This window comes from Benincasa hispida, chromosome 10 (assembly GCF_027475165.1).
Source record: "Benincasa hispida cultivar pf3 chromosome 10, pf3_genome.v1.1, whole genome shotgun sequence".
In the NCBI taxonomy this organism is placed as follows: domain Eukaryota; kingdom Viridiplantae; phylum Streptophyta; class Magnoliopsida; order Cucurbitales; family Cucurbitaceae; genus Benincasa; species Benincasa hispida.
The window spans coordinates 52,538,563-52,610,651 of NC_143487.1; the positions used below are offsets into that span (position 1 = coordinate 52,538,563).

General features: G+C 33.9%; 4 protein-coding genes across 6 annotated transcripts; 2 read left to right on the top strand and 2 right to left on the bottom strand.

Annotated features, from left to right (window-relative positions):
- Window positions 1-17,137: 17,137 nt before the first annotated feature.
- Window positions 17,138-20,840, bottom strand: LOC120070124 (B3 domain-containing transcription factor VRN1-like). Its single transcript, XM_039021985.2, has 4 exons — window positions 20,434-20,840; window positions 18,153-18,747; window positions 17,873-18,075; window positions 17,138-17,778 (listed from the first exon to the last, which is right to left on the bottom strand). The coding sequence occupies exons 1-4, from the start codon at window positions 20,536-20,538 to the stop codon at window positions 17,443-17,445; spliced, it is 1,239 nt and encodes a 412-aa protein (XP_038877913.1). The 5' UTR covers window positions 20,539-20,840; the 3' UTR covers window positions 17,138-17,442.
- Window positions 20,841-43,633: 22,793 nt separating this feature from the next.
- LOC120070122 (uncharacterized) lies at window positions 43,634-48,974 on the top strand. The gene is made up of 4 exons (XM_039021983.2): window positions 43,634-43,820; window positions 43,920-44,256; window positions 48,257-48,364; window positions 48,458-48,974. Exons 2-4 carry the CDS (start codon window positions 43,954-43,956, stop codon window positions 48,755-48,757), a joined length of 711 nt encoding a protein of 236 aa, XP_038877911.1. The 5' UTR covers window positions 43,634-43,820; window positions 43,920-43,953; the 3' UTR covers window positions 48,758-48,974.
- LOC120070121 (uncharacterized) lies at window positions 48,700-53,211 on the bottom strand. Of its 3 annotated transcripts, none has more exons than XM_039021981.2 (5): window positions 52,744-53,211; window positions 51,353-51,589; window positions 50,055-50,138; window positions 49,703-49,832; window positions 48,700-48,827 (listed from the first exon to the last, which is right to left on the bottom strand). In XM_039021981.2, exons 1-5 carry the CDS (start codon window positions 53,013-53,015, stop codon window positions 48,765-48,767), a joined length of 786 nt encoding a protein of 261 aa, XP_038877909.1. In that variant the 5' UTR covers window positions 53,016-53,211; the 3' UTR covers window positions 48,700-48,764. The 3 variants fall into 3 exon arrangements, with proteins under 3 accessions (XP_038877909.1, XP_038877907.1, XP_038877908.1); XM_039021979.2 differs by lacking the exon at window positions 48,700-48,827 and adding an exon at window positions 48,869-49,487 and having other exon boundaries at window positions 52,744-53,206; XM_039021980.2 differs by lacking the exons at window positions 48,700-48,827; window positions 50,055-50,138 and adding an exon at window positions 48,869-49,487.
- Window positions 53,212-57,218: 4,007 nt separating this feature from the next.
- Window positions 57,219-58,921, top strand: MEE14 (maternal effect embryo arrest 14). Its single transcript, XM_039021984.2, has 3 exons — window positions 57,219-57,852; window positions 57,931-58,004; window positions 58,435-58,921. The coding sequence occupies exons 1-3, from the start codon at window positions 57,621-57,623 to the stop codon at window positions 58,747-58,749; spliced, it is 621 nt and encodes a 206-aa protein (XP_038877912.1). The 5' UTR covers window positions 57,219-57,620; the 3' UTR covers window positions 58,750-58,921.
- The last annotated feature ends 13,168 nt before the right edge of the window (window positions 58,922-72,089 follow it).

Sequence of the window (72,089 nt, forward strand, 5' to 3'; positions counted from 1 at the left end):
TGTGGAGAGAAAAAAGGAGAGGGAATCAACTCCCTCTCATTAATTAATTCAAATTTTAATTAAATAATTAAATAATAATAATAATAATTTTTTATTTAATAAATAATTTAATATATATTAATATGATAACTTCCTTATCATATAGTATATATTAAACTATATGTTATATCAAATATAACATATAACCTATAGTTTTATTATTGTATCATTTACAATATAACCTATGGTTTCTTTTCTCTCACTAATGACTTTTAATATAAATCACATTTATATTAAATTAAACTATATGAATCCAATTCATATAATTAATATTTGAATCATATTCAAATATTTATTTTCTCTCATAAATACTTAATATTATAATGTATCAAATACATTATATTAATTATATCATATATAATTAAAATTAAATTAATTATAATATATATAATTAATTCTCTCAATTAATTCGAACAATTCAAGTTAATCCAAAAACTGATTCTCATTTATTCCCGTTGAGCTACCGATGGAACCTCATGGACCTGAAGCTTGAAGCTCCAACGGTAGTGAATAATTAATTAAATTTTTTACTTAAATTAGTCACCAGTTTATTAATTATTCATCATCTGTTAACTGTCAAGTACTCCACTAAAGACTGACAGTTGCACTCTTTGCACTACAGATACATTTTTGTGTCTATTGGATATAACCAATCAACAGTACGATGACCCTTCACAAATTGCTCGTAAGAACAGTTGGGCCAAAATTATTGTTTTGCCCTTATAGTTACATCGAACTCCTTGAGTACCATTGATCCCTCTAATGAACAATAAATCATAGTCCAACTACGATTAAACCCTTATAGGGCTAGGAGAAGGTGTGGTGCCACATTGTTCAAGCCTCAGAATCAGACCTTAAGTGAACAATTTATTTATTTGTCCCGACATTGGGGAAGGAGTGAATTCTTTCTTGTATAGTTTTGTTCTCAACTCCCTAATCAAAGGAATCCCCAAAATGGTAGACTTACTGAGTCGACGATCTCGCCACTCTCACCCATACAAATCAAAGGACTGCCTTCACAGGCAGAAGTTCACAACTCACTCAGGATTCAGGTCATGTTACCTATGGTCATTCTGGTGAAATGTAAGTCTCTATTATGAACGACGTTTGTTGGATTTTATGTCCTAAAATTCGTAGTTTGTAATATCATATTCTTGTTCAATAAACCTGTTATTGAAATTCTTTAGTAAATTTAAAATCTATATTTATGAATCCAATAAACTAAGGATCCGAGGCTATTAAGTTTAAGTTTGAACTTTATGTAGTGATATAAATATTGATCAAGTTCAAATATATAGCCAAAATGGTCTATAGTATATGAATAAGGTTGGGCGCCTTATTCTAGGGACACTATGGATGCGGCCCATTTTGTAGTTAGTACAAACAATGTGATCCTAAACCGTTCATGTGGAGACATGAAAATGGGGGCATCCTATGTAAAGAGTTTACATAAGATTGAACCATGAAATAGTCACTTTTTACGTTCTAAATGTCGTTTAATGTATAAAACTGACTATTTCGTTAATTGATGACCTAGGTAACTTAATCATAATCCTGAGCTAACTATGAACTCCTGTTCACTCGGAATTATCCTTAGATCTGTATAGGTGAGAACAGCTCATTATCGCTGGCCCAATAAGCCTCCCATTTCAGGGGTAAAATCAGGTGGATACCTGGGAACATAGGGTGCAAGACGGAATTCACTTCTACCCGTTATAGGGATAGTAGATAAGTTGTTCCCCTTAGTACTGAATCCATGTCTTGAACAAGGGGCCCCACCCTCTCCTTGGCCTGAGAGGGATTCGGTTTATAAGTTGGACCTTAAATCAATTATTCATTAGAGTATCAGTGGAACTTAAGGAATAAGATGTAGTCTCGGGGGTAAAACGGTTTTTATGACCCAAACGAGATTACGAACAACCTGTGAAGGATTAACTTACTAATCATGGTTATATCATATGGACACAAATATATCTATAGTGAGGAGAGTGCAACTACGAGACTATAGTGAAATGACCCGTGAGATAACGAATGTTGAAGAGTTTAGCCAGCTAATCTCGAATCGTTGGAGCCCATGATCTATAGGTTCATTAGGTTGCCCTACTAGCTCATATGGAATAAACTTAGAACAGTATGATAGAATAATTCGAATTGTTCGAATTAGGTGAAGAGAGAGAAACTGACAAGTATATGTGATATAGTGGTCGGTTTTTCAGTTTAGAGATACAACTTTAATATTTAAATGTGATTTAAATATCAAGAATATGAATACGTTTATATACGGAAGCTCAGAAATAATGGAAATGGTCAAAGATGTAAAAAGTCAAAGAGTTGACTTTTGACTTTGAAAAGTCAAACTTTGACCGACCTTATATTCAAATGTGATTTGAATTTCAAGAAAATGAATGTGGATTCATGCTCGGGAGGTCAAAATTAGTAAACACGGGGAAAATAAAAAAAAAAATCAAAACGTTGACTTTTTGGTCAAAGTTTGACTTTGACAAAATGACTATTTTTCCCTTTGACTAAAGTTAGTGGGAAAATCCAAACTTTTGTTGGATAATTCCACTAACAAGATAGTGGGCTAGGTGTTGGCTTATAGTGGAGACATTAAGCCCACTTAGATAGTAGATTCTAGGTATTGGGTTTTTATGGATTTGTTTTATACAAATGTTGCATGACTTTTTTCTATAAATATGGGCTTTCAATTTGGATTAAAAACTTTTGCCATTGTGTCAAAATTGTTCGCTAAATTTAGGCTGAAAAAATCACAATTTTGGAGAAAAATTGATAACCCAAACCCAACCCAAAATTTCATCTTCTATTTCCATCTCTTTCTCTCTCTCGGGTTCTTCATCCATCGGGTCCCACAACCCGATTCTGAGTCCAGAGGATAGTAGGTCAGCTTTAGTGGTTGTTCGGTTCGTGTTCGAGCGGAGATAGAAGAGATTCGGGAGCTTCAAATGTAAGATTTAAAAAAAAAAAAACCTAATTAACTAATTTAGGGTTGTATGTTTAATTTATGCAATTAGAGTAAGATTGATCTTCAATTCCGCTGCGCATGCCTATTTTTCCATCAATGTTATATAATGAGACTAAACATTTTATGGTCCGGTCTTATACAAACTTCTTTGTATAGAATATCTTCGCTTACATGTCTCCACATGAATGATCAAGATAAGATCATTTGTAGCACTTTACAACAATTGTAACATCTACAAAGATGGTCATACTCGTAGTGTCACCAAGATAAGGTATCCAGTCTTATCCATCTACTACAAATCATTTAGAATATCACTTAAACATGATCCACCCGTATGTCTCTACATACATGTTTAAGCTATAAGATAATCTTGGATGTTAGTTATTGGATTGTGTTAATGCAACTAATTTTGAAATAAAACATCACATGTTTTATTACATAAATAAAATGTCTATACATTATAATAACAAACTATGGGACCTTATAAATTTAGGGTATCAACCCCAATATGACAATAAAATATTTACGGATTCATGTTATTTTTAAATATACCTTTTAACATTGTATTAATTTCTAAAAATGTTCTAAGTAATATATGAAATATATTGGTAAATATATTTGATATGTACTCAAATACAACTGCTTTACGATACTCAATGTTCAGCATAAACCACAGTATATATCATAAATTCAATTATATCATAGTATATATCATACAAAAATTCAAAATAGGCTAATACAAACAGAAATATCTACCACAGTATATAAATAATAGATTGACTCAATTTTCAGAATAAATGATAGTATATATCATAAAAATTTTAAATATACATCACAGTATATCATATATCACAATATATATTCTACCTGGGGATTTCTATAGGTTAAACAAAATGAAAGAGGTTCCTTGGTTTGCTTGCCCAAGAATCTCCCCAAATTCATCTTTGTTGTCGTTCAATTGTCCGTCGTTGTTCGTTTGTCTGCCACATATCCACTATCGTCCGTGTCGCGTCGTTGTCGGCCGTCAAGGCCAATCACTCAACATACATCGACTAGCCAAGTTTATCATTCATCATTCGCCATTCGTTCGTCGTCTGCATCACGCCATCATCTGTCGTCCAGTCGATCGTCGTTTCGTTCGTCTTCCAGTGTGGTCGCTAATGTTGAAGGTGGAGAGAGAGGGTTAGAGAGAGAGATAGGGAGAATGTGGGATAGAGAGAGAAAGAGAGTTAGAGGGTTAGAGAGAACATGAGACAGATAGAGAATGAGTGGGGTTTTGAAAAATAATTTTGGGTAAAATAAAAATTATACGTGAATCAAGGAAACTTTTGAGTTTCTTTTTTTGAAATGTGTAATTAATTATAGGTTGGGGACAAAAAGATAATTGAACACTAATATTTATGTAATTAAGAGGTTAACTTAGACATTCTTGTAAATAATAGAAAAAGTTGGACATAAATATAATATAGGGTCTTTATTAAGGTCTTATGTGTTATTATCCCAAAAAACATTCTCCTATTGATTTCTTTGTTTTTAATTTTCTTTATTTTTAAGAGTGCTTTTAAAATCCAATCGCATTTTAAAAACTAAAAAGAATAGCTGTTTAAAATTTTATTTGTTAATTGCAAAATGAAATTAGGAGAAAATAAAATATTTTTCAAATAATTAACATAGGACCCTATTATTAATGGGCTTCTTGTAGATTTTTGGAAAAATAAGTTTAAAAAATTAGGCTCATAGCCCGAAATTATTACTTTTGCAAAATAGTGAAAAACAAGTTCAACCTACGTGATACATTAATACACCTGATACACTTGATACACTATCGATATACACTTGATATACTACTCATATACACCTGATATATTTACTATACTGTTGATACACACTGTTGGGGATGATGTCTTAAACTCTCGTTGGGTCCTGTAGTTTGTAAACACAGTTTTGAACAAACGTTTGTGATGTATAATATATGATATTTTCTTCACTTTTGTCTATGAACATTTGATGTTTTAATTGTTTTACCACAAACCAATAAACTAAGATCCCTAGTTGTCATTTGTAACTTAAGCATGTATGTGGAGACATACAGTGGATCATGTCTTAAGTGATAACCAAAATGATCTGTAGTATATGGATATAGGAGAGAAACCTTATCCTGATAACGCTATGGATGCGGCCCGCTTTGTAGAATAGTTACAAGTGTTGTGACTTGCTACAAATGGTATGATCCTGATCATTCATTAGAGATATGCGAGCGGGGGCGTCCTATACAAAGAGTTTGTATAAGACCGGACCATGAGGTGTAGTCTCTTATAGTCATGAAGTGTTATAGTCTTGAGTCGTTCGTGAAGAAGATCGGAGCACCAATTGAAGGAACTTTTAACGAAGAGCATCCATGAAGGCGTTCGGATCTTTCCGATTTCATCGTGACCGAAATACAACACATACATTCTAACAGATAGTTTTGCAAATTAACGCTAATTAACAGCATGCTTCCAACAATAAAACACAAGGGAAAGTGTTCTCATACTAGTTAAAGACTCTCTTCAAACGTCGAACTCAGAAGCAGCAGAAGAACCTCTACACGCTCTATCGCCCAGCAAATCAAATGGTTGCGACAGCACGATCGTCTACACAAACAGTCACGAACAAGAAAACAACGGGGACGACACCACTAGTTGGAGCCCTTGGTATTCTCGGAGTGAGAATCCAAAGTGTGGTCTTTGGTGAATTTGGTAGAGGTAGGAGAAAAGACAGATCGTATAGACGATAAACAAGTGGGAGAGAAAGAGCTATTGTATAGCAGGGATGCTTATCGTTTAGATGGAGCTACACGATCGTGTAGGTTTTACTAAGCGATCATTTAATAAAAGGTAGATGATCGTTTAAAAAGGTAGCACGCTATGCGATCGTTTAGGAAATCTAAGTGATCGTTTAAGGACAAGTGTGCAATCGTTTAGGTACTAGTATGCGATCGTTTAGACAATGAGCTACTATCGTATAGGCTCTCAAGCTAGATGATCGTTTACATTTTTGCACCAATTGCGAATTTTTGAACTCTTTGCCAAATGAAACAATTTTTTATTTTATTCATCGATTACTGTAACCGAATGCAGCTGCTTCTACTAACGCACGATGGAGGAGAATAAAACGGCCAATTATCTCATAATTAATGAATTTAATAATAAATGAATATAATCATATTATATTCTTACCCTATAGTTTGATATCACATATTTACTATAGTAATTTCTCCTCCACTTGATATAAATCATATTTATATCTAATTTCCTCCAAAATAATATATCTCATACATTTAGCCAATTATATCATATATAATTAACCAGTTCGATTATATCAATATAATCGAACTGCCTCTTGTCAATTTGAACATTTCAAACTGACTCAAACACTGATTTTTCAACTTTATCCAAGCTACCCAGGGGACCTAATGGACCTATGGCTCGAAGCTCTAACGGTCCACATCCGTTAACTGTCAGGCATTCCACTAAAGACCAACAGCTGAACTGTTCTTACCACAAATATATTTTTGTGTCCATCAGATATAACCAATCATGAGTACGATGACCCTTCACAGATGCTCGTAAGTACAACTAGGCCAATTTACCGTTTTGCCCCTGTAGTTATATCTCACTCCTTAAGTACCACTGATTCTTCTAATGAACAATACAATATAGTCCAACTATGTGTGAACACCTCTCGGACCAAGAGAAGGTATGTGGTGCCATATCGTTCAAGCCTTGGAATCAGCCGTTAAGGGAGTTATCTATCTACTTACCCATGCCTCAGGGAAGGAGTGAATTCCATCTTGTGTAGCTGAGTTCCCAGGTCCCAAATCAGACGAATCCCCAAAATGATAGGTTTGAATTGGCGACCTGGCCATTCGCACCCATACAAATCAAAGAACCGTCCTCAATGGCAGGAGTTCCCAACTCACTCAGGACTGAGGTGATGTTTCTTATGGTCATCCTAGTGAAGTGAAATTTCTGTCATGAACGGTGTTATATAACGAGACGTTAACACTTCGTAGTCAGGTCTTATACAAACTCTTTGTATAGGACGCCCCCACTCACATGTCCCCTATACGAATGATCAAGATCAGACCATCTGTGACAAGTCACAACACTTGCGACCATTTCACAAAGCGGGTCGCATCCGTAGCGTTACCAGGATAAGATTTCCCTCCTATATTCATATACTACAGACCATTTTGGTTATCACTCAAGACATGATCCACTTGTATGTCACCACATACATGCTTAAGTTACATACAGATAACAAGGGATTTTATGTTTATTGGTTTGTGGTAAAGCAAATAAAATATACAACTGAGCAAAAACAAGATGTGAAGTAAATATTATATATTATACAACACAAGCGTTCGTACAAACTGTTTAGAAACTACAGGACACGATAATTTAGGGCATCAACCTGAACAGTTCATGACAGAGACTTCACTTCACTAGGATGACCATAGATAACATGATCTCAATCCTGAGTGAGTTGGGAACTCCTGCCCTTGAGGGCGATCCTTTGATTTGTATGGGTGTGAATGGCCAGATCGCCAACTCAAACCCTTTAGGGATTCGTCTGATTTGGGATCTGGGAACTCAGGTACACAAGATGGAATTCACTTCTTCCCCGAAGCAAGGGTAAGTAGATAGATTGCTCCCTTAAGGGTTGATTCCGGGGCTTGAACGATGTGACGCCACATACCTTCTCATGTCCCGAGAGGTATCCACACATAGTAGGACTATGTTATATTGTTCATTAGAGGGATCAGTAGTACTTAAGAAGTTAGATGTAACTATAGGGGCAAAACGGTAAATTGGTCCAGCTGTACTTACGAGCATCTATTAAGGGTTATCGTATTGTTATTAGCTATATCCGATGGACAAAGAAATATATTTGTGGAGAGAATAGTGCAGTTGTCGGTCTTTAGTGGAATGCCTGGCAGTTAATGGATGTTGGATCTCGTGGCTAAAAAGTTTAGTCAGCTATTCAGGTACTATTGGAGCTTCGAGCCATAGGTCCATAAGGTCCCCTTGGTAGCTCAATGGATTCAAGTTATGAATCAGTTTTTGGGTCAGTTTGAAGTGTTCAAATTGACAAGAGGGAGTTCAATTATATATGATATGATTGAACTAGTCAATTATATATGATATGATTTACATTATGTATGAGATACATTATTTGGAGGTAAATGATATAAATATGATTTATATCTAGTGGAGGAGAAAAATACTATGGTTATTGTATTGCATATGATGTGATATTAAACCATATGTTATAAATAAATATGATTATATTTATTATTTATTTTTGACAATTATAGTATAATTGTGCCGGTTTTATCTCCGTAACTCAATGATAGTGGGAGGTTGCATTCAGTTTTCATAACTGAAGGATAAAATGAAAACCATTTTCATTTTGCAAAGAGATAAGACATTTGCTCATGTTTAGTGTATACTACCTATCGCATAGCAAACCGAAAGCCTACACGATAGCTTAATGTTTCTAAAAAATCATATACACGCATGCGCAGTTTACTAAACGATCGCATAGGATTTGCTAAACGATCGTTTAGCTTTTTCCTAAACGATCGCACTCCCGAGCGTTTACTAAACCATTGTGTATCTCTTTCTAAACGATCAAGCATCGTCTATACGATAGACACCCGATATTCTCCCACTTGCTTGGTCGTGGTATACGATTGTGTCTTCCTCTTTCCCTCTACCAAATCCAACAGAGCCTACACCTCTTAGATTCTCACACCGAGAATACCGAGGGTTCTAAGTGGTAGTGTCTGCCTTGTTGCCGAGTTCGTTTGGTGTCCGTTTGTGAGTAGACGATTTGGTGGACTATTATTTGGATGTTCTCAGCGAGAGCAAAAGGAACAGTCGTTGGACGAGAGGGAGGTTTCTGTGAAGAAAGGTTCTTCAACTGATATGTATCTCCTCTCTTTTTTGTTTAAGTTTGAAAGCATGCCTGAAATTTGTTGTATATTGCATAACTAGTCTGGTAGATTGTGAATGCGGTAATTCTATCACAATGAGTTTGGAACGATCTCGCTTCCGCTTAGAGGTACTCTTTGATAAAAGTTCCTTCACACACTTGATATACTATTGATAGACACTTGACACTTGAGATACTAATGATACACGATTGAAAATGACTAGTTATTTAAACATTTTAAAAAATTCATGAAATTTTTTTTTTCGAAAAAAAAATCTCTAGTCATTCCAAAAATGCCCAAATTGTCGAAATGAGCATATTAAATTAACATTTATGAGTTTTAGGTTGAATCTCCTCGATCTATTATACATTTGTACTTAAAAATGAAAGAAACAACATCCTTTAAAAAGGAAAAAAGCTACAAAGAATAAAAAATGTAGCAAATACAAAAATTAAAATAAGTAATAACTCATATTATTACAAACAAAAATATAAAAAAGTATACAAATCAATGAAAAAAATACATAACTGGTATACTTTAAATGTGGTATTAGTTGACTGATATATCAAAAAAACGTGAGTTTGTTAAAAGGAAAAAATTGAAATACGGAATAAACGAAAATTTAAATTTGAAAATTTTACTATAACTATAATTTTTCATATGTTGAAGACGTATCTCTAATTATATATTTTAAATTTGCCACCCATGGTAAATTTCGTTATTTATTTATTTTGAAACAATGGTTAGGGGATGGAGGCGGAGTTTATTACTTGAATTTATAGCCTTATTTAGAGTTTATTACTTGAATTTATAGCCTTATTTTATATTTATTACTCTTGAATTTATTCCACTTTTGTGCTGTTAAGTGGGTAGAAATTAAATAGGTTGTCATAATTTAAAGGCTTGATTTAACTTTATTGTTGGGTTGAATTTGTAGGATCATTATTATTGTTGAGATTTTATGGATTGTTTATGTAATTCAAATTGAGACCTCACGGCTTTTGAAAAACCATCAATTAATATTTAATTAAAAAAAACGTTTTTTGGACAAAAAAAAAATTAAAAAAAAAACATTTATTAATTATTGATACAAAGTTCACTAAAAATGTTTTTTTTAAAAAAAAAAAAAAAGTTACATGAATAAAAAACCGATCGATTAATATTTTGCCCTACTTTTTATAACAATTTTGCCCTATTTCTTGATATTGAGATATTTTGTTTGCTTATGTCATTATCAATCAAAAAAACCAGAATACCCTTAGATTTTTTTATTTTTTTTTTATCTTCTTCCACTTCTCAATTTTCTCTTTCTCCACTGATTTTTTTAAGTTACAAGTTCAAGCGTGAGTATTTTTTTTTTCTTTTACCATAATCTTTGATGTACTTCAAAATGTAGGTTTTCTTTTTTTAAAAAAAAATAAATAAAAATAAAAATAAAAAGCTTTTTGCAAATTTCTCTTTCTCCCCCACTCTCTTATCAAAATGTGGGTTTTAACTAGAGAGAGGTCCTCAGAATGGGTTCGTTGGATTTATGAATTTTTACTCGAGAGAGCAAGAGCGTGATAGAGGAGATTGATAGTGAGGCAAGAGTGAAAGAGTAGAATGTGTTTGCATGTAGAAGATAAGGAGATTGAGAATGAGCAAGGACAGATATATTAAGAGGTTAGGGAGCACGTGCCCCCCTCACATCATGTCGTTTTACATATATATATTTGTATTTTCTTAATCTTAAATATAAAAATATGTATTGGTAACGTGAATATATATTAATGCGTGCCCTAGAATCTAAAATTGGAGCTTGGTTCAATGGTCGGGCAGTGGACTTTAAGACTCCTTTTAGATTGAGTTGCAATGTTAAGAAGTGATTATGGGAAAATCTTAACTGCCTACTTTGTTTGGTAAAATGGATTATTTATTAATATAACATAATCACTTTTTAATTTTAACTAGCCTGTAAAGCTGATGGACACTAGCTTTTAGATTTAGCTTCTTTAAAAATTTGCTGAACTTCTTAACCATTTAATTAAATATTTATAATAATATCTTTTTATATTAATATATTTTGTTATATATATTTTTAAAGGTTAATTAATTCATTTTCTATGAGAATTATTTTTAATCATTTGCCCAAGAATATATTTTTTAAAACTTATATCCAATTATTAAAATTAAATAAAATTAGTCGGAATTTAAATTACATAAATTTTTAAATAAATTATAAATTAATTATTCAGACAAAAATAACCGAAATAATAACTCTAGTTTGATTCATATAACTAAATTACACAAATTTAAATTTATTAAACACCATAACTAATTTTTTCTTATTTAAATTAAAATTTACTAAACACTATTTTACTTTTTTTCATAGCGGATTCTTCTAAAAGCACTAACTAGCAACAATATTTTAAAAGCTACCACAATCCCAAATTGAGCCTAATTCACCTAGCAAACCAGATTTTGAAATTGAGGAGAGGTCGTTGTTTTTTTCTTTTTATTATAACCAATTTTTAGTGCTTAGTGTGTGTATATATATATATATATATATATATATGTATATATATATATATATATATGTATGTATGTATATATATATATATATGTATGTATGTATATATGTATATATGTATATTGCCAGTGATGGATCAGTTTCTCCCATGCAATGTTGGCTCACTCTTGACTCATTGAGGAAGAGGTATAGTAAGAGATTATGTGAAGGACCCTAAAGCAAGCTATTAAATTTATCCTAACTAAAGAAAGTTGATGTGTCGATTACGTTCATCTCATAAAGATGTTCCTTTTTACTCCTAGATGAAAACTAAACTAAACGACAACATAACTTCTAAGGCAAAAGAGTCAAATATATATATACTTGTAACAACTTATTCCATTTTTATTTTTTCACATATATGTACACATATACAAATATTTCTGAGAGCTCGAGTTTGTTTGGAAACTATTTGATTGTTGGTTTTTATTTTTGAAAATTAATACATATAAACACCACTTTCACTTATAAATTTTTTGTTTTGTTATTTAGTTTCCCATTATTTTAAAATTACATTCAAGTTTGTAGAAGTTTAATCTATAGTTTTTAAAATTTATGACTAATAAATATTTAAACTTTCAATTTTAACTCTAATAAATTTCTTTAAAATGTCTAATAGATATATAAACTTTGAATTTAATATCTAAAAATTTTATAGAATATTAAAAATGCTTAAAAGTTAATCGATGTATTATACTATTTTCTTTTTTGTTTCCAATTGAACCTCAAATTTTTTAATTTTGTAGCCAATAGTTACATTATTTTTTTAAAAAAATGTAGGTACTATGTATTAGACAAACATATCGAGATATCAGTGGTCTATTATATATTTTCTTAAGTTCAAAAACTATACATGACATACATCTAGAAGTTAGTGGGCTAAAATTTTAACCTTGTACCCCTAACATGAAATTCTAGATTTGCCATTGTTCGTATATCCGTTACTTATGCTGGCTTTTGCGATATTATATGACTTGAATATTATATCCATGCATTTAAAATTATATTTATATGAAGGAAAATTATTTTAAATGACAAAACTATTGAAAATATTCACAAATATAGCAAAATATCACAATCTATATGCAATAGACCGCGATAGATTATTATTTGTGTCTATCATGACACAGATAGACACAGATATTAATCTATCGCAATATAGACACAGATATTAATCTATCGCAATCTATCGCAGATAGACAATGAAACTTTGTTATATCATATAAATATTTTGGTTCATCCTTACATGAACTTGCGTCCCTCTTACATAAAATCCTAGGTCCGCCACTGAGAGTGAGAGTGAGAGTGAGAAAGGAGATGAGAGAGAGGAGATCGAAAGTGAGAGGCCCAACCCAGTCTTCATGCATGATGTTCCGTTTTGGTGATTATGCTCGGATATGACATAAGCAAAAAGACAAAAATCCTATAACTTACGAAGTAGGTTAAATCTCACTTCACCCTAAATTTTGGGTTATTCCTACAATTTTTTCAATCTTTTAATTTGCTACAGGAAAATAAAGGAAAAATATCAATTCATACCTCTAAACTTTAGATATATCAATCTAAACCCTAAACTAATAATAATACCGATTTAACCCTAAACTTTTATAAGTATATCAATTTATGCCCTCAATTACCTTATGATTGGAAAAATCTCTTGTGAGACTTATAATTGTATCAATTAACCCCCTAAATTTTTATAAATGAATCAATTTAGACTCTTATTATTCAAACTTTTCTTTGAGAATTCTCCATGTATTCACATTAATTGTCTATTTTGTAAAATTGACATTTGAAGAAGTCTACATGTTTGAGTATTAATGCATGGAAGATTTTTAAAGGTAACCGTAACGCATGGTTAAAATTGATTGACTTATGAAAATTTAGGAGTCTAATTTACTCAAGTTATAAGTTTCACACGATATTGACCGAACAAAATTTGGAAAAAGATGTAAATCGATATACTTACAAAAGTTTAGGATTTAAATTTACAATTATTAGTTAACTAAAGTTGTAAATCCAACTCTTGGATGAGATAATTGTTTTGCATACACATTCGATCAAAGGTTTGCCCTTTTTACTTGGATTAATTTTATCCTTTTCATTTTAAACGTACAAAGTATAGGTTAAAAATCATTTTTAGTCCCTAAACTTTCATAAAAGTAACAATTTACTCCTTGAATTTTAGTTTATAACGATTTAGTCTTTATTGTAGAAATTAATATTAAGATTCAATGAGATTTCTTGAATAAATAAATCGATAAATTAATTAGAGACTCAATATTTTTGTAAAATACAAAGTTTATATCATAAAAAAAATAAAAATTGACATCTAATTTTGATAATTTTTTTCATTAGAAACTAAATTATTACAAAATTGAAAGTACAGGTACTAAATTGTTACATGTTAAAGTTTAAGAACTAAATTATTTGAACTAACTCCATTCAACCTTGTCTTCGGTACTTGGAATTAACCATCAATCTTCAATCCATTAGCATCTTCCATCATCTATTTACAACTTTCGTCTATGGTTTGTCCTTTTATATGCACTAGAGATGTGTTATGCATGTGGTTCAAAATCATTAGAACAAAAAATTTTAAATAGATATACTTTTAGTTACATTTAAACAGTATAAATGTCTAACGTGAAATTTAAAAATAATGAAAGAGATTAGATAAGTAAGACTGTGTATGTTTTATTTAGTTACCATAATGAATATAAAATGTGTTAGATGTAGTTGAAAATGCATGAAACATAATTTTAAGAGTTATTAAACAGTAGAACAAATATAATTTTTGTAATTATTAGACATGAAGTTTAAAATTAAACAAAGAGATAAAATGTAGAAATGTAGAAATGTATTTTCATTTAGAATTTCAAGAGTTGTTTTCAAATATAGTCAAATGAACCAAAATATTTACAAATATAACAAAATGTCACTGTCCATTAGTGTTTGATAGACATTGATAGACTACTATCATATATCACTAATAAAAACTAATAAATGTCTATCAGTATCTATCAATATCTATAATTGATAGACTGTGACATTTTGTTATATTTGAAAATATTTTCAAAATATTTTCATTTAAAACAATTTTTCTAATTTTGAATGGTCTTGAGTAAAAATGAATTATCTATAACGATATACACTAGAGTTTTTTTTTTAAAAAAAAAAAAAAAAAAAAGTAAAACAACGTTGTATTTTCTAAAACATTGTGGGATTTTATAGATTGGACAAATTTTTTTTTATTCTTTAATTAAAAAATTAAAAATTGGAAACAAAGAGACATATTCGAAATAAAAGATTTGAGGAGAAAATAATAATCGTTGAAAGATCTAATGACAAAAGAAAATTGTAAAATTAAATGAAAAAAGAAAAAGAAAAGACATGAAATGTAAAAAGAAAGTAGAGGTAAAAAAAGTTGGAAGGAATGTGAGGGCAAAAGAGGAATTGTTGAAAAATATAATAATAAAAGAGATGTAAAATTAAAAGAAAAAATAAAGTGTATAAAAGGTACTTAGAAGAGTATGGAGGAAGTGTGAATGTGAGGGCAAAAGAGTCTTTATCAAAAAAGTTAAAGAACAAAGAGGGAAGTTAAAAATTCTCCCTTCTTAGCCCATCTTAATATAATAGAGATATTTCAGTTTGTTCTTGATTGCACTTTATTCGTTAAATCATTATCATTACTTATGTTGAATAGCACATTTTTCTCTCTTTTTTTTCTTCTTTTTTTTTTTTTTACCGTTAAGACGACACTTCAGCAATGTTTTATTGACATTACTAAAAATGACAATAAATAAGCCACGTTGTGGGTTACAAGTTAATGTACCATGTCTCTTTTAAAATTAAACGACATCCACAAGTTAATGTACCATGTCTCTTTTAAAATTAAACGACAAAATCTCATGTCATTCTGGTGATATCATACGCTATATGAAAAAACATGATATTATATGTTATGATAACACGTGGAGGAATTAGGAAGTTGACTCCTAAATCCTCATAGGCTCTCCTTATTGCATTCTCAACTTGTGAATTGAGAAATCACTTTCCTTGTTTCACAACTAATACACACACAACTCATTGCACTATATATTAAAGTACAACTATGGAAAAAGATCTCTTTGGTGAGTTAGTTTTTAATTATTATATATGTTACATTTTCTTTTCTTAGATGCATATGAAATCTTTTATGATTTGGGTTTTATATTTTTTTTAATTAATCAATCATTTTGGTATGTTGATACTTTGTTAATTCTCAAATGAAAGTAGTAATTTCTCTTTCCTTTTTATATCCATGAGTGTTTGAATCCATTTACGTAATCCTACGACATTTTGATATTAAGAGAACTCGTATGATATTAGACTATGTTTACCTTAATGAATACATGATAGATCAATGGAAATAAGAAAATTGGCTCCATCTAATTACTTTTGGTGTTGTTTACTACATAGGATCCACATTCAAATCTGTAATAAAAAAACGCAAATTAATAAATAAAATGAGAGATCTCAATCCATTTGCATTTGGAAACTATATCGTATCATTCTTGTTACCGTTATGACTACCGTTATTGTTACGATTCAAACTGAAAAATTATCAATTTTAACATATTTATATTGATCCATAAAATTTCATTACAATTACACCAATTTCCATTATGATTTGGCAAATGTGGCCTTAAATCCTAGATAGGTGACCCCCATAAATTGAACCTATGACTTCTTAGCCCTTTATCAAGGGGATGTTCTCTTATTTACCATTAGCCCCACCCATTTCCCCTAGCCTATTATAATAAACTTCAATCAAAGTCTTACCCCATGGAATCAAGGTTAAAAGGCCAGCACAAGTGTAATAATAGAGATTAATTATGAAAATGATAAAATAGAATAGAATAGAATAAAATAAAAACATTAGACTTCCATTTAAATGGAAAATTTTATTACATAGATTTACAACAAAGCAAAGGTACGGGAAAGAATTAAAAAATCTGATCAAGTTATTCAGCATGGGAAGCTGGTAGACTAGTGCAAAAACTCAACTATACATCCTGTGTTAAAATAACAAAACACGTGATAAATTATTCAAATCACTGCAAGACCACCAAATTTTGAAGGTGACAAATTATTCAAAAAGTTGAAAAGGCCCGGTTTGATAACTGGTTCAAAAATGAAGAAGAAATGGAGAGGAAACAAGTACAATTTTCACAAACCGAAAACACAAAATGAAACCATTACTAAATGAGACCTAAAGTATTGATTTTGATAATCTAATACACACTTAATATGATACTAATTTGACTCAAATTCAACATATCATCCAGCCTTGAGTCTAGTATTTTATCTAGATTCAGCCCACAAGAAGACCATTCAAAGCAAAACAAGAATGAATCACAGACAGTGCAAAATGAATTTAGGGTGAACTAACATTGTGGTTTGTCAAAGCCACAAGAGCTAAGACATAGGCCTAAGTGCAAATATCTCATAAAACCTGAGAAATTCAGCAATAATACTTCTTCCTTTGATCCTATGATCCTATCTTATCAATCACTACACAGACAAAAAGTTTAAGCCGTTGAGATAAAGTAAAATCTAATCATTGAATACACTCTCAACACGAAGAACCAAAACAAACACTTGCTGATGTTCTTGTCTCGATTGATATCAACAAAAATTTGAAAATCTATATACAACTAAAGTCAGATACAGCTTTAATACGTAAACTCTAAAAGGATCCTTTTTTTTTTTTTTTTCCAACTTAAGTCAACCTGGAAAGATTATAAACATCAAACAGCTAATTCAACAAGGGATCAGAAGCAACAGGCTACCGCAAAAAAAACATAGAGACAGATTTGATACAAAAGGGTAACCTGGAAATATCGTCCATTAATTTCTGATCAACTTAATGTGGCTAACACTTCGCAGCGGAGGTGGATTCATCATGGTAGCAGGATTCGGGGTAGCCATTCGTCCGCCTTCTTCGATGACACGAAACATGGTAACTTTGAGCACAATTTCTCTCATCCTAAGAAGCTCAAACACACAAACATCACCCTCCCCTAAATTATTTTCCAGGCAAAACTCATACCATCCCTGACTTAACTTCGCTCTACCAACTTTATAAAGACATCGGACTGGCCACTGTCTCCCATCAGGTGTCTGAAGTTTGATGAATCCTGAAACCCCGCTTAGATTCTTTTCAGCAAAGCAAGATGGCAAATACTGTAAAAGAGTGGTCAAACTACCAATGTTAGTGCTCACATTTTTCAATTTAAGAGCTTCCATATTATATATTTCAAGAACCTCAGTATCTTACCATTATGCAACCTCTGTATAGATAAGATGGTCGCAAGACAACTCTGCAGAAAGGATTACCAGGCTCAAAAGCTTTTGCAGCGTTAATAGCTCTTTCTCTTTCTTCTGCTGTCACAGTTCTCTTTCTAGCAGAAGCACTTTCATAAAATCTAAAGCGAATGTCTCCTAAATCTTCACTATTGTGAGCAGATGGATGGTGCTCACCTGCAGATCGAAAGATACTGGGTAAGATATTCAAACATTTACATTGCAAAATGTGAAGCAATTTGACAGAAGCTTACTAGACTCAATTTTCCGCTTTTTGCCTCCACTCTTTTTAACTCTGTGTGCTGCATCATCACCCAAATTCTGGAATCTCACCTCGTCTGCAGATTTTTTAACCTCCACAGCACTAAACTGAACCCCAATATCTCGAGTAGATAAATACTCGGCTTGCAATGTACTTGCAGATTTTGATTGGTGCAGATTCCATTCATCACCAAATAGTTTATTTCGCAAAGAACCGGAATTCATGGACTGAGTGGAAGGAATGGCTTCAGGAATGTCATAATCCTCCATTTCTTCAAAGATTCGGTTTTGAATGCTGTAATTATTCCTTTGATTACTACCAAGAGCAGCCGATTGGTAGTTTATTTCAGATGTATTAAGATTAAAGATAAAAACACAGAATGCTGAGTTTCCCTCATATCTGAATACTAATAAATACCCAACCCGTATGGAGTAATGCTCAAGAAATCCTTGCCATCCATCTTCAAACCAAAATTTATTATCGGATTTCCTCAAACCCACACGCCAAACATGCCCATCAGGAACAGTAAGGGTTGCAACTGCTGAAAGCTCATCCCTGATCATCCTGACAAAAGTTTCTGGAATTCTCTGCCAAAATATTGAGCAGGGAAGGGGTCATGCAAATGAATGATAATATAGAAACTTAACTCCATTCCAACAAATAGGACATATCTGACAAGATGACTGCAGATGTATGACCATTCAACAAATCAAATCAAATGGAAATGTTCCTTATTGAAAAGGGAAGGTATTAGAACTCTTGAATTATGATTAAAGAAACAAAGCAATTCTATAAAGCGGTTGTAGCCAACGACAAATATTATTCATATGGGACAGAAAAAGTGCATAACATGATTAAACATGGGCTACATAAAACCAGACCCTTTTTCAGATGAAAACAACTTTCATCGTGACATATGTAAGAAATTAAGAATAAAAAACAATACCAATAGAGAGAGAGAAGGAAAGCCCAAACCAAGAAAACCAGGCAAAAATAAATCATAGCACAAACGGCATGATAAGAAACAAAACAACCAATCACGAAGCAGTAAGCTAACATGAAGTGCAGCAAGAATAACAAAAGCTAACACAACGAACGGTGAGAATAACAATACAACAGAAGGAATATAATGTTCGTTCGCTTTTGTCAAGATCCAACTGCTAAACTAGACTGATTCAACACTAAGAAACGATGGAAAGATCTCAAAGTACTTGCCACCAAGTTCTTAAGTTAAAAATTTCATGCTGTGAAGAATAAAGACATAAATCATTTATCTCCGCAATTAACAGTTGACAAGATATTTCAGAAGAGTAGTTGTAAATGAAAACAAAATTCTATCTGATTTATTATCTAAATGATATCTCACAGCTTAGCATGAAATAATAGTCATTATACTTCGAACGTTCTTCTCAGAGAACCAAGCATTTCAGTTGAAAATCGTAAAAAGATGAAACGAATCCATGAAAGAGGGCTCAAAATCTTTTGTTTATGTGACTATAGTATATGATATAACTATATTGTGTACATCAAATTAGAACAAACCTAAAAATGCTATCCCTAGAAGCTGAGAAGCGAGAACTTGAAGAGCAGGGCTCTAAAACTGAGAATGTTCAGTTAAAACGGGCCCTCAGAAAACTGGGATTTTACTACCAAGTGATTTCCAGCTGAAGGAAACATAACCTGCCTATCATGCAACTGAGAAGGAAACCCTTTTGAAAGCATAACCAATGCATCCCCTTAGATTACCGAAACTAACACGAAAAACCATTTCCAGCCCAGGAGATAACTTCATCTATTTCATGTTCATCTACTAATAAAAAGATACTTTAGAAACATGATTAACAGGCTTAAATAATGAAAGCTTTCAGCTCCAAATTCAATAATAATAGTCGTATATCTCTGTAGCAGACTGATAGACAAGGAAATGAAAACTTGGGAGTCTGACCTAGTACGACTAAAAAACTTCTTCGATTGATCAAAACTAATAAACAGAGAAGTAAGTAAAATCATCAAGAAAATCGAGTATATCCCGACAACTTTTTCCTTCTTCCCTGATTAAACACAACATAGAACTCAGGGTTTTAGCTTGAATCCATCAGAAAATTCGTTGTTAGAGCAAAAAAAACTCAGCAGGAGATACAGAAGGAGCAATAGTAGATGGACTATAAAAGAAAGAGAAAGAAGAAACGAAGTTGAGGCTGATTTTTCACGATAAACAAACAAAGGAAGCAAAACCCAGAAAAAATCAAACAGAAAAAGGATCAAGAGAGTACCAATTTCCTGGCTTGGATAGTTGAAGAAAGAACAAGCTTGTGAAAATGAGGGCGCGGCATTTTCCTTTTGAAACCGCCCGTTCGGAAAGCTGGAAAATCAGTCATTCAGCATAACGATTCAAAAACCCTTGTTCTGTTTTTTTTGTTTTTGTTCGAATCTACAAAACAATCGGCCGACCGTCGCCGGATTTTTCTCCCTTAATCTCCGCCGTATGAGGCTCTGTTGTATGAGCTTTCAGATCTACTTGCTGCCCTTCTTCCACTGATTCTTCTTCTTGCAGTCAAATTCCGTTTCTTCGAATTAATAATTAAAATTAAAATTAAAAACAAAAGTGAAAAAGAAAAAAAAAAAAAAAATTAAAAGGGAAAAGGGAGAAGAAAACTCAACTTGACCTAAAAGTTGAACCAGCCGATGGAAGGGGCTGGCCCATGGTGACTCATCGTAACTCGTCGCGATTTGACTCGGATTTTTTAACTCGGTTTAACTCGAACGATCCACTCAGTCATTAATTTTTTATTAACTATTATTGGAAACATTCCAAATTTTGCTCCAACTCTTGCAAGAGTTGGTATCTTTCCTGTCGTAGCCCTTTATTTTAATTCTTATTTTAAATTAAATTATAAGTTAATTAATAAATTAGTTCAAAAAAATTTTAGATCGGTGGCTTATTGATCTCTAAACTTATAAAATTACAAATTTAATTAATGAGCTTTTAAGGGTGTGTTTGGCGTTGCTTTTGGGAAGGATGGAAGCAATTATGAGAATAAATTAAGCGTTTTTTGTATTTGGTGAAACAAATTGAGATTAAATCACTTTTTAAAAACGCTCATTTCACACTTTGGACAAGTAACGTAATGAACCGTACCTGTATCTCTAGGCGCTATGATGTCTTATTATGTGGATCACGTCTTCCTTTTCGGGTTCCAAACCCCCCCTTCTCTAATAGGGGAAAGTACAAACCCACGCCTAGGGATATACAAGCACCATTTTTCAGATGGATCATTATTCGATAGTTATTGTAGCCAGGATAAGTAGGACTTCCGTATAACACCCTAGTTTGTTAATACATTTTTGTTTGTGAGTCGGTCCACTACGATCAAGACCCATACTCCTGGCATGGCTGCGAAAAAATCTATGGCGACACTCTCCCATGGTCACTGTGGTACAGGCTACGACTCCAAGAGCCTTAGGAGTCTGTCCCGCTCGACCTTGTACTATTGACACACAAGGCACATCTTCACATACTCAGCAACGTCGTCTGACATAACCGCTCTTGGGGCCATTCCATCAAATCTTTGAGAAGGTCGTATTTGATGGTCGGCGTGGCGATAGGGTTCGCTTCTACGACTGCCTCCCCAGCTATTGCGTTCTAAAATTAATATTCTACCATTTTTAGATTTTCCTAAAATCAGATATAGTTTTTAATTAATATTTATTATTTAATTTTATCTTAAAAATTAAGCTTTATTTTATATATCTATCTCTCACCTAATCAAATTTATCTTTTATTTTTTATAGTTTGAATGCATTAGCTTTATATATATATATATATATATTTCCTTTCATATTTAAAAATTAATCTAGCGAAAACAAAATATACCATACTAAACAATTTTTTAAAATTATAAATTATAAAAAAAAAATTAACAATAGGTATATTTGTGTTATTATTTTTTATAAATACTTTAGTACTTGTTTACCAAACCCTATCACTTATTTTTTTCAAATTTCAAGCTGAAATTTACCAAATACTAATTTACTTTATTTTACAGTTGATTTTCTAGAAGTATAGTTGACAACAATTATTTTAAAAACTAATCTCTTAAAATTTGATTCATTAGACACGAAATTGAAAATTTAGAATTCAATTAAAGGTATGTATGGGAGTGACTTTGAAATGGTTAAAACCAATTTTGTTACTTTTAAAATCACTTTAAAACATGTTATTGTTTATTTAAAACGAATTTTGATGATATGAAAATTACATTTAAAAGTGAAATTACACATAAAATAATTTTAAGTAATTAAAGGTGTGTTTCAGATTGATTTTGAATTTGACAAAAGTGATATTAATAATTTCAAAATCTCACTCACAAACATGCACCAAACATAAAAATCAATTTTATATTTAATAAGTGAATTAATTTTTAAATTTTTTAAATTTTAAATTTGTTAAAGACGTATTAGATACAAGATTGAAAAGTGAGAACCTATTAGACATAATACAACATTGAAACTTTCAACACCTATTAAATATTTTTTAAAATTTAGATACCAAATAGACAAACAGAAAAAGTTCATATATTAAACTTGTAGTTTAATTTAAATTTAGGAACTCATTTGTTTTTATGTATTATTGTTATGTCTTGTTTCTTATTTTTAATTAAATTTATGCCTTGTCTCTTATAACTATATTTTGTTGTTTTTTCTCTTTTTATTGAAAAAAAAAAGACATAAACGTGTTTGGTTAGCATTTTTCATTTCTTAGTTCTCTAAAATTTAAAATGTAAACATTTTACCTAAAAGTAAATATAGAAATATTTGATGTTATATTTATTCTTTTAGATATCTATTACATATTTTAGAAATAAAAAAATGATAATCTAATACTTTTATAGTGTTTTGGAAAAAACGAAAAAGAGATAAGAAATCAAATGCTTGATTTTATACAACTCCAACCATTGTGTTGCTAATTTTCTGTTTTTAATTTTTATAAAATTCATATTTGATAACCAATTCTCTTTCTTCAATTTTGAAAAAAAAAAACACAAATAGAATGTGTTCGATAATAGTTTTGGGTTTCTTACTATTTATTATATTACTAATATGTTTTCCTCTTCATACTCTAATCTCTCGAAGCAATCCATAGAAATGATCACAAATACAAGAAATCTCACAAATTTCACCTCGTCTCAATCTATGCGGTCAATCCCTCTCGTTTTTCGATTCTCCACTCTCATTTCTCTAGAACCAGCACCATCGCCTCTATAATATGCAATGCCCTAGACTGGGCTATGACGAAAATCTTTTTTGTAGTTTATTTTTTTAAGTCGAATTTGAAAACGTTTTTTAAATTTATAGATAAGAAATAGGATTGTTTATTAGACATGTATATTTTAAAAAATTTGAAAAACAACTATAGAAAATGAGAACATTATCAAATAAGATCATGTTTTCCACTATTACGTATAAAATTGTTTTTGAAAATTGAAGAATAAGAAGTATGAAGTATGATTAGTTAACAAACCTTTTAAAAAAAGTGAAAACAATATTAACAACTCTATTAAAATGCCTTGGATATTTCTTTCTAATTCTTGTATTTATTTAATGTTTTGTTTTTCCTTTTAAGAATATTACTTTAAGGTTTTGTTTTTTAATGCAAATTTTATAAATTTTGTATTTATTTTGCAGCTTTATATCTAACTTTGTATATGTAGATTCAAATATTGTTTAGTTAATTTCAAAAAGGAAAATATATAGTTTACTTTAGTCTAATGAATAAATACACGCATAAAGTTTTTTCTCAAGATTTTATTGAAAACTTGATAATTATGACTAGATTTAATTTTTATTTAAATATTATTTTTGGTTTTGGAATTTTTTTATACTTTGAAAATGTTCATTTTGATCTCTATATTTTTAACTTTGATTCATTTTGATCCATGTACTTTAAATATTTATTTCATTCTTTACCATGAATGGTCATTTTTTGAAAGCTTAAATACTAAAATGAATTGAAATTAAAAGTATAAAGACCAAAATGAATATTTTGGAAGTACAGAAATCAAAATAAACCAAAATTAAAAATACAAGGACTAAAATAAACTTTAAAAATATAGAGACCAAAATAAATCAAAATCAAAAGTACAAGGACCAAAACAATATTAAAAAATTTGAATTTATATGCAACTTCAAAGTTGGAAAAATTGTAGCAATATCCAAAGTTGTTTTTATTATTTACTTTTATTTTAATTGAGAGAGAGTTCAAGTATGAAACCTTCATAAAATATTATAAATATGTCTAGAGAGAGAAACTCATAGTCTTATGCTAATAATTCTAACCTCTTTGAATTGCAAATCGATCTCTAGACTTTCTACAATTTCTGATTCTCAATTAGCATGCTAGTGGCTAGTTGGTCTCTTCTTCCTCTTTCTCCTCCTCCTTCTTCGTCGACTTTCACTGATGTTGGTGATGTGAGTTTAGATGCTCTATCGTTCATCATTCTCATGATTTTACCACAATGGCTATAAATACACGTCTATGCTATCTTTGTTGAAGTTCTTTTTTTCCTTTATAGAGTTCACAACTTCTTGATTCATAGTTCGTTGCGTGACTTTCTGGATTTAAACTTTAAGAGATGTAGCAAACTAAGACAGTCTGGATGCTAGCCAAGAGTGGAGCAATACTAATGAGATTCAACATTTTATTAATTCTTCTACGTGATTTGATACATCGTGGTTTAACCTATAGCTTCTTTCATGTCATTCACAATTGTAACTCAACTGTTTATGAGTTGACGTCTCATGCTCGTAGACATCGACTCCCAACAATTTTGGTTTGAAAATCAAACATTATTAGTTCTTCTATCATGTCTAATTATCATGATCAATGACTTTATTTGTTCTTCTATTTCGTTATTGTTTACTAAAAAAAGAAAGAAAGAAATCAAAGATTTCAAAATTGATTTTTAATTTTATAGCTCGCACCAAAATGTAGATGCAACTTTTAGATAGGATTTTGTTCAACCTTAATAGTTTAATTATTGGAATTATTATATTTGGATTTTTTCTAATATCATCCAATTTTTTTAGAATTAAAATTTATGAACCATTTCAAAAACATTTTTTACTTTTTACTTTTTGGAAAATAAAATCATTAAATAGCAATTAAATCCATGATAGTAAGTTTTCATTATATTTTAAATTAAGACTTTTAACATCAATAATCAAGGTATGTAATGATAAAAAAGCTAATGTGACCTTTTTTGTGTGTAATGACAAAGCTATTGTGAGTTAACTACATGAAAAATGAAATCTCTGCATAAAAAAAAAAAAAAAAAATATCATTTTTACTGAAAGGACATATCAAGTCTAGTCTTTATTTTGCCATTTATCTAAATATAGTCAGTGACTCAATACATGAGATAAAATTAGTAAATTTATTCTCTAAAAAAAACAAAACAAAACAGAAAGTGAAACAGCAAAAACTAGAACAAAATTGCTAAATTTTATATATATTAATTTATTTAGTTAAAAAAGTTAAAATGGCGGATGATTAAAATGATATTTTGAAAGTCAAAGGTGAGTCTCGTGTGTACAAATGTAACCTAAATAAGATCTCAAATTGACATTTTAATACAGTAATTTATGGTTTTATACTAATTGAATTCTACTCTAAATCACATACGTGCTATTGCTTTTAATATTATCTTACGATACTTGTTTTTTTAGAATATGAGATAGAGGTATTCAAAAAATCCGATGATTCGAAAATTAGATCAATCCAACCTACTCAGTATGGTTTGGGTTTAGTTGAATTCAGACAAATAAAAATTTTATGAATCGGGTTTGTTTATGGGTTCACCTGAATTAACTCAAATCAAGCCGAATTTATTATTAATTTCAAAAGTATGTTGTTTTTATTTATGACACAATTTTTTTAACATATATTTATTTATACTTCATTTTTTTTTGCATGATTTTTTTATCTCCACCAACTCCTAAAAACAATTTTTTTAGCATGTTAGAAAGGAAATTTTGATAATATATATTGAAATTGAGCTATTAATCTTAATTAAATATATGAACATAATTAAATAAAAATTTTACATATTAACATTTTACTTATTTTTAGAATAGAAATTTAAATAAATGACCCAACTAACTCAAACCAATCCAACCCAAATGTTTTCATGGTGGAGTTGGATTGGATTTATTATTTAATTTAGTTTATTTTGGTTGAAGAAGTTTACGATTCAAATAATTGAGTTAGGTCTAAAAAATGCTTCAATCCAACCCAACCCACAAACACTCGAGATTATAGGAGGGTGGATTTAAAATTTTGACCTATAGAAAAGATTGTTGATTAGGATTGTATCAACACAAGGATCATCTAAGCACTCAAATTCACTAATTTTGGTATAATATAAAGCATGCTTCAGCAGAAAATGGGTTTCAAGACATACCTCTTGTAGAACTTCTTCAAAACTCCTTCTCCAGCTGCAACTTATTGTAGACCACCTCAAGATCTTCCCCACTTTTCTCTCGATGCTTTAGATTGAGTTGTGGGACTCAAAACAAGCTTGAATAAAGGGATGAAGGAGAAAAACTCACTGCAACAACCTTGTTGAAGAACCATTCTTCAAACCAGTTTTTCTCTAAAAAACTCTATGGATTGCATGCCCGATTTTCACTCCAATCTCTTCATTATATTGCAGATCAACATGCAAAGAGAAGAGCGGCATAAGTTGCAGCTCATGCTTGGAGAAGACAAGGCAAAATGTTGCTTCATGTGTGAGCTACTTCAAATATGGATAATGGAAAAATCCATTTTTCCATTTTGTCTTTTAGTTTTCCAATTTTTCAATTTTATCTAAAAATCAAAATTTGATTTTAAAAATGAAAAATTAATTAATTTCATAAATTAATTATTAAATAAAACTTAATTAATTTAATATCAAATATTAAATTAATTTTAACATATATCCATCTTTATATTTAAATCATATTTAAATATATAAATTCTCCTATTTCGTTTAATTCTAAAATTAAACATAAATATATCTCATATAATTACTAATTCCCTTAATTCTAATTTGAACGTTTCAAATTAACTTATCAGCTAGTCTGTTACGAGCTAGTAGGGGTATCTCGCGGACCTACAGATCATGGGCTCCAACGATCCAAGATTAATTGGCTGAACTCATTAGACCAGATTAATCTCCATTCATTAACTAATGGGTCATTCCACTAAAGCCTATAATTGCACTCCTCTCAATGTAGATATATTATGTCCACATGATTTAACCATAATCAGTAAGTCCACCCTTCACAGGTTGTTCGTAATAACGGCTGGGTCAAATATCTATTTTACCCCCAAAATTATGTCTTATTCCTCAAGTCCCTGATCCTCTAATGAACAATTGGTTTGTGATCCAATCACCAAACCAAACTCTCTTAGGCCAATGAGAGGGTGGGGCCCCTTGTTCAAGACCTGGATTCAGTACTTGAGAGAACAACCTTTCTCCTATCCCTAAATCGGGTAGGCGTGAACTTCGTCTTGCACCCTATGTCCCCAGCTATCTATCCGGTCTTACCCTTAAAATGGGAGTCTTATTGAGTCAGTGCTGTTGAGCCAACCCTCAACTATGCAAATCTAAGAGCAATCCCGAATGAACAGGAGTTCATAGTTAGCTTAGAATTAAGATCGAGTTACCTAGGTTATCTAGATGAAATAGTCAGTCTTAAACAGTAAACAACGTTATAAAGTAAGAGTGACTTATTTCTTGATCTTGATCTTATGCAAACTCATTACATAGGATGCCCCCACTCCTCATGTCATAACATGTACGAATTAGGATCACATCGTATGTAGCACTTTACAGCTCTTTGTAACAACTACAGAGTAGGTCACATCCAATGGTGTTACCAGAATAAGGTACCCAACCTCGTTCATGTACCATAGATCATTTTGACTATTTACTCGAACTTGATCCACTCTTATGTCTCCACTAGAGGTGGAAACGATTCGGTTCGGTTCGATTTGGTGGTCAAACCGAACCGAAACGAATTTTTTAAAATGTGAAATTGAACCGAACTGATTTAATGGTTCAAACAAAACCGAACCGAACCACATATTATATTCTTTTATTGATTTATTGATTAAAAAATCCATGTTATATTCTTTTTTAATTAAAAAGCGGTTCGGTTCGGTTTTAAATTCGATTTTACTCTTTTATATATATATATATATTAGTTTAAAAAAAAAGGTTCGGTTCGGTTTCAAATTCGATTTTCAAAAGTGAAACCGAACCGAACCGAATTAATTCGGTTTCAAAATTTCTTCAAACCGAATCGAACCAAATTTTTCGGTTTCACTGAGTTTTCGATTCGGTTCGGTTCGGTTTGTAGAAACGGTTCAGTTTTTGCGGTTTGAATGACCACCCCTAGTCTCCACATAAAGTCAAGTACTCATACAATATTCATGGGTCTTAGTTTATTGGATTTAGACTTTCATACAATTTATGAGATCAATAAAAAGTATACTGAAAATAGAAAATGTTTATCATTTTACAAACTGCGAGTTTTTAGGACACAAAACCCACAAAACCCAACAATTGATGTATTAATTCAAGTTGGGTTAATGCACTCTATTTTAAAATCTAATCTATTATGTCTTCATAATTCTTTTGTTTTAATCTTAACCCTCAAAATTTCAAAAATATTTCTATCATATGCTAGTGTTTGCAAGTAGATGATTAGTTTCTCTTCTATCTATATATGATCAGACATCACTAGTACAAAAAACCACCGTTTTGAATTTTTGAGTACGTAATAATATGTAAATTTGATGAAAAAAGTCAAGAATAATGAGAAAAAAAAATGGAGGTTGGCAGAAATTTCTAGATTTTTTAATTACGTTTTTACTTGACACCTTATAAACGTCAAGTAATTTGTGGTTTATTTATTTTAGGGTTTCATATATTTAAAGAGATGTAAAGTTGAGGGAGGTGCCCCCAAACCCTTCACAACGTGTGAAAGAGCTTCCTCCTGCTTGTGCCTCTTCTCCTAGCTCTCAAACAACAAAATGCGTAGCTTGCTGCTTCTGCACAAAGTTTCATCGTTACCTCATTGCCTCGTCGATTCCTTCACGTAGTCACGCCATCGCCGCGTCCTTGTCGTTTTCGCTTGGTTCCTTCACACAGTCACATCGTTTCCTTTCATGTTGCTTGTTGGGATTGATGTCATACTTCGCTTAGAGTCTTGTAGTTTGTAATCTATACGCATTGTTATGAATAAAATAAAAGTTATTTTATCTGGCATTTACTCATATCCAATAAATAAAGCTCCATGATTATTGTATGTAAACTTAAGCATGTATATGAAATATACAAATGGATCATGCCTTAAGTGATAACCTAAATAGGTCTATAGTATAAAGATTAAGGAGGGATACTTGATCCTAGTGACACTACGGATACGACCCACTTTGTAGAGGTTTGCAAGTGTTGTGAACTACTTCAGATGGTAGATCCTGACCATTCATGTGGAGACATGCGAGTGGGAGTGTCCTATACAAAGAGTTTGTATAATACCAGACTACGAGATGATTCGTCTCTGTATATAATGCCGTTAATATTGGAGACTTACATCTCACCTAAATGACCAGAGGTGATATGATCTCAATCTTGAGTGTTTTAGGAACTTCTGCCTTTGAGGGGGAACCTTTGATTAGTATGGGTGAGAGTGACCAGATTGCCAACTCAACATGCCTACCTTTTTTGGACTTGTCTAATTTGGGAGCTGGGAACTCAGTTACACGGAATTCACTCCTTCCCGAAGCAGGGGTAAGTAGATAGATTACTCCCTTAAGGGTTGATTCCGAGTCTTGAATATAGTGGCCACAGCTTCTCTTTGGAAGAGAGGACTCAGTCATAGTAGGACTATGACTTATGTTCATTAGATTAGAGGGATCAGTGGTACTTAAGGAGTTAGATGTAACTACAGGGGCATAACGATTATTGGCCCAGCTGTACTTACGAGCGATCTGTGAAGGGTTATCGCACTGTTAATTGGTTGATATAGACACATAATATATCTGTAGTAAGGAGAGTTCGGTTGTCGATATTTAGTAAAGTGTCTAGCAGTTAACGGATGGTGGATTCCATGACTAAAAAGTTTAGTCAGTTATTCACGTACCGTTGGAGCTTCGAGCTACAAGTCCATAAGGTCCCCTTGGTAGCTCAATGGATTCAAGTTGAGAATCAGTTCTTGGTGTTGATTTGAAATGTTCAAATTAACAAGAGGTAATTCAATTATATATGATATGATCGGTGTGATGTATGAGATACATCAAGTGAAGGATTAATGTAAATGAGATTTATATTAAGAACCATGAAATAGAAAAAGAGCTATGGTTTATATGTTTCATTAAATGAAATATTAAAACTATAGGTTATAAATATATTATGGTAAGTTGGTTATCATATATATTTATAATAATATTAATTATTGGATAATTATCTCTTTTTCTCTAATAACTAATTGAGTGGGAGGTTATTGGTAGTTTCATGGTAACCGTGAGATAAAAGGAAAAATATTTTCCTAAATTTAGTAGTTGTATAACTGAGAATTTCCATTCTCGGCAAGTTACTCACGGAAAGGCTGTCAAGTGAATGAGATTCACTAAACAATAGTTGAAGAGAGACTATATGATCGTGGAGTGATACTACACGAAAGTTCACTCAACTGGCGGATAGCTAAACGATCGTGGAACTTCTTCTAAACGATTGGACATCATCTATACGATAGACCTTGTCATCTCCCACTTGCTCAATCTTTTACACGATTGTTCTTCCTCCGGTCTCGTCCTCTAACCAAGTCCACACAGAGCCCACACTTCTAGATTCTCACACCGAGAATACCAAGGTAGCCATTGTGGTGGTGTCGTATTCACCTCGACATAGTTCGAGGTTTTTGGAGGTCGTTCGCTGTGTTCGTGGTCCTGGAGATCATTGTGTTCGTGGCCGCTGTGATCGTGCTGTGTTGCGATCGTGGTGTACGAACGTTCGTGTGTTGCAGTCTTGCTGATTGATCGAGCATTCGTGATCGAGGGTGTTTGAAGATGAGTCTTCAAAGGTATGTTTAATTCTACTCTTGATCTTATGTAAAGCATGTTATAATTTCATATGTTGCATGACCAGTAGTTTCCGTTTGTTGTTTGTAATTGTGTATGTTCAAATACGAATGAAATTTAAAACAATCATTCCGCTGCTCATGGAAATCCTCATGTCCGATTTCCTTCCCCGCTTCTTTAACGTCGATGTGTTTGAAATATTTCTTCACAACAGTGCTCCCATCCTTCATAGGTTCTTTCACGCCACACTGATTTCTCTTCTCTTTTGCTATTCTTCTTCAATTGCCCATCGAGGTATATCATTTTTCTTTAACCCTTTTTGTTTTTCTATACTCTCTAAACTAACCTAATTTTCTAATTAATTTTTTGGGATGAAGAAGGGGATAGAATCGTTGAGTTTGTTCGAGGAAGGGATCTGAGGCCAAGGGATAAGTTTTACTTGGCATTGGCGATTTGGGAACAAGTACGGTTTAATAGAATCTGTTTATAAATTGGTATATTTTAATGATTCATACATAGTATGTTTTACACTGTTTGCAGGCTGAAGCGAAGGCCTGGGTATGAGCCTCAACTCTCCCTGTCTTTTAATTTTCTTTAAGCAGTTCTTAATTTAGTATTTAGTTCAATACTTTCTCATTTCACACATTATTGTTGAACTTTTTGTCTTTGCGTTTGGATTTCTTATTTCTTGAGATATTGGTGATAGGTTTTGCAACCCCATATTTTTTTTATTACATCATCCATTGGCTCCACTTTGTATTTCAATTATTGATCGTAAATGTAGAGTTATTCTTCAACAAGTTGATCTATATTTTATTGGAGGCACTGTTTAGACTTAATGTTCTTGATTTTAATATTCTCCTCTTTTTATTTGTAGATTCAATGAGTTGAGGATAACATCCAATGAAGTTTTGACTTTGGAGTTACTTAAGAGTGTTATGGTGCTTAAAGGAGGGTGTAATCTCTCTTTCTTATTATTATGTATGCTTTGTATTTTGTGTCCAAATGAGTTTTGTTCACTTGTTGGGAGAGAGAATTTGTAACTTTGAATTATTCATGAGATTGTTAGTGTTGTAATATTGAAAGTATTAAAATAGAATTGTAATTTTGGAATTATTCATATAAATGAAGGTTAGTAACGTTGTAGACATAAAATTATGAATATATATTATTTGTTTATATGGTTGAAAAGATTGGAAATGTGTGTGTTGTTTATTTGGTTCATGAATATTGTTTGTCTAATATATATCAATGTAATTGTTGGATATCAAAACAGGAGCAATTAAATAGGTAATTTGTAATAGTATAATTTTCTTTTTCTAAAAAAAAAAAAAAAAAAAAAAAAAAAAAAAGCTTGACAAGCAAAACGTGTCAAGTATTCCTTAAGTTGCCAGATTTTGGGTATCAGGAAGATATTACATTTGACAAGTAAAAACTCACATAATGAAAAACTTGATCTATAATAAATGTCAAGAATTTAGATATATGACACTTAAAATAAGTCTAGAGATCTCATATACTCAACAGTTCTGACGTATCAAGTAAATTACATCTTCACGCTTTTACGCAGTAAAAAAAGTTCTCTTATTCTTGACATTGGATTACTTGACGTTTTTAAATACGTCAAGTAACATTGATACTTGACAGCGAAAAAACATCAAATAATACAGTTTTTGTAGTAGTGTATCAATTATAGTCATGTTAGTAAGTCGAAGAATACGGTCTCCAACTTAACTATCTATTATAGTAATTTTAAGGAAGAAATATTCTTTTGGTGTTGAGGCTTAAGTCTAGTTTATATTTGGTCCTTAGATTTCAAAAAGTTACACTTTTATCCCTGATTTTTTAGTTTAATTTTCATATGGTTCCTATTTTTCACAACGTTTTATTTTTATCCTTGAGTTTTGAGTTTAGTTTTCAGTAGGTCTCATATTTCAGTCTTTTATATTTTACCCTAAAATTGTAACTAATGCTCACTTTTATATTTGACGTTAAATTTCAATTAATCAATTTAAAATAATTATAGTTTGATCTATTTATTTATATTCTAATTATGATGGAAAATTAATGAAAGCTAACTTAATTATAATTATTATAATTATATTAAATTAATCGATAAAGATTAACACCTTGGATCAAAAGTGAAAATTGAAAATTAGTGGAAAAAAATGAAGGTGAAAAGTGAAAATCTTTAATCGGAGCAAATTGAAATAAAAATTCAAACTCAAAAGTAAAAATGTAACATTTTGAAACTTATTGATTAAATAAAAATTAAACTCAAAATTCATGAGTAAAAGTATAACATTTTAAAATCTAAAGCACAAATAGAAAATAAACTCAAAACTTAAAACTTAGAACTAAAAAAATATTTTTTTTCCTAATTTAAATAAATATTGCATCACATTTGAAAGCGAAAATCCAAACTTCAATCTCTTTGGCATCAATTTGTGGAGTTTCACTCAAAGAGAGAAATAACCGAGCCAAGCTTGCCATTGTTACTCTGCAGTCTGCATCCTTGGGGGTCACAACAACTTTAATGGGTAAGCAATTATCTCTTTGCTAAGTCAAGCTAAATACTCTTTATATTAACTTAGACATCAAAATGTACTCGATAGTGATACAAATACTCTTCTCCTGCAGGTCAGGTCAGCTGAAGAGTGAGGAGGGCACAACAAGATGCCCATGTCAACAAAAATATACATTAAAAAAATCAATAAAAATGAAAATTTCACTTTGCAAAAGGGGGAAAAAAAAAAAAACGAGTCAACTCGGTTGGGCGACAAAGGCGATGGGGTTTAGGAAGTGTAAAGCAACGAGTGAGTCAAAGAGCGAACGAACCTATCAAGGCTCTATGGAGTAGATGCTGTGAGTGGCTTTATTCTCTTTCCTTTGCCTAACTGTATTATTAAAGGGAGAAGGAAAAAAAAAAAAAAAAAAAAGAATACAAATTAATTATTAATTTGACTTGACACGTGTCGCATTAGGGAAGGGTAGATGATTGGGTGGGCCCGTCGCTCTCTATTATCAATCCAATGGCCTGGGCCATGTCTTCCGCAAGACCCAAAGCCACTATTGACCAAACGGAGAGGAAAAAGAAACAAATATACTATTTTTCTTTTAATTAATTAATTAATTATAATATCATTAATTATATTTAAAATTAAAAAAAAAATTAAATGCAACCCCACCCTAAACGGGGTGGGCCGAGTCGGAAATGCAGTCTATTTTTTTAAAAAAAAAAATTATTTAAATTTAGAATAGGAGTTATTCTCAAATAATTAAAATCAATTTTGTCATTTTCAAAATCATTATAAAACATATTTTAAAGGATAAATATTTTAAATAGAAAAATTGTTGAAATTATTTTCAAATAAAGCAAAATATCATATCATTTTATTTTATTTATAAATAAGTTAGCTTATTTTACTATATTTGAAAACAAAATTTAAATGATATAAAAATTGTATTTAAAAGTGTAATATTTAATATTAAAATAACTTTTAGTAATCAAAAATGTATTTTTGAGTACTTTTAAAAATGATAAAAGTGATTTTGATGATTTTAAAATTAGTTTCCACCGTGAACTTAAAAAAGAGTGAATAAATTTTTGCCCTAAATGTTACACTCTTAGAATAAAAATGCAATATCTGTCTAAGCTGAAACTGTTTAAAGTCTCATTTGAGCAGTTGAAAGTTTAGAGGGTGAAAATGAATTTATTCCTTTAAATAATTAACTTTATTTAACATGCATTTTTTAATTAATAATTTAACAAGAATGGGTTAGATATCATTTTTTTTTTTTTTTTTTGTCCTTTGTACCTTTAGTGTGTTTACATATTTGGATTCACACTATTCATTAATTAAAAGTTAACTGAATGATATACATTTTGACACTACTACAAAACTGGATTTTAATGTCGGTTTAAAATTGACATTATAGGGGTATAATGTCAGTTGAAAATTGATATCGAAAATCGTGTTATAAAAGTGTCTTTAATGTCGATTTAAAATCGACATTATAGATGACCAAGATTTCGATCCAATTATCTTCAATGTCAGTTTTCAACCAACATCGAATACTATCTTCAGTGTCGATTGAACGTCTCTTTAATATCGGTTTTCACTTACTTTTATTGATAATTGTCCATTATTAAATGTCTGTCATGGTTTTATTATTGAAAAAAAAAATTTGCTTATGCACGTGCAAATCAATAATATTTCTTTGTTACCTGTACATGAACAAAATAAAATTCTAATTGCTTTCACAAAACCCCAATAAGTCATAAAAAAGGAATTGGATGATAATTTAACTCCAAAACCAAGATAAAAATATATTTTTCATCCAAATCAACTCCATATGTTTTAGACAACAAATCCCTACGTATCGACCATGAATTATACATATATATTATACGTTGAACAAGTATAGTGTACATGCTAAATTGCACACTAGAATAGAATTCAAAATAAAGGAACTACAAAGTGGTTAAAATGACCAAATATAAGTTAAGATAAATGAGGAGTGTCCTAACGATGCCTTCAACGATGTCAATTCTTGGAACATAGGGACTATTCTCCCACCTACAAAATTGAACCAAATGACAATTTGAACAAATAAGTAAAACATATCAAATAATATTACCCTCAGTGAACAAGAATAAAAAAAACTAGTGACCCAAACAAAACAACATAGTTTAATTCAATTTCTTGGCCTAAGCAATTTGCGTTAAATATAATGATTAAAATGTCACAAGATTTGAGAATCAACAAATTAGTCAAGAATGAGTAATCAACAAGTTACCATTTATACAAACAATACCTTACCAGTTATAGACGACCTTGAATGCTAAAAGCTTACAACAATGCAACACCGTATAATAACTTTAGATATCCTTTGAAACTCTAGATGTCGAAGCCTAGATGCAATGAATTGAAGAGAATTGCTTAAATAGGAATCATTTCAAAGGTTTATTACATTTAAACTACAAAACAGAAATCAAAGTGGGTTCACTTTAGATGCTAATACTCAATTCGACACATAAAAATCTGGACATCCTCTGAGATTATAAATGTTGAATGCAAAGGATCGAAGAAGACTGCTTAAATAGGAAACAAATCAAACGCACTTCACATATAAACATATAAAAAAATTCAAAAATAAAAAACAAAACCTCATTTAATAGAAGCACTTGACATTAGTAGCCAAAAGTAATTATGAATAATCAACTACCTGCTAAATTCCATTTTCAACAAAAAGAACCAAAGTCAATCTACTTCACATAACTAAATAATAGATGAACTTCAATAAATTAGGTTTTGTTTTTTTGAATTTTTTTTATATGTTTATATGTGAATTGCCTTTGATTTGTTTCCTATTTAAGCAGTCTTCTTTGATCCCTTGCATTCAACATTTATAATCTCAGAGGATGTCCAGATTTTTATGTGTTGAATTGAGCATTAGCATCTAAAGTGAATCCACTTTGATTTATATTTTGTAGTTAAATGTAACAAACCTTTGAAATGATTCCTATTTAAGCAGTTCTCTTCAATTCATTGCAACTAGGCTTCGGCATCTAGAGTTTTAGAGGATATCTGAAGTTATTATACGATGTTGCACTGTTGTAAGCTTTTAGCATTCAAGGTCGTCTATAACTGGTAAGGTATTGTTTGTATAAATGGTAACTTGTTGATTACTCATTTTTGACTAATTTATTGATTCTCAAATCTTGTGACATTTTAATCATTATATTTAACGCAAATTACTTAGACCAAGAAATTGAATTAAACTAATGTTGTTTTGTTTGGGTCACTAGTTTTTTTTATTCTTGTTCACAGAGGGTAAGAACATTAAGATAGAAAGAAACAATCAAATAAGAAAAAAGACACCAAAATTTAGTAATCCAGTTCAGTGAAATACACCTACATTTAGGGGCAGTGTGCCCAGGAAAGATAACTTCACTAATATAAATATTAAGCAATTACAACGTTATACCTATCTCTGGAATGCACACACGATTACGGTGACACCATAGAGCTCAACCACTCAATAGAACAACTAGGCTCCCCTAGAAGTGAGACTCCCTCTCTTTGAGACCTAGGCTTCCTCTAAGTATGGATATTAGTGAAGGATTACTTAGGCTCTCCCTAGGCTTGAGACTCCCTCTTGAAGTGACATAAACCCCCTTAAACCGTGAGATTCCCTCTCACTAGGACTTTATCTTTCCCACTAAAATGGAGACCACTCTACTTGAATAGCTTAGACTCTCTCTAAGCTTGAGAATCCCTTCTCAAGATGTTGAAGAATAAGACAATATAACTCAGCATAAACCTCCAAAATACAGCTACACGACCTTCATTTCTTCAAAGATTGAAACATTTGTGAAAACATTCTCATGAGACAATGACACTCATAATTTTTATAAAACGACCAACCTAAAACACCAATCATCAATCTTTTAAGTATGCACAGCGGAAAAGAAAATGAGAAACCCTAGATTCCAAAACAATCGCACACAATAAAGGCAAGATATCTGCAAAAAGACTACAGACAAAATTTTTCAAACAAGGAAAATATATCTCGTAGAATCAGAATTTTCATAAACAATCCTTTTGCCTGATATAATAGATGCAGAGACACCCCAAGTAACATCTACAAACTTAGCTAGAGGTTTAAATGTAAGACCAAAATTCGAACACGGCATTAACAAATGAGTTGGAATGTACACAAGAGTTGTCATGCTTCAATAGTGCCAAAATGAATCGATGTCTGAAAGGGCTCAATCAAAAAGATAAATGTTGGTTTTTTGGCCCTTAATTAATTAATTTTAATTAATTGACTAATTGATATTTTGATGATAAAAAAATTTACTTTAATTCACTAATAATTTAAGTATTTTGAAGTGTTTACTATGTAGAGTTTGGAATAATGAATCGAACACAATTTGAATCACTTAAATTGGAACTAAAATGAAAAAGATATAGTCAAAACAAGCTTAACGGAAAAAATACCCGAGGTGATGATGTGGAGCTAATTAAAAAGTGTCATTTGGAGCCTTGGGAGAGTGACACATGGTAGACTTTTGTTTTTTGTTGGATCATTAAAGAACATTATTTTTTAAAAAATATATAATATTATTTTATTTTATGTTTGTGTCTAACCGCTAGTTAGACACGTGGTGAGCTTTTGATTTTTTTATTGGTTTTAAAAAGAAAATGAGTTTAATATTATTTTATGTCTGTATCTAATGGCTAGTTGATTTTTAAAAAAAAAATGAAGAAGAAAAATCTCCACCATTCATTTTTCTTTTCTAAGATCCAAAGACCCAAATTGAATTTGGTTTTCATCTCCTTCTCTCTTTTTAAACTTTTCATCTTCCACACATTTCAATGACAGATTTCATTATTTTCAATCTTCCATAAAACATAAAGTTTTCATTGTTATTCTCTCCGCTTTAATTTTCTTCTTTTCATCTTATACTTGAGATATATATATTGTATTGTGATTTTAAATCTACTCTTAGAGAGAGTTTTTCGCATCTTGTTCTTCATTTCCAAATTTATTGTAAGGGTTGCTCTTTATCCCTAAAAATAGTAGTTGTAACGGTTTGATCCTCAATCGTAGAAAGTATCAGGTTTATTTCTGCACTCGAAAGAAACATTATAACGGTTTGACTCTAAGATGTGGAAAGAGTCAAGTTTGAGTGACATATCCAAGAGGAGCTCGGGAAGTGGATGTAATTATCTTCCATTTCTTTACTAAATTTTTACTCAGACATCGATATTTACACAAATATTTGTAATATACCTAAATGTTTTCTCACTTTATATAATTGATTATTAAAAATGGTCAATTATAGTCTTACTAAACCACCGTTAAAATTTCATTAACTAATTATAATAATTTTCATAAATATTCTAAAAAATTACATCGATACTTTCAAAGAACAAAACCATTATTTTTATTGACATCAATATTTGGAATCTTAATTAGCGCTAATAGTTGTTTTTGAATTTGAAATGAAAAGAAAATGTAAAAAAGGAAGTTGGAAACTAATATTTGCAAATAAATTTTGAGTATACAAACCTAAGATATGCAAGGTTGATGGTTGAATCTCCTTGAAATTGTTGAACTAAGAAAAACTTGTAATTTAAAGGAATATTCAGGGAAATAATCGAAATTACACCATTATTTGAAAAAATAGCAAATGATAGGATTCTTTTGAATTATGGCAAAATATCTCCATTACATGTGATGTATTTTTTAATTAATCCTAAAATGTCCTCAATAATATTTTGTATTATGTCATAATTAAATTTTGATCTTCCTATATTGTAGCCTATAAAATCTCCCTTATTTGTTTGAAACTTTGAGATAATATCAAATATTTGTTTTCAAATCTCACTATTTTCCATTTCTTTTCTCTTTCATCTTTATATTTTTTTTTTCAAATCTCATATTATTCTTATTGTTTTGATTCTTTCATTCTTTTCCTCTTTTTCCTCTTTTTTTTTTCTTTTTTGTATTTATTTCAAAACTTATATCATCCTTATTGTTTCATTTTACCTTTTATTTTATACATTTATTTTGCTTCTTCTTCTTTGATATCTCAAAGTACTTAAAACACAACACAACACTCCTAATTCGCTTTCTTTCCCGAGTTATTGCCTAAATACTTCCTGAAAACTTCTTTTGTAGAGGAGCTGATGTCATGATACATTTTCATGCTCCAAATTATTCTTCGCCAATTCTTTTATAAACACCAAAGAAAATCTTGATAGTGAGAAGTATTTGCTTTTCTTAATCGATTTCTGCAAATTAGGATTGGAGTTGCTGTTGTGATTCTTCAACGTATAGATATCATATCACGCTTTGAACTCATACTATGAGACATTTAGATGAAGCAATAACTTTCTAGATGAGCTTATGGACAGGAAAAAGTGCGATGGAGGCTTGATGAAACAAAATAGAGATGGTGAATTCGAAATCAAAAGATGAAGAGGAAGAGAAATAATTGATCGATAATTATTTTTGTATTCTCAATAATTTCAGTCTCTTATTTCACAAAATTGTGAACTCTCCAATAAGTAGTCATTATTTACTTCTTTCTTTTGTTGTTTACCAATTTTTCTTCAACCACATATTAAAATTACAATGTAATTAACTAACTAACGAATAATGATTTTTTAAAAAATTATTATTTGCTTCTTTCTTTTGTTACACTTTTATTATTTGCTTCTTTCTTTTCCCTTTACAAGGTGTCCTACCATTTTAATAAACCAGGAAAAGGAAAATTGGGTTGTATAACATCGTACCATTTTTACGAGGTATAATAAGTTATTTGCTTCTTTCTTTTCTTTTTCCTTTTTTTTAAATAGTATCAAAATCTTTCTTTCGAAACTTCACTCTACTCCAATTTTTCATTTATCCTTTCATCTTTTTCTTCTTCTTCTTTTTAATGTTATCTTATTTTTAAATATTAGTTTATCTAAAATTTTTGTTTTCTTATTTAATTTTTATATTTTTTTCTACATAATCATAGAACTTGTTGAGGATTTGTTATGTTTGACTGAGAATTTGTGTTTATTATTTACTATTTTGAACTAAGTACCGTCCATTAACCTTTTTTTTTTTTTTTTTTTGCAAGTACTTATATAGAGTTTCAGTTCTAGATTATAAATACACAATAATTATGTTCACATATGTTGTTGTTATACATTAATTTGGTCAGAATACCTATTCGTGGTATGTTTCAATTAGTATACTGCGGAAAACAATTGGGAGAGGTTTGACTATTTTTCTATATTAAGTTTTTATTTATTGGGTTCCTTATTTACAACATTTTAATGAGACAAAATTTTCAACATTAGAGAGAAATTAAGAAGTTGAAAAACAATTACATGAAATGCATCGCTATTGTCTCTTTTAGATCCCCATACATATCAACGTGAACTTGAAGTTCATAAGATAATTCATTTGTAAAATATAGCAAATTAATTACCATATGCATTTATAGATGCCAAGAAAGTAACTAAGTCACATATAGCTGCAAATGTTATAGAAAATTGATATCCCAACACACCAAGTTGTCACTATTGAGTCAAGTCAGTTGGAACAAGTCAGTTGGAACAGAAGCATGGTAGACCCGTGGGTACCAAAGATAAAAATCCTCGAAAAAAAAATAATTAATAGTCAAGAAGACTTAATACCATGAATAAATTTATGACATGACTAATGAGGAAGATGGAATACATAAAGATAATATTGAGATTTCAATAAACTATATCATGACAGGAAAAATAAGGAACTGAACTCATGAAGTTATTGACAACAATTTTGCGTATAATGTTGCTCTTGGTATTATATTTGAAAATGAGAATTCTGAACCAAAATCTGTTAAATAATGTCGACATAGAAAAGATTGGCTTTAGTGGAAAGAAACAATCAAGGCAGAATTAAACTCACTTTCAAAACATGTGTTATCAAACCTGTGGGATACAAATGAGTATTTGCGAGGAAAACAAATGAAATAATGAGGTTACAAGATATAAAAGCAAGACTAATTAGACAAAGTTTTTCACAAAGACCTGGTATTGATTAGGGAAATATATTCTCCAATGGTAGATGCAATTACACTAAGATGTTTAATTGGTCTAACTGTGTATGAAGGCACTTTTATATGGATCCTTTGATAATTACAGAGATTGCTATATGGATTGAAATAATCAGAACGAATGTGGTATAATTACGTGAGTGGATATTTTTTGAAAGATTGATATCAAAACAATCCAATATGTCCATGTGTTTTTATAAATAAATCACAATCAAGATTTTTTATTATAATTGTATATGTTGATGACTTCAAATAATTGGGACTCTTGAAGAGCTCTCAAAGGCAATAGAATATCCTAAGAAAGAATTTGAGATGAAAGATCTCGGAAAAATAAAATTTTGTCTTGGCTTGCATATTGAGCACTTAGCATATGGATATTTGTTCATCAGACAACTTATACGGGAAAAATTTTGAAAATATTTTATATAGACAAAGCACACCCATTGAACATTTCAATGGAAGTTCGTTCACTAGATGCGAAGAAAGATATATTTCGACCTCGAGATTATAATGAAGAAATTATTAGTCCTAAAGTACCATATCTTAGTGCAATTGATGCACGTATGTATCTTGCTAATAATACAATACCAAATATTGCACTTTCAGTAAATTTATGAGCAAGATATAGTTCTTCTCCAACAAAAATTCATTGAAACGGAATTAAGCATATACTATGTTATCTCAAAGGAACGATCGACACGAGTTTTTTTTATTCAAATAAATCAAAATTTGATCTAGTTGGATATGCATATTTTGGATATTTATCTGATCCGCACAAAGCTAGATCTCAAATAGGTTATTTGTTCATATGTAGAGAAACTGCTATATCATGGCGATCTGTGAAACAGACCATAAAAGACACTTCCTCAAATCATGCTGAAATTCTTATAATTTACAAGGCGAGTCAAAAATGTGTATGGCTAAGATCAATAACTTAGCACATTCGTGGAACATATGATTTGTCTTCTAGTAAAAATCTTCCAATGATATTATACGAAGATAATACAACATGCATATCCCAAATCAAATGGGGATATATTAAAGGAGATAAAACAAAACATATTTCACCAAACTTTTCTACACTCATGATCTTGAAAAAAAATAGCGACATCACTGTACAACAAATTTATTCAAAAGATCATATGGCAGACTTATTTACAAAGGCATTACCTACTGCAACCTTTGAGAAACTAGTGCACAACATTGGAATGTGGCAACTCAGAGATCTCAGATGACGTTTCCATGAAGGAGTAAATATACATTTTAAGAGTATCAGGTTAAATGAAATATGTACTTTTTTACCTTCATTGGGATTTTTTTTCCAGTGGGTTTTTTTCCTAATAAGGTTTTTTACTAAGCATATTTCATATATAATGGACATCTAACGGGGAATACTATAAATATATTAAATTAGGTGCAATGTAGATACTCATTATTAGTGCACATTGGTTATGTGTCATTTATCTTTATCATCTCATATGTTATCTATGTGTCTCAAGATTACACCCTATTAGTATCCATGTAATCTACCTTTTACTTGCCAAATTACCTATAGTGACGTTTGGTGAGTTTTAAAAGACACATATTGGTGATCATCCAAAAAAGATTGGAGAAAGTGGAGAAATTTATTATTTGTTATTTATTTATTTTATATATTTCATATTATATTATATTTATTTAACGATTAATTGCGCAATTTAAAAATGGAATGAACCAACGTGTTTAAATTTGAACTGTTTCTTGAGATCCAACTGGACCACCGATATAACCGTTTCCCGCGTTCACGAAGAGCCTCTGCTTCTTCTTCTCTCTCTCTACATTTCTTCTTCCCCTTTTTCTGCTTCAAATGATTTCTGAAACAACAAAAAATCCGAAATACAATCTCATAATTGTATTGCCAGCTTCTTCCCCAAATCCTCCAGGTACGTAATTAACTTAATTTCCTTTTCAATTTCCCCTTCCCTTCACATTCCTAGGGTTTTCCCTCCTCTGATTTTCCGGAAAATCTCCTTGATTCTCAGGTTTTGATGTTTGAAGAGGTTAATCGAAGGTAGAATGGATGCGATGAGGATGATGATTGTGGCTTTAATTGTGATGCTGCTGCTGCTTTTGGCTGTGGAAGGGATCAATACGAACGATATTTACAGTCCTTGTTTGGATTCGAAGATTCAGAGATCAGATGGATTTACTTTCGGTGTAGCGTTTTCCTCCAAGGAATCATTCTTTCAAGATCAGATTCAATTATCGCCTTGTGATTCTCGTCTTGCTTTGGCTTCTAAAAACGCTCAACTCGCTGTTTTTAGACCTGAGGTCGATCAACTCTCTTTCCTCACCATTAATAGCTCCACATTCAATCCGGTATGTATCTGATTCATCTTTTCATGTTGTTCATCCCGTGCTATTTTCATTCATGAAAATTGATATCGTTTTTCTTCCCCTGTTTTTTTGCCAAGAACATCCCATGAGAGAGAGAAAAAAAAACAATTATGAAATTAGGGTATGTTATGTTTGTTTCAATTTTAGGCTAACATTTAATATCATTGTTTTGGTGATTTCACTTATAAAACGGAGATTATTATCTAGAAACTTAAAAATTCATATAATATGGAATTTTTATAACCGAGATATTATTATCTAGAAATTTAAAAACTTATCAAATATAAAATTTTTTAGTATAATTAATTACAAGGTAGGAGATTGAACTTCTAACCTCTAAGAAGGGAATGTATATTAATACCACTGAGCTAAACTCAACCTCTATTATAGAATTTTTAATACATCATCCATGATTTTTATAAATAAATGGTAAAAATGTAGTCAATTTATAATTAATATCAATTAAATATAATATGTTAATGTTTAATATAAAATAATTTTGCCAATAACATCCTAAAAGAGGAAAAAACAATTACTAAATAGAAAAAAAAAATTGTCCTTAGATATAGTTTTCATTTGGTCCTTAAATTTAAAAATATTACACATTTATTCCAATTTTTTAATTTGATTTCAATTTAATTTAATGATTTTATAATATTACAATTTTACCATTGAGATATAACTTTTGTTTCAATTTGGTCTATTTCAAGATTTACACTTTTCATAAAACTAAATACTTACTTTTTGTCTTTTAGTGTTAAACGATAATGTCTATTAATTAATTTAAATGAATTATGATTAATTAAGTTTCACTACTTTCCATCACTATTAAAATTTTAAATTTTAAATTCACTTCATAATTATTTTAAATTGATTAATAGACATTAAGGTTAATGACTGGAAGTGAATTTTAATAAAAAGTCGGGATTAAAAGTGTAAATCTTGAAACCTACCAAATTTAAAACAAAATTCAAATCTCAATAATAATATTACAACATTTGAAACTTACTAGATTGAAACGAAACTAAAAACTTCATACTAAGTGTGTAACAGGTGAAATTTATGGACCAAATGATAATTAGACTCAAAATCTAAAGATTGAAAAAATATATTTTTTTAAAAAAAACTACAAAATAAATAGGGTGTCCGTACACCAAGTTTATTAGCAGTAGGGTTGGCAAAAATCCTCGCGGTGTCGGGTCCCCACTCCGATCTTGACCGGGGATGGAATCAAACCAGGGATTCTAACCGAGTCCCCAGGCGGGGACAGAGAGGGCACCCCCGCCCCGTCCCCGTCTCCGATTAATTTTTTTATTTTTTTAATATATATATATATATATATATATATATATATATATATATATATATATATATAAGGGGGAGATGGGTCCCCACAGGGACTCGTTTCCCCGGCGGGGAATCACCGTCCTCGTCCCTGCCTTCAATTGGTGGGGACGGGGTGGGGATGGGGGGAAATATCCCCCGTGGGGACGAGGATGGGACTCCCCCGCCTCGTCCCGACTCTGTTGCCAACCCTAATTAGCGGAATGGTGTGATGCATAAGATTATTCAACGCATAAACAGATAATAGATGAGTGATTTTCTTTCTTAATTATTATTGTAGAGAATTATAGGGGAATGTGAAATTTAAAGAAAAAAATGTATAGATATCGCACTTATTTTCTTCTCTTTACATTTTTAGCTCTGATAAGGGTGGAATGAATAGGGTTGGCAAAGATCCTCGCGGGGTCGGGTCTCCGCGGGATCGGGGCAGGGAATCCCAGGTTTGACTAGGGGATGTGGGTCAAACCGAGTCCCCAGTCGGGAATGAGGCGGGGACGGGGCAGGGAATCCCAGGTTTGACTAGGGGATGGGGGTCAAACCAGGTCCCCGATCGGGAACGAGGCGGGGACGGGCGGGCGTCCCCGTTCCCGATTCCATCCTCGGTTAATTTTTTTATTTTTTAATATATATATATATATTAAAAAAATGGGATAGGTCCATGTGGGAACCCGTTTCCCTGTTGGGAATCCCCGTCCCTGTCCCCGCCTTCAGTTGGTGGGGACGGGGGCGGGGATGGGGAAATACCCCTGCGGGGACAGGAATGGGGATTCCCTGCCTCGCCTCGACCTCGTTGTCGATCCTAGAAATGAAAATTTAACTGGCTTAGCAATATTGACATGATCTTCGTCTTTAGAACTCTGAGGTTCAATCTCCCACTCTGTAATTGTTATAGTAAATAAACTTCAAACGTTAACATTATAAAAGAACTTCCACTTCAAAATGTTAGTTATAAAATTATTAACTAAGGTTGTGACGATGTGATTGCTTTCTGGTAATGATTGGTTGTGTAATTCAAAAATATACTTTCCATATCCAGTAATAAAAATTAAAAAAAGAATATCAATCCATACCTCTAAATTTTGGAGGTTATATCAATATTTTGAAGTAATAATAATTGTATTAATTTAAATCTTAAAAAAAGTTTAAACCCAAACTTTTGTAACGGTGACAATTTATACTTTCTTTCAGATTTTGTTCAACCAGTATTGTGTGAAACTTATAATTTGAGGGAAATAAACTCCTAAATTTACCTAAGTTAGTCAATTTAAGCTATTCATTACAATTATCTTTGAAAATCCTTAATGCATTAATTCTCAGATGTGTGTAAACTCTCTCAGATATCGGTTTTACAAAATAGACTATTGGAGTAAATGCATAGACGATTCTCAAAAGAAACTCGGACTAAGAACTTAAATTGATTCATTTAGAAAAATTTAAGGATTTAATTGATATAATTATAAGTTTCACATAAAGTTTTTTCAAACAAAATGTAAGAGTGTAAATTGAGATAGTTACAAAAATACAAGGTTTAAATTTATTCAATTATTAATTCATGGTTTAAATTGATACAACTTCTAAAATTTAGAGGTAATAAATAGATATTTTCTCCAAAAATAATTTTATATAAGTTGATGGTGTTTCTAGTTATAATCAATGGGCTAGAATCAAGAAAATTTTTAGTCCCAAAGTAGTATATAAAATTTTTAGTACTAACTTCTTTCTTGTCATAAAATAAAATTTAAAAATTATATATGGGGTCCATGAATTAAATAAATAATAAATTAATAAATTATTTAATGATAGTGTTCTATAAAGAAGAGTAAAATATAATACGGTCATTCCATACATGTCCTGTTAAAATTATCAATCTCCCTTTAATGTAGTGCACTAATATGTCAATCCAAGATAAATAGAATGGATGACAACTTATTCAACTAGAGTTCTACCAATTTGAAACAAGATTCCAACCTACACTAATTAACTTGCTAAAAATGTTACCCTTTCAAATATGTCTAGTTAGCAGTTGGAAGCATTTGTAACTCTAGCACAAATTAGGGAAAAACTTCCCCAAATCATACACTTTAAACAATTTTTTTTCATTGGTCAACCCATGGGTGGGTCACTACCTTTTTTAATGTTGAAATAATGAATAATGGAAGATTTTGGTAGATGATTTTACTACATGAAGTTATATGATATTTTCGGAAGCAAGATTAAGGCAATTGCATCCATTTCAATTTTAAATCAATTATTTATATTTGTTCAAAACAAAAATAGTCATATTTAGACTCTATTTGTTAACTATTTTGTTTTTTTGCTCTTGTTTTTTAAAATTAAGTTTATGAACACTACTTTCACCTCCAAATTTCTTCATTTGTTATATACTTTTTCACCAATAATTTAAAAGACAGCCATATTTTGAGAACTAAAAAAATAACTTTCAAAAATTTGTTTTTATTTTTAAAATTTAGCTAAGAATTTAACCATTGTACTTAAGAAATATGCAAATTATCGTAAGAAATGTAAATAAAATAAGCTTAACTTTAAAGAACAAAAGTAAAAAATCAAATGATTATCAAACGGAACCTTAATTATTAGATTATGAACTCTAATTTTCCTCCCAAATATTGGTTTGCAGGCTATGAATGGTGGGTATATGGTAGCATTTGCTGGGAAGAAGTATGCAGCAAGATCTCTCCCAGTAATGATTACTGATAATTCTCATACCATAACTAGTTTCACTTTGGTAAGCCTATAAAGCATGTGCAAAGAAAAGGAAAAGGAAAAGGAAGATCAAGATTGTAATAATAATAATAACAAAAGTGTTTGCTTGTTCCAGGTTTTTGAATTTCAAAAGGGCACTCTTCAAAACCTGTTGTGGAAGAAATTTGGATGTGATAAATGCAGCGGGGATTTTTCAGTTTGCCTGGACAACCAAGATTGTGCAGTTCAAAGCTCCAAATGTAAGTACAATGGTGGTTCTGTTGACTGCAATTTAAGCATACAACTTGCATTTTCGGGGACAGACAAGAACCTGGAAGTCCTCAACTCCTGGTATGAAGTCGACAATCTCAGGCGTTTCTCCCTCTACAAACTTTTCTCCGATGTTCGTGATACCGTCACCAATCCATTCGGGTAAAAATCTTTTACATCTTCAGCTCTATAGGCAAGGAAACGATATTCTTCATATCATAGTTCAGAGCTATGATCTGCACATGTCAAGATGGCTTATTTATAGGAAAGATTATAGTTTTGTCATCGGTCCAAACATTTTGTAAGATATTGTATAATATTGAAGATTCAGCATACACACACATATATACATAATGCAGCATAATATCATTGAATTCTATGGCTACACTGTATTCTGCAGAAATGAGAGTAGTGACCATCATAGATGGTAAAGTTTTCTATACCAAAGCAGATCTGAAGGGATCTCTTTTTTCCTTTTCTATTTAGTCACCTCACAAAATTACATGATCTTGATCATAGGGTGAATTTTCATCAAGATCATGTCCTGATAGAGATATAGATCCTCTGTGATGTCAATCAAAAAACAAATTTCTGTTCCAATATGTTAGAATCCAACTTAGACTTATCATTCTTCTCCCCTCTTCTATGCCATTCTTGTAAAGATACTGACTTTCTGAAAATTGAGCTTATTCCATTATACATTCAAAGTCGAGGCTATCGACAGAGGACTGGGAATTGTCATGCTCCTCTTGGTCGTTCTCCAATCCTGTGTTTGGCAAAGCTTGTGAACTATCTCCAGCACCTACATGTTCTGAACTTGAGCCTTTCTGGTTCGTCTGACTACAGCGGGTTTGAATGAGATAATGAGCCACAGACTTGAAACCCAAATTGCGGGCCTAAAAAACAGAGTATTTAGAAAATCATTCCAAATAGGCTATTAATCTACCATCCTAGAATTCGACTATTCTCTGCCACGCGTTGTATATACAAGGAAAAAACGAAGTTCTATAGATATTTCCTTACAAAAGCTTACATCATTTCTGAATCAAGAGACATGCTGGAATCTAAAAGGAAAGCATTTGTATATACATGTAAATGTACAGAACCTAACCTTTCTATATATAGCACCAGTCGGCATCCATCCTTTTGATTGTCGACACTGACTGCAGTTACAAATACCTCTACATACTGGGCAGATCCAATTGGGATTCAAATTCACTTCCATCACATTCTCTCCATACCTATATAAAATGGAAATTGCATACAGTTAACTGTTCATATAAATTGCAGAAAAGTGCAAGAAATCCAATGCATATTCTCAATAAAACCATAGGAATGATCAAATATGTTCCTATACTAATCAGAATAACAGATTTCCTTTAATTTAAAAAAAAATCAAGATCATCAAGAAAAGAGATTGAAAATTTCATAGTCCTCTAAAAATCAGCAGATTATAGATTTACCGTGTGTACAAGCAATCTCCACATAATTGCCCTTGGCCTAATCTACATTTGCTGCAATGTGAACGGTGACCAAGGGTTTTCTGCCTGCCAGTCATGAGGTAGATCATCGCAACAGGTAATTGTCAAAGACACTGATTGAAAACTAGGTGAAGATGGTAAAGTCTATGATATAATAGAAAATATAAGAGACAAAAGAGCACAAGCAAGTCTTTACATTGTGCCTATGAACTATTTTCTTTATCTATGTCGTTTCCTCATCACTATTTTTTATCTTCTTGCTACATTATTGATGGGTCATCATTTTGATAGTACTAAGAAGACGATTTAGTTGGCATTGGTGCATGCTTTCTTTTGGATCTCATGGGGCGTGAGGAATGGGCGCTTTTTTCGCGACTCTTTTTCCACTTTTGACCGATTTTTGGATTGAATTCTATTTACTACTTTTTCATTATGCAAAATTAAGCACCTATAAGTGTAATCACCTATAAGGGTTGGGTTTTCTTTTGTAATCACCTATAAGTGTTTTGTTTTGGGGTTCTCCCTTGAATTCATTTATCAATGAAATGTTTCTTTATTTTAAAAAAAAAATGCTCTAAGCAAATGGGATGTAAGACTCCATTGAGTCAGATAGAACCAGAGGTTCTTAACAAGTTTGCCTAAAAAACACTTCCTATATTGGTGGTCAAATAAGAATAACTTGGAGAGATTTAAGATACATGGAAATCAAAATCCACAAGTGAGCACACTTGAGATAGTTAAACAGAATGAGGAAATATGATTTACCCCAAAGCCCTCTATTAGATAGGAGGTTATATTTACTTTCTAGTTTGATTTATTTTTAGTAGACAAAAAAAATATTAGCGGACACTTATTTATGAATGAAATATAAATCGATCGATACAAATAAACCACACTGAAAAGTAGGAGGTTAGGAGCTTGAGCATCTATTTACTAGTGTGAGCCAAATTTCACTCACTGCTATCAATGGGTCAAAAATTGACACAAAAAAAGAGCTAAAACTAGATAATTTCATATTTCACATTTGAGCTTCGTTTTTGAAGATCTTTCGTAATTATTCTATAGGTACTATTTTGTATTCTTTCATTTTTTCTTTGTCAATGAAAATTATAAAACTAAAATATAAATTCAGTAATTAAACATTGCATACTTGATACTATTAACATCGTATGTGATACATATTATAACTTTTGAGGGTTTAAGGTTTAGGATTTGAATGACCATCATCTACAAGACAATATAACCTTAAGAAATAAAAGGAAATTAGAAACTAGTATTACCTGCATTGATGACACGACTCTCCATTGACAGGATCATACACACGCTTCCCATCTTGACCATATCCATCCACACCAAGAATCCAATTTGATTCACAATCTCCTAACAGCTTGGCATCTTCTTCTGTGTAAATTTCTGGTTGCGAGCCTTCTTTTATGCGAATCTCAATACTTCTAGAATTTTCCTTCTTAGTTTTTGGACGGATCTCTGCATAGCTAACTGGAGTCAATGTCTTCAACCTGGACATCATAAGCGATATCAATCCCACAACTGCCACTAACTTGCCTGTTGGCCAAATGTTAAATTGATTGCCAATCATTTTCCTTTTTCTCAAGAGAAAGTCTTGACAATCAAAGACTAAGTTGATTGGCTTGATTTCTGTGTTTTTGTTACTTGATCCATATATTTTGCGAAGAAAATTAGAGTAAATCTGAAAGCACCTCAAAATCTTGTGAACGTGTTCAGACATGTCAAGAAAGGACCATTTTCTGAAACATAAGTCTAAACAAGTTCAGAACTAAGTCAATTCAGCAAATTCATGGCAACATTTGAACCCTCTTCACGCTCTACTATACCTTAAAAACATATTCTGAAGAAATCCTTGTCTAGCCATATTTCTTTCCTATCTAACCAAGGGTCAACGAAGAACAATTTGTAAAGGAAACTCCACCATCCATAATCTGAAAACGTGAGACATGAAAATGCAAGTGATTGGTGTCCAATCTCGAGAACCCAGAGAAATGAGAAAGTAACAAAGAATTTCATTTCTAAACTAATATTTGAAATCATTTCTAAGTTACCCCTCACCCAAAAACTTACAACCTAAGCTTATAGGTAACAATAAGCTTAACCTAAGATTAATATTTTAGTAATCTCTTTACGTGTGGGCTTGAAATTTTGCACAAAGACTAAAGAAGTGGATATCGATATTATTTGAGCGAAAAGTGACATATTGACATAGTACTCTTAGTTCAAAAACAAGACCTCTCAAGCCCATGATAATTAACCACTAAACTTACTAAATTTAAAAGCTTGAGTGGGCTTTTGAGGTAAGGAATAGAGTTGCGAAGTATGTGAATACTTAGTCGTGGAGCTTAAGGAGTTCATAAAGCATTAAATTGATGTTCTTTTAGTGAAACTCTTTGAGCTACACAAGGAATCGAGTTAACAACTCCACCCTTCTAACTCCTTGGACCAAATACCTTCTAAGTAGATAAATTTAATGTAATATATATGAAATACTTTAACAGAGATTACATTCATTGTTTCACTCACTCAATGCAGAGAGCATCAAAACAACAAAACTTTCGAAACGTTCAAAACTCTTTCACTACCATTTTCCCCTCACAAACAAACAGAAAATATGAACAAGTGGGGAAAGAAGAAACAATACCTCGAAGAGCGCCTCTGGGGTTCGTCGGCAGGGGATCCGTTCGGCGGTTCCTTCCGAGAACAATTTTTGGGAAATTGTCTTGGAGAGGCGGTGGCGGTGGACTTAAGCTTGAGAGAAAGTTCGATAATGCCAAGTTTCTGCATCCTCTCTTGATTTTCCCTAACCCTTTGGTCCCTGAGCTGCTCGTAACCTGGAGCAGGAGGCACGGCGACGGTTCCATTTCCAATGACGGCGTCTCCTCCTCCTCGGCCCCTCTTTCTCCGAGAAACCATTGCCGCTCCTTTGCCCGCTGCCGATTGCACTTGAGAGTTTGGAGTGTCGCTCAGGAAAATCGGGGCGTTCACAAGAAATGGCGAGCGGAGAGTCGTGGGAGTGGCGCGAAAGGGAAGTGCTTTTTTCTTCAAAAATGGGCGCGAAGTTCTTGCTCCTTTTTTTTTTAAGCAACAAATTTATTATTGGGAGAGATAAGTTGAGTTAAGAGGTCATGTTTACCCTATTGAAAAGGTAATAGATCATTGGAAATATATATATTAAAAAAAACTCATTTGTTTATTTATTCTGTTATTTACTTGTGTTAAACATTTGTATTGATAAGTGGACCTCACATTCAAATTTGTAATGAAATGATGTAATCTGATTGATAAATAAATAATACTCAATCTGATTGGATTTGACAATTACATCTTATCGTTATCATTTCCATTATATTTATGCTGGGACTACTATTATTATTACTGTTATAGTTGAAAAATTATCAATTTTGACATCTTTACTATTACCGTTATTGTTACTGTTATACCGCTTAACCCTCAGAGGTCTAGGTAACGACAACAGTAAATCTGACAAGATTCATAATTTTAAGTAAATGCGATCAAAATCAATCTAATTACATTTGCGATTCAAGCTCATTATAATTTATCCATCGATAGAATTTCGTTACGATTACATAAAATTTCATTATAGTTTGGTAAACATAGTCTAAGTTGTTAATGATTGTTTGGAGGTAATAATTGTGCGTGTTATTGATAATTATTTGTTTTAAAGGTATAAAGTTGAGTTATTGGTTCCTGATGCGGTTTTTTGTAACTTCCAAAAGTATGCATTTTTTATGAGTTTTTTTTTTTACCATTTAATTACACATGTTTTCCCAAAATTTTAACACTCATTTGAGATGTGAACTCAATAAATAAAAATAAAAATTGAAAATTTTTTCGTGTAACTATTGCACTTGATGTAGATAAACAAAAACTATTTTTTTTTATATATATAATCAACAATCTTACGACATACTTTAACGGTTGTAAAACCTAAGAGTCGAACAAGCGCAAAAAAAAAAAAAAAAAAAAAAAATTATCATCAATACTCAATTTACATGTTCGTAAACTATATATACATGTATACATACACACACATGGCCAAAAAAGGCTAATTTCATGCATATAGAAAAAATATTGTTCATTAACATAATCAATCCTATCGAGTAGATGCAAACAATACATCTTCTTAGACTGTAGTGGTACTGTTAAGAAGTAGTTGACCTTCTAAATATATGTGACAAATAGGTCTATAAGAATAACCCAAATATCCTCAAACAATCCTTCAATGTCAATTTACTATAAAAGACGACTATTAAACAAGATAAACCAATAATTTCAAATTGTAAAAATACTTTTGCTAGTTGAGTTTTTTTTTCTTCTTTTAAGTATATGATCGGTCGAATTGATCGTTAGAGTTAGTCATTGGAGATGAACGATAGAGTTGGTCGTCTGAAGTGATCGTCAAAGTTGGCTACTATAGGTGGTTGCCTTTGAAGTTAATCATTAGAGGTGGTCTTCATGCATAATTAACCATCTAAAGTAAATGTAGATATTAGTCATGGAGTGGTTGTCACTAAAATTAATCATTGTTCGGAGGTGGTAGGGTTATAAAAATGTTGCACTTTCTTAATTAAATAGGTTGATTTGATGCAATAATTTATTGGATGACTATGAATTTTGGAGGTAAAATCACACTTTCTTGCACATCAATCCAACAAAATCATCTCATCCATCTCTTTAAATGGGGTTTTTCCCCCCAAAAAATGGGAAAATGATAAAATGAAAATATTTTCTCACAAGTCACGAGATATCTCGTAGGCACAAAAATCTACCAAATATCCAAACTGGAGAATTTGGTTGGGCCAACAAGCCAATATATATATACATGCATCGTCTTGTTTATATACACAAATTGAGCTATAGATAAACGAAATAAAAAAGGTAATAAAAAAAAGATCATTGGCCAAATTGAAATTTCGAGAAAATATATATACATGCATCGATTTTCATTTTCCTCTTAAATTTAGGTTTTAAAATGTTATATTCTTAATATTTAAATTTTAAATTTGATTTCAATTTAATTCCTAATTTAAAATATTATAATTTTACTTTGGAGTTTAAGTTTTATTTCATTTTTATCCCATATTTCTAAACTTATAATTTTAACTTTTATTTTTACTAAATATTCATTCAATCTTTACATGTTAATTATCCATTAATTAATTTAAAATAATTATTAAATAATTGATACTAAAAATGAGTATTTTGTGAAAACCAAAGTCAAATGTATAAATCTTAAATCATAGGGATCTCATTGAACAAAACTCAAACTTGGCGAAGATTGGCAGAGTGTATGTACAAGTTTAACAAAAAAAAAAAAATCTATAAATGAATGTAAAAAAAAATATATTCATAACTTCATATATTAACTAATTTATTAGGTTATAATTGCCTTCTATGAGTTTTCATGATTTGAAATCGATCGGACTCTTCACTTACCATGCAACATCCTTTAAAATGTTATATTCTAACTAGTTAGAATAACCACTTAACCAAACTATATTAAACCGTCTTGACTTTGTACCAAAATTCTTAAATGAAAAAATATGATTTCGAGATTGACAAGGACCTTCTAGTAAATATGCTATATTAATTTAATCTCAAATATTGTAATTATAAGCATAAATTTTGGTTCTTAGATCAGGATGTCTAGATAGTCGATCAGATCCAAAACATTTTTGTCTTTGAAGATGATACCTCTATAATCTCTATTATTTTTTTTTAATAATACCTCTCTGTGTTAATTTTGAATTAACTTTACAAAAGTATTAATAATAAGAATATTACATTATATTATATAGATTTAAAGACTAAAAACTTAAAATCTAAGAAGATTTTAAAATTTACTTGTTAAGTTTGTATATCTAAATGATTGATAGCAAATAATCCTCTTGCTTGAACTCTTAAATTAATTAAAAAAATCTACACGAGTAAACGTGAATGTAAAAATAACATGGAAACAAACAAAAATATACAAAGTAAAATGCGAATATAAAAATTATGTGTAAAAAATGAACGATATATTTTTAATCGAATGTTTTTTAGATTGAAGAGTGAATTTGAAAAGGAAAAAAAAAAAGTAAATTGTCCAGTCTTGTTGCTGATAAAAAAAAAAAAACAATTGTTTGATTATTTATTAAAAAACGACACATTATAATATTCTAAATGTCACATTGTTTATTAAAAAAAGATACATTACTATATTCTATTTACATGAGTTGGGCTTTAAAAGCCCACTAGAGATGAAAATTTTGGGTAAAAACTCATAAAAACGTCCAAAATAAAATGTTGCATATAGTAAGAGTCAAACTCCTATTTGCTACCAACCAAACAACACTAAATGTCAACAAGCTAGCACTATTTTTGTTACTCAACTTGAACAGTTTCACATATACTAATATATATTACTTTATAATTTATATTAAAATTACAAAAGATGGATAAATTGAGGGGAGCACGTGCCCTTTTTGGCCCCTATGTGGCTCCGTCAATACATTTTGAAACGTTGTAAAAGTATAACTTCTTAAAACTTAGATGTCACTTTTCTATAAATAAATAATAATAAAAAAACTTAGATCTTCTTTGACAACCATTTAATTTTTTAAAATTAAGCTTATAGGTCCTTTAGTTTATTATTATTATTATTATTATTATTATTTTTAACTTTGGCTAAAAATTCAACTATTTTAGCAAAAAAAGATGCAAATCGCGGTAAGAAATGAAGAGGAAATTGATTTAATTTACCAAACGAGGCCTTAGATACCAAAGACAAATTGTACAAATCAACCTTTAAATAGGATGGTAATTACAATTATACCCTTACTTTCAATAATAACAATTGCGCCCATAAACTTCTAAAAACGTTAAAATTGATTCTCAAACTTATAATAAGTGTAAAAATTGAACCCTCAAACTTTTACGAATATTATAATTTATATAATTATCAAAATTGAAGGGTCTAATTTAACATTTAGATAAAATTGAGGTTCAACTTTTAAATTTAAAAGTGTGTGGATATAATTGTATATCATCATATTTTATGATATTTACAACAAAAGAAAAAGAGATACCAAATAAAAATTAGATCCATATTTAGGAAAGATATTTTATCCTTAAATAAATCTCGCCCACAGTTGCCGGTCTTCAAAAGCCGGCCTCCGCCGCGTTTTTCGTTATCATATACCATGTCCGCAGCAGATTTAGGCCCACCGCTTACGCTTTTTATCCAAAAAGGTCAAAAGGTCCAATAAACCCTTCCAAACCTGTCCACGTCACCCACATCATCCCAATCTGACGCTCCAAAACACATCATCACACCTATCTGACGTCACAACCCCTTAGATATTTATATATTATAAAAAACCCAAATCAAATCCAATAATTAATAAACAAATAAACAAAATCCCATCCTTATCCAGTTTTCCTTCTCACCTTTCTTCCTCGCAATTTCTCTCAAAATTTCTACACCAAAAAAGCTACGATTTCCGTTTGATTTCAACAATGGAATCCTCCGTTCTCCGTTCCGTTTCATCTCCCTTACTTCTCGATAACACAGATCTTCATCTTCGCCGGATCGGATTATCTTCCTCTCCGAGATTTTCTTCTACCGTTGTTCGTTGTTCTTCCAAAAACCATGCTTATATTCCGAAGCTCGAGCCGTTTAGCCGCACCAAGCTTGATCGCGCCATCAAAGAACCGCCTCTGATCGAGAAATCTGAGAACGAGCTTGCAGGTTTGTCTATTGATTTCTTCAGAGGAAGTTGTTCTGTTTTATGTTGTGTTTATACTGATCTTTTGCGATTTCTTTTAGATTATTGCTCGACGTTGGAAGGAGACGATTCTTATAGCTGTTGGAAAGCGTATTTCGAACTCAAAGATCTCGAAGTGAGTTTCTACGGATTCTTCATCGATTTTACTTCCAGTTTTTCCGTTCTTTCACGTTTGATTTCCTTTTCCCTCCCAAATCTGACCTGATTTGCTGTTGGAAAGCGTATTTTGAACTCGAAGATCTTACAGTGATTTTAACGGATTTTTAAAATTGATTTTACTTCGATTTTTCCGGTCTTTCACATTTGATTTCCTTCCCCCCCCAAATCTGGCCTAATTTGCTGTTGGAAAGCGTATTTCGAATTCAAAAGATCTTGAAGTGAGCTTCTACGGATTCTTGATCGATTTCACTTCGAGTTTTTCCGTTCTTTCACACTCAAAATTTCCTTTTCCCCTAAATCGACCTAATTTTAATCAAAACAGATGAGATTCAATTAAATTAAACTCAATGAGTAATGAACCGTTTGTTTGTGTGTGTTGAAATCAGAAAGAATCGCCAAAACAAGAAGTGGAGAAGCTGATTCTTCAAGCAGGAGGCGTAAAATCGTTGATCGGATGCTTACACGGGATCACAGCCATACAGAAGAGGAAAGGAAAGGAAAAGGAGACAAGGAAGCCATGGAAGGGTGTGGAAGGAAGAGGAAGGGAATGCCCAATACCAGATGGATTGCCAAAATCTGCAGAGGAAATAGAAGAAGAAGAAGAAGGGAGAATGCCAGATTCGCCATTTACGAGATTGCTTAGGAGCAAAGGTGCATTCCCTGCTTGGTATTCCCCTGCACCCGATCATGAAACAGATTGACACTCAAAATTTGCTTAGTTTTTTAGGGTCTTTTTTTTTTTGGCAGATGGAAGAATAGTAAGTTGATTGATGAATTAATGTGTAAATATTTGTTCTATAAAATTAGTGATTATGTATGACACTTTTATGTATTTTGCCTGATAATGTTTAAAATATATTAGATTTTTCAAAATATACCATAGTTGAGTTTCAATCGTCTTCTAAACATTTTTTTATCGTTAAACTTTCAAATTACACTTCCAAATTTGTCCCAGCCTCAAAGTTGAATGATTAAGAAAGATTTAAATTCCGCAATTAATTAAAATCAAGCTCAACCCAAACAAAAACAAATAAATAAAGAAGTAAATCCAACAATAATTAAACAGGTCATTTGAATCACTAATTAGAAATAAAATAAAATCGTGTGGTTTATTTGACAGAGAAAGCAAGCAATTAAGTCAATCGCGGGATTGGTCATATATCTCTTTATATAAGTTTGTTTTAGTTGAGGCATTATTTGATAACAATTTAGATCTCATTTAATAATCATTTAATAATCATTTAATAATCCTTTGATTTTTTATTTTTATTTTTTAAATTAAGTCTATTTTATCATTTTCTTATACAATGATGTGCATCTTTTTAACTTCAATGGTTGAATTTTTAACTAAATTCTAAAAACAAAAACAACTTTTTAAAAACGATTTTTTTTTAATTCTCAAAATTTGGCTTGATTTTTTAAACTATTAGTAAAAAGTAAATAACAAAAAAATAAATTTGGAAGTGAAAGTTGTATCTATAGGTTTAATTAACAAAAACAAAAAACAAAAAACAAAATGGTTACCAAACATGACTTTAGTTTTCTGTTTTTGTTTTTAAAAATTAATCCTATTTCATCTATATTTCTTTTAAAGATTCGCATCTTTCTTAAATACAATGATTGAAGTTTTTTTTTTTTTTTTTTTTTTTTTTTTTTTTTTTTTTTAATTTTTAAAATTTCATTTTGGTTTGTTAAACATTGATAAAAAGTAGATAATAAAGGAAAGAATTTGGAGGTGTAACTAGTGTCCATGAACTTAATTTTCAAAAACAAAAACAAAAAACAAAATGGTTACCAAATGAAACTTAAGCGACTATTTCATTTTCATATATTTTTTCTTACTTTTTTTTTCCAATCATGTTTATAAACCTAACCATGTTTATAAATTGAGCAAACTTTAAACTTTGTGTACCTTTTTGAGATCTATATGCTGGAAGACAATTTATTCAATCATTTAACCTAGCAATGATCGTTTAGATCCTCAACGATCATCAATTTAGATTACATTATGTTTTTATTCAAACATTATCAACATTATTTTGAGTTGTGGTGCTAAAACCATAGTGGGATGAGAGAGGACAGAGAAGAAAAGATAGAGAAGGAGAAGATAAAGGTGACAAAGAGGAGAAGAATATAGAGGCGAGAGAGAGAATGACAAGAAAAATGTTGTAGATCAAAATTGAAGAAAAAGAGAAGAATAGGAGGGAGAAGGGTTTTTTTTATTTTTATTTTTTAATAATGTATTTTGATGTATGAGATTGATTTGTATAATGGATGTTTATAAGATTGGCACTTAGTTTTAGAATTAATTAATTTCATTGATATGATTAATGTAAGGGTCCAGTGTTTTGGGCATTTATATTCAGTAATCAAGTCTGTAAGTTCGAGTCATGGTTTTGACAAGAGTTGTTGAAAATGGAGATAAAATTAGGAGCAAAATGGACAAAGGATCAAAGCAAAAACTTGCATTTTGTGCTGGAGCGTAAGGGACAACATTGCCAGGCTTAAGCTAGAGCATTGCAACACTATGTAAAGTGTAGTGCTATGCTACGACAGATGGAGACTAGTGTTGCAATGCTCGGGAACAGCACGAGCATTGCATCGCTCCAACGTTTTCTCCGTTCGTGTAGATGTTCGTGGAAGTTTATTTATTTATTTATTTATATTTGAAAAATAGTTAAATTAATATAATTTTGTTATATTAATTTAATTATTTCTTTTAGGGTGTCAATATTGGTCTATTATTGCTTTAATAATATAGTTTATCAATGTGCATGAGATGTATGTTCTTATTATATTGTTTATATGTTGCATATCGTATGCCATATAGTTTAAAATCCTACCATAGGATTAAACATGTTCATGCATCATATTAGTATATAATTGTTATGTAATATGATAGCATATTTTAATATTACATTAGTTTAATATAATAGTTATATTATTTGATGAAATTGCATGATTTGTTATATTATATAGTTTAAAGTATGATTAAAAATGGTATACTATATCGTTTTGTTTTTCATTAATCTTACCTAATAGTTGTATTATGTTAATTAATGAAAATAAAAAGATGCATGTTATAGATTTTAATTTCTTTGATATAATAGTTATACGACATAGAAATTAAAAATTTACAATAAAGAGTTGGATGCAAACATAGAGTTTTAATTAATGTTTTAAATTGTTTAAAAATTGGAAATTAAAATCTTATGCTAAAATGTTTCTAATAAGATAGAAATAGGAAAATTTTTTACTTGTTTTAATAGGACTAAAATAAGTCAATAAAAGATTAAATTTATAAAATATTGACTATAAGGGGCCTTTTGTCTAAGTAATGTTTTGACTAAGGATTGGGGTATTCAAGTTGATGGAAACGAAACACTCCTACCTAAAAACTGATCTGGAAAGTGAATTAATCAACATTTTATAAGCATACAATAATGCATTAATTCATTAAAGTGTTTGGTGAATTAAGACATTCTGTTAAACTATCCAATATAAATGGGGGCAAACTTAAACCTCACTTAGAAAAGCGACTTAAACTAAGTTTAACTAAGTAATGAACCTTAATTTGTAAAATACTCGGTGAGAGAAAAAGTATATTTGATATACATTTACTCTCATATTCTCTGTTAAAAGTTCACACCGTGAGATTCATACTCAACCTTGGTGCATTGGGTGCATATTTCCTTCGGAAGGTGTTTGTATGGATCAATACCAAGGTGAATGGAGAGAGTATTAATAGTGAGTGGGAGAGAGACATATTTCAACATTCCTATGGTCTCCTTCATTAATATGCAATTTCAGATTCCATACTCGACCTTGTGGTACCTTGGGCGCATCCTCCCTTCAGAAGGTGTTTATATGGAGTCAATATTAGGGAAAAACTCCAGTAATTAATAGGGTTACCTTAGTTTTTGCACCAACATGGTTTTTCCCTTTGGTTAACTTATTAGGGTGGAACTCTGGGGTCTAAAATGGAGGGTTACACTCATAAGAATCATTAAATAAGTTAATATTTTCTTGATTAAAATAATGGTAATTAAACACTATAAGAATAAGAGTTATTCTGGAGTATTGTTTGGTTGAAGTGTCTCGATTCAGTGAAGGAATAACTGACTGCCCTTCGGTGACTTTTAGTTCTAATTTCTAAATCATTGAAGTATCTTTACAAAATAATATGATTTTAAGGGTTTTCATTATCATTCTTGCTAAACTAGATTGGTTTTAAAGAATTATGCAATTATCTAACTTAGATAAAAATTTGTTTATTTCAGCAAAAACTTTTCGGCGGGCAAAAACGCGAAAACAGGCCCAGGGGTTAAGAACGATGAAACAAAACCGTGCGCCAGATGGTTTTGCGAACGGAGCTCATTCGGTACCCCAAATGGCTATTGGACCCAGCGGGGCTGCCCCGGGGCCCAATTTTTGTGTGCGAACTTTCCGGCGGGTGAAAATGCGAAAACGGACCCAAGGGTTAAGAACGATGAAACAAAATTCGTGTGCCAAACGGTTTTACGAACGGAGCTCATTTGTTGATCCAAATGGCTATCGGGTCCGGCGGCGCTGCCCTAGGGCCCAATTTTTGTGCGCGAATTTTCCGACGAGCGAAAATGCGAAAACAGACCCAGGAGTTAAGAACGATGAAACAAAGCCGTGCGCCAGACGGTTTTGCGAACAGAGTTCATTTGGTACCCCAAATGGCTATCGGGCCCGACGGGGTTGCCCCGGGGCCCAGTTTTTATACGCGAACTTTTCGATAGGCGAAAACGTGAAAACATGAAAACGGACCCAGGGGTTAAGAACGATGAGACAAAATTGTGCGTCAGACGGTTTTGCGAACAGAGCAAGTTTGGTGTCCCAAATGGCTATTGGGCCTCACGGGGCTGCCCCAAGGCCCAATTTTTGTGTGCGAACTTTTCGGCGAACGAAAACACGAAAAGAGAGCCAGAGGTTAAGAATGATGAAAAAAGCCGTGCGCCAAACGATTTTGCAAACGGAGCTCATTTGGTGCCCCAAATGGCTATCGGGCCCGACGGGGCTGCCATCGAGCCCAGTTTTTGTGTGTAAACTTTTCGGCGGGTGAAAACGCGAAAACGAACCAGGGGTTAAGAACGATGAGACAAAACGGTGTGCCAGACAGTTTTGCGAATGGAGCTCATTTGGTACCCAAATGGCTATCGGGCCCGGTGGGGCAGCCCTAGAGCCTAATTTTTGTGCGCAGATTTTCCAGCGGGCGAAAACGCGAAAACGGACACAGGGGTTAAGAACGATGAAAAGAAGTCGTGCACTAGACGGTTTTGCGAACGGAGCTCATTTGGTGCCCCAAATGACTATCGGGCCCGGCGAGCTGCCCCAAGGCCCATTTTTTATGCGCGAACTTTCCAGCGGGCGAAAACGGGAAAACGGATCCAGGGTTAAGAACGATGAAAAAAGCGTGCGCCAGACGGTTTTGCGAACGAAGCTCAATTGGTGCACCAAATGACTATCGGGCCCAGCGGGGCTGCTCTGGGGCCCATTTTTTGTGCGCGAACTTCCGGCGAGTGAAAACGCGAAAATGGACCCAGGGGTTAAGAACGATGAAAAAAAGTCGTACGCCAGACGATTTTGCAAATGGAGCTCAATTGGTGCACTAAATGGATATCGGGTTCGGCAGGGCTGCCTTGGGACCATTTTTTGTACGCGAACTTTCCGGCTGGCGAAAATGCGAAAATGGACCCAGTGGATAAGAACAATGAAAAAAATTCGTGCGCCAAACGGTTTTGCGAACGGACACGAAATGGCTATCAGCCCGGCGGGGTTGCTCTAGGGTCCAATTTTTGTGCACGAACTTTCCGACGGGCGAAAATGCGAAAACCGACATAGGGGTTATGAACGATGAAAAAAGTCGTGTGCCAGATGGTTTTGCGAATGGAGCTCATTTGGTGCCCTAAATGGCTATCGGGCCCGGCAGGGTTGCCCCGGGCCCCAATTTTTGTGCGCGAACTTTTTGGCGGGGGAAAACACGAAAACGGACAAGGGGTTAAGAATGATGAGAAAAAGCAGTGCGCCAGACGGTTTTCCAAACAGAGCTTATTTTGTGCCTCAAATGGCTATCGGGCCCGGCGGGGCTGCCCAGGGCCCAATTTTTGTGCGCGAACTTTCCGGCGGGCAAAAACGTGAAAATGGACCCGGGGGTTATGAACGATGAAAAAAATCCGTGCACCAGACGATTTTGATAATGGAGCTCATTTGATGCTCCAAATGGCTATCGGGCCTAGCGGGGCCCAATTTTTGTGCGCGAACTTTCTTGCGGGCGAAAATGCGAAAATGAACCTACGGGTTAAGAACGATGAAAAAAAGCCGTGCGCCAGACGGTTTTGTGAAAGGAGCTCATTTGGTGCCCCAAACGAACTCCGTTCTCAAAAGTTCGCGCACAAAAATTGGGCCCCGAGTCACCCCCCACCGGGCCCGATAGCATTTGGGGCACCAAACGAGCTCCGTTCTTAAAACCTTGCGCGCACGACTTTTTCTCATCGTTTTGAACCCCTGGGTCCGTTTTCAAATTTTCGCCCGCCGAAAAGTTTGCGAACAAAAATTTGGCCCCGTGGTACCCCCGCCGAGTCTGATAGCCGTTTGGGGCAATAAACGAGCTCCATTCCTAAAACTGCCGGTGCACACGGCTTTTTCTCATCGTTCTGAACCCCTGGCTCCGTTGTCAAATTTTTGCTCGCTAAAAAGTTATGGCACAAAAATTGGGCCCCAAGGCACCCCCGCCGGGCCCAATAGCCGTGTGGGGTACCAAACGAGCTCCGTTCCCAAAACTGTTTGTGCATACGACTTTTTTTCATCGTTCTGAACCCCGGGTCCGTTTCAAAATTTTCGACAACCGGCAAGTTTGCGTGCATAAATTTGGCCCCGGGGCACCCCCCCAGGCCCGATAGCTGTTTGGGGCACCAAACGATTTCCGTTCCTAAAACCATCTACGCGCACGTCTTTTTCTCATCGTTCTAAACCCCTGGGTCTATTTTCAAATTTTCGTCCCCCGGAAAGTTCGCGTACAAAAATTGGGCTACGAGGCATCCCGCCGGGCCCGATAGCCGTTTGGGGTACCAAACGAGCTCCGTTCCCAAAATCGTCTGCGCACAGGGCTTTTCCTCATCGTTCTAAACCTTTGGGTCTATTTTCAGATTTTTGCTCGCCAGAAAGTTCGCGCACAAAATTGGGCGCCGCCGAGCCCAATAAAGGTTTAGGGCACCAAACGAGCACCGTTCCAAAAACTGTCCATGCACACGGCCTTTTCTCATCGTTTTGAACCCTTTGGGTCCATTTTCAAATTTTCGTCCGCTGTAAAGTTTGTGCACAAAAATTGGGCCCCAAGAGACCACCGCTGGAACCTATAGCCGTTTGGGACACCAAACGAGTTTCGTTCCCAAAACCGTCTGCGCGCACGAATTTGTCTCATCGTTCTGAACCTCTGGGTCCGTTTTCAAATTTTCGCCCGCCGGAAAGTTCACGAACAAAAATTGGGCCTCGGGGTATTTCCGCCGGGCCCGATAAACGTTTGGGGCACCAAACGAGCTTTGTTCCCAAAACCGTATGTGCGCACGACTTTTTCTCATCGTTCTGAACCCCTGGGTCAGTTTTCAAATTTTCGCCCACCGGAAAGTTCGTGTACAAAAATTGGGCACTGGGCACCCCGACCAGGCCCGAGAGCCGTTTGGGGCACCAAACGAGATCCATTCCTAAAACAGTGTGTGCGCACGACTTTTTCTCATCGTTTTGAACCCCTGGGTCCATTTTCAAATTTTCGCCCGCTGGAAAGTTCGCGCACAAAAAGTGGTCCCCAGGGCATCCCCCCCAGGCCAAATAGCCGTTTGGGCACCAAACAAGTTCCGTTCCAAAAATTGTCTGTGCGCACGACTTTTTCTCATCGTTCTTAACCCCTGGGTCTGTTTTCAAATTTTCGCCCGCTGGAAAGTTCGCGCACAAAAATTGAGCTCCGGGGCACCTCTGCCAGGCTCGATAGCCGTTTGGGGGTACCAAACGAGCTCCGTTCCTGAAATCGTTTGCACACACGAACTTCACTCATCGTTCTGAACCCCTAGGTTCGTTTTTCAATTTTCGCTCGCCGGAAAGTTTGCGCACAAAAATTGGGCCACGAGGCACCTGCACCGGGCCTGAGAGCTGATTGGGGCACCAAACGAGCTCCGTTCCCAAAATTATCTGTGCGAACAGCTTTTTCTCATCGTTCTGAACCCCTGAGTTCGTTTTCAAATTTTCGCCTGCCGAAAAGTTCGGACACAAAAATTTGGCCCCGGGGCACCTCCGTCGGGCTAGCGGTTTGGGGCACCAAACGAACTCCGTTCCTAAAACTATCTGCGTGCACGACTTTTTGTTATCGTTCTGAACCCCTGGGTTCGTTTTTCAATTTTCGACCGTCGGAAAGTTCGTGAACAAAAATTGGGCCCGGGGGTACCCCCGATGGGCCCAATTGCTGTTGGGGTCATTAAACGAGCTCCATTCCCAAAATCGTATGCGTGCACGACTTTTTCTCATCGTTCTGAATCCCTCGGTTCGTTTTAAAATTTTCACCCACTGGAAAGTTCGCGCAAAAAAAGTGGGCTCCGGACACTCACACCGGGCCTGATAGCCGTTTGGGCACCAAATGAGCTTCGTTCCTAAAACGGTCTGCGCGTATGACTTTTTCTCATTGTTCTAAACACCTGGGTTCATTTTCAAAATTTCGCCCGCCGGAAACTTCGCGCACAAAAATTGGGCCCCAGGGCAGCTCATCCGGAGCTGATAGCTGTTTGGGGTACCAAACGATCTCCGTTCCCAAAACCGTTTGCGCGCACAACTTTTTCTCATCGTTCTTAATCCCATGGTTCGTTTTCAAATTTTCGCCCGCCGGAAAGTTCGCGCACAAAAATTCGGCCCAGGGCACCCCCACCAGGCCCGATAGCCGTTTGGACACCAAACGAGCTCCGTTTCCAAAACTATATGCGCGCACCACTTTTTCTCATCATTCGAAAAGTTCGCGCACAAAAATTGGGCCCCGAGGCACCCCCGTCGGGCCCGATTACCGTTTGGGGCACTACGAGCTTTGTTCCCAAAACCGTCTATGCGCACAACTTTTTTTCATCGTTCTGAACCCCTGGGTCCGTTTTCCAATTTTTCCCCACTGGAAAGTTCGCCCACAAAAATTGGGCTGCAGGGCACCCCGCCGGGCCCAATAACCGTTTGGGACACCAAACGAGCTCCATTTCCAAAACTGTCTGCGCGCACTGTTTTTTCTCATCGTTTTGAACCCATGGGTCTGTTTTCCAATTTTCTCCCGCCGGAAAGTTCGCGGACAAAAATTGGGCCCCAGGGCACCCCGCCGGGCTCGATAGCTGATTGGCCATCCAAACGAGCTCCGTTCCCAAAACCGTCTGCGTGCACGGCTTTTCCTTATCGTCCTGAACCCCTGGGTTCGTTTTCTAATTTTCACCCGCCGGAAAGTCCGCAAACAAAAATTGGGCCCTGAGGCACCTGCGCCGGGCCCGATTGCCGATTGGGACACCAAACGAGCTATGTTCCCAAAATCGTCTGTCCGCACGGTTTTTTCTTATCGTTCTGAACCCTTGGGTTCGTTTTCAAATTTTCGTCTGCCGGAAAGTTTGCGCACACAAATTGGGCTCTGAGGCACCCCGCCGGGCCTGATAGGCGTTTGGGGTACCAAACGAGCTCCGTTCCCGAAACCGTCTGCACACACGGCTTTCACTCCTTGTTCTGAACCCCTAGGTTCGTTTTCAAATTTTCGCCCACTAGAAAGTTCGCGCACAAAAATTAGTTCACGAGGCACCCGCGCCGGGCCCGAGAGCCGATTGCTGAACCAAACGAGCTCCTTTCTCAAAATCGTCTGTGCGCACGGCTTTTTCTCATCGTTCTAAACCCCTGGGTTCATTTTCAAATTTTCGCCTGCCGGAAAGTTCAGGCAAAAAAATTGAGCCCCGGGGCACCAAACGAACTCCGTTCCCGAACTGAACCCTTGGGTTCGTTTTCAAATTTTCGCCCACAGGATAGTTCGCGAACAAAAATTGGGCCGGGAGTACCCCTACTGGGCCTAATAGCCGTTTGGGGCACTAAACGAACACCGCTCCTAAAATCGTATGCGTGCACGACTTTGTCTCATCGTTCTGAACCCTTGGGTCCGTTTTAAAATTTGCACCCACTAGAAAGTTTGCGCACAAAATGTGGGCCCCGGACACTCCCGCCGGGCTCGATAGCCGTTTGGCATCAAATGAGCTCCGTTCCCAAAACGGTCTGCGCGCACGACTTTTTGTTATTGTTCTAAACCCCTGGGTCCGTTTTCAAAGTTTCGCCCGCCAAAAAACATCACGCACAAAAATTGGGTCCCTGGGCACTCTAGCCGTACCCGATAACTGTTTGGGGCACCAAACGGTCTCTGTTCCCAAAACCGTTTACGCGCACAAGTTTGTCTCATCGTTCTTAACCCCATGGTCCATTTTCCAATTTTCGCCCGCCGGAAAGTTCGCGCAAAAAAATTCGGCCCAGGGCACCCCACTGGGCTCGATAGCCGTTTGGGCACCAAACGAGCTACTTTCCCAAAACTGTATGCGCGCACGGCTTTTTCTCATCGTTATGAACCCTTAGGTTCATTTTCAAATTTTCGCCCGCCGGAAAGTTCGCGCACAAAAATTAGGCCCTAGGGCACCCCGCCGGGCTCGATAGCCGTTTGGGGATCCAAATGAGCTCCGTTCCCAAAACCGTATGCGCGCACGGATTTTTGTCAATGTTTTGAACCTCTGGGTCCGTTTTCAAATTTTCGCCAGCCGAAAAATTCGCGCACAAAAATTGGGCTCCGAGGCACCCCGCCGGGCCCAATAGTCGTTTGGGGTACCAAACGAGTTCCGTTCCCGAAACCGTCTGCGCAGGCAACTTTTCTTCATCGTTCTGAAGCCCTGGTTCCATCTTCAAATTTTCACCCGTCGAAAAATCCGCACACGAAAATTGGGTCCCGAGGCACCCATGACGTGCCTGATTGTAGATTGGGGCACCAAACGAGCTCCATTCCCAAAACCGTCTGTGCGCACGACTTTTTCTCATCGTTTTGAATCTCTGGGTCCGTTTTCAAATTTTCGCCCAGCGGAAAGTTCGCGTAGAAAAATTAGTCCCCGAGGCATCCCCGCCGGGCTTGATAGCCATTTGGGGCACCAAACGAGCTTCGTTCCCAAAACCGTCTGCGCGTACGGCTTTTTGTCATCGTTCTAAACCCCTGGGTTCGTTTTCAAATTTTCGGCCGTCGGAAAGTTCGCACATAAAAATTGGGCTCTGAGCCACCCCTGCCGGGCCCGATAGCCGTTTGGGGCACCAAACGAGTTCCGTTCCCAAAATCGTATGCGCGCAAGGCTTTTTCTCATCGTTCTGAATCACTGGGTCCTTTTTAAAATTTTCGCCCGTCGGAAAGTTTGCGAACAAAAAATTGGCCCCGTGGCAACACCGCCGAGTCCGATAGCCGTTTGGGGCATCAAATGAGCTCCGTTCCCAAAACCGTTAGCACACATGGATTTTTCTCATCATTGTGAACCCCTGGGTCTGTTTTCAAAATTTGTCTCGCCGGAAAGTTCTGGCACAAAAATTGGGCCCCAGGGCACCCCCACCGGGCCCAATAACCGTGTGGGGCACCAAACGAGCTCATTTCTTAAAACTGTCTATGCACACGGCTTTTTCTTATCGTTTTGAACCCCTTGTCAAATTTTCGCCCGCCGGAATGTTCGCGCATAAAAATTAGGCCCTAGGGCACCCCCCTGGGCCCGATAGCCGTTTGGGGAGCCAAACGAGCTCTGTTCCCAAAACTGTCTGCGCGCACGACTTTTTCTCATCGTTCTGAACCCCGGGTTTGTTTCAAAATTGGGCCTTGGGGCACCCCCCAGGCTCGATAGACGTTTGGGGCACCAAAGGATCTCCGTTCCCAAAACCGTTTGTGCGCACGACTTTTTCTCATCGTTCAGAACACCTAGGTCCATTTTCAAATTTTCGCCCGCTGGAAAGTTCGCGCAAAAAAATTGGGCTCGAGGCACCCACGCTGGGCCCGATAGCTGTTTGGGGTAGCAAACGAGCTTCGTTCCCAAAACCGTCTGCGCACACGGCTTTTCCTCATCATTCTGAACCGCTGGGTATGTTTTCAAATTTTTGCCCACCGGAAAGTTTCCGCACAAAAATTGGCCCCAGGGCACCCCCGCCTGGCCCGATAGCGGTTTGGGGCACCAAACGAGCTTCTTTCCTAAAACTGCCTACGCACACGGCTTTTTCTCATCGTTCTGAACCCCTGAGTCCGTTTTAAAATTTTTCGCTCATCGAAAAGTTCGCACACAAAAATTGAGCCCATGGAGACCACCGCTGGGACCGATAGCCGTTTGGGGCACCAAACGAGCTTCGTTCCCAAAACCATCTGCACGCACGACTTTTTCTCATCATTCTGAACCCTTGGGTCCGTTCTCAAATTTTTGCCCACCGAAAAGTTCGCGAAAAAAAATTAGGCCCCCGGGCACTCCTGCCGGGCCCGATAGCCAGGGCAGCAAATGAGCTCCGTTCTTAAAACCGTCTGCGCGGACGACTTTTTCTCATCATTCTGAACTCTTGGTCAGTTTTGAAATTTTTGCCCGCCGGAAAGTTCGCGTACAAAAATTGGGCCTTGGGCACCCCGGCCGGGGCTTAGAGCCGTTTGGGGCACCAAACGTGATCTGTTCCCAAAATCGTCTGTGCACACGGCTTTTTCTGATCATTCTGAACCCCGGGGTCCGTTTTCAAATTTTCGCCCGCTGGAAAGTTCGCGCATAAAAAGTGGTCCTAGGGCCTCCCCCCCGGGCCAGATAGTCGTTTGGGGCACCAAACAAGCTCCGTTCCCAAAACCGGTTACGCGCATGGCTTTTTCTCATCGTTCTGAACCCCTGGGTCCGTTTACAAATTTTCACCCGCGGAAAGTTCGCGCACAAAAATTGAGCTCCTAGGTACCCCCGTCGGGCCTGGTAGCCATGTGGGGCACCAAACGAGCTCCGTTCCGAAAACCGTATGCGTGCACGACTTTTTCTCATCATTCTGAAACCTTGGGTCTATTTGAAAATTTTCACCCACTGGAAAGTTCGTGCACAAAAATTAGGCCCTAGGCACTCCCGCCGGGCCCGATAGCCGTTTGGGCACCAAACGAGCTTCGTTCCCAAAATCGTTTGCGCGCACGGTTTTTTCTCATCATTCTGAACCCTTGGATCCATTTTGAAATTTTCACCCGCCGGAAAATTCACGCACAAAAATTGGGTTCCAGCGCACCCCTGCCGGCACCGATAGCCGTTTGGGGGCACCGAACGACCTCTGTTCTCAAAATCGTCTACGCACACGACTTTTTCTCATGGTTTTGAACTCCTGGGTCTGTTTTATAATTTTCGCCCGTCGGAAAGTTCGCGCACAAAAATTGTGCCTTAGGGCACCCCTGCTGGGCCTGATGGTCGTTTGGAGCACCAAATAAGCTCCGTCCCAAAATCGTCTGCGCGCACGACTTTTTCTCATCGTTCTGAACCCCTGGGTCAGTTTGCAAATTTATACCCACCAAAAAGTTAGCGCACAAAAATTGGGCGCCGGGGCACCCCCTAGTCCCGATAACCGTGTGAGGCACGAAATGATCGCTGTTCCCAAAATCATATGCACACACGACTTTTTCTCATCGTTTTAAACCCCTGGGTTCGTTTTCAAATTTTGCCCGCCGGAAAGTTCGCGAACAAAAATTAGGCCTCGGGGCACTTTCGTCGGGCCAGATAGCCATTTGGGGCACCAAACGAGCTTTGTTCCTAAAACCATCTGCGCGCACATCTTTTTCTCATCGTTCTGAACCCCTGGATCCGTTTACAAATTTTCGCCCGCCAGAAAGTTCGCATACAAAAATTGAGCCCTGGGCACCTTGACCAGGCTCGAGAGCCGTTTGGGGCACCAAACGAGATCCGTTCCTAAAAACGTCTGTGCGCACGAATTTTTCTCATCGTTCTGAACCCTTGGGTTCGTT

What these genes read in the sequence shown, in the direction of transcription:
- LOC120070121 (XM_039021979.2), bottom strand. Translation starts at nt 53,015, where the DNA reads ATGGTTTCTCGGAGAAAGAGGGGCCGAGGAGGAGGAGACGCCGTCATT. An exon ending in CCCCAGAGGCGCTCTTCGAG is followed by an intron (nt 51,590 to 52,743) that starts GTATTGTTTCTT and finishes TATGATGTCCAG; the next exon opens with GTTGAAGACATTGACTCCAG. An exon ending in GGAGATTGCTTGTACACACG is followed by an intron (nt 49,833 to 50,054) that starts GTAAATCTATAA and finishes CATTTTATATAG; the next exon opens with GTATGGAGAGAATGTGATGG.
- LOC120070122 (XM_039021983.2), top strand. Translation starts at nt 43,954, where the DNA reads ATGGATGCGATGAGGATGATGATTGTGGCTTTAATTGTGATGCTGCTG. An exon ending in ATAGCTCCACATTCAATCCG is followed by an intron (nt 44,257 to 48,256) that starts GTATGTATCTGA and finishes ATTGGTTTGCAG; the next exon opens with GCTATGAATGGTGGGTATAT. An exon ending in CCATAACTAGTTTCACTTTG is followed by an intron (nt 48,365 to 48,457) that starts GTAAGCCTATAA and finishes TGCTTGTTCCAG; the next exon opens with GTTTTTGAATTTCAAAAGGG.
- LOC120070124 (XM_039021985.2), bottom strand. Translation starts at nt 20,538, where the DNA reads ATGACTGATTTTCCAGCTTTCCGAACGGGCGGTTTCAAAAGGAAAATG. An exon ending in CTATCCAAGCCAGGAAATTG is followed by an intron (nt 18,748 to 20,433) that starts GTACTCTCTTGA and finishes ATATTTTGGCAG; the next exon opens with AGAATTCCAGAAACTTTTGT. An exon ending in AAAGCGGAAAATTGAGTCTA is followed by an intron (nt 18,076 to 18,152) that starts GTAAGCTTCTGT and finishes TTCGATCTGCAG; the next exon opens with GTGAGCACCATCCATCTGCT.
- MEE14 (XM_039021984.2), top strand. Translation starts at nt 57,621, where the DNA reads ATGGAATCCTCCGTTCTCCGTTCCGTTTCATCTCCCTTACTTCTCGAT. An exon ending in ATCTGAGAACGAGCTTGCAG is followed by an intron (nt 57,853 to 57,930) that starts GTTTGTCTATTG and finishes GATTTCTTTTAG; the next exon opens with ATTATTGCTCGACGTTGGAA. An exon ending in TCGAACTCAAAGATCTCGAA is followed by an intron (nt 58,005 to 58,434) that starts GTGAGTTTCTAC and finishes TGTTGAAATCAG; the next exon opens with AAAGAATCGCCAAAACAAGA.